The sequence below is a fragment of the Chamaea fasciata genome, unplaced genomic scaffold (assembly GCF_029207755.1).
Source record: "Chamaea fasciata isolate MVZ Bird 193981 ecotype frontalis unplaced genomic scaffold, bChaFas1.0.hap1 SCAF_11, whole genome shotgun sequence".
NCBI lineage: Eukaryota > Metazoa > Chordata > Aves > Passeriformes > Sylviidae > Chamaea > Chamaea fasciata.
Window position 1 is genome coordinate 23,549,514 of NW_027094096.1, and position 72,089 is coordinate 23,621,602.

The 72,089-nt window shown below is 42.3% G+C and overlaps 3 long non-coding RNA genes across 5 annotated transcripts in view; all 3 read right to left on the bottom strand.

Moving 5' to 3' along the window:
- Positions 1–22,357: 22,357 nt before the first annotated feature.
- Positions 22,358–49,065, bottom strand: LOC136295241 (uncharacterized). Of its 2 annotated transcripts, none has more exons than XR_010722610.1 (5): positions 48,621–49,065; positions 47,182–47,333; positions 27,754–28,128; positions 25,978–26,601; positions 22,358–24,670 (listed from the first exon to the last, which is right to left on the bottom strand). It is a non-coding gene; the product is annotated as an uncharacterized lncRNA (long non-coding RNA). The 2 variants fall into 2 exon arrangements; XR_010722611.1 differs by having other exon boundaries at positions 48,983–49,060.
- Positions 39,960–47,065, bottom strand: LOC136295242 (uncharacterized). Its single transcript, XR_010722612.1, has 3 exons — positions 46,236–47,065; positions 42,819–44,762; positions 39,960–40,561 (listed from the first exon to the last, which is right to left on the bottom strand). It is a non-coding gene; the product is annotated as an uncharacterized lncRNA (long non-coding RNA).
- An 18,006-nt stretch (positions 49,066–67,071) lies between the features above and the next one.
- Positions 67,072–72,089, bottom strand: part of LOC136295406 (uncharacterized) — an 8,458-nt gene continuing 3,440 nt past the window's right edge. Inside the window, exon 3 of one of the 2 annotated variants that reach the window (XR_010722657.1) lies at positions 67,072–67,159. This is a non-coding gene — a long non-coding RNA (uncharacterized lncRNA). Of the gene's footprint in view, positions 67,160–71,239; positions 71,334–72,089 lie in introns of those variants that run through there. The other variant, XR_010722656.1, reaches the window with a different exon arrangement.

Consider the following 72,089-nt stretch of genomic DNA (forward strand, 5'->3'; position numbering starts at 1 on the left):
AATTTTTGTGACTCGATTATTGTCCATTTCAGCAGTCTGTGCACCAGTGGTCCGATGCGCCAATCCCTACACAGAAATATCCAGGAGAGAGGAATGTCTCTGCACTTCCTGATCCAGTCCAGGTGCCAAAAAGTGCCAAAAAATAACGTCTTTAACTTGTTACTGAATCTTAGGGATGCTGCATCAGTAATCATGGAAATTCTTGGATAAGATATGGTGGGAGAGCCACCAAGCCAGGAAAGGAATTCCCCATGGGGAAGGCGAGGACCTCCTGTGGAGTAATTGCTAAGTTTTGAAAACCTCAGGCTTATAGGAAAGACAGAAAACTTCCAGTGATGAAGTCCCTTGGAATAATTTCTGCTTTTTTTGTAGCGCACTGAGTCTCCTGAACATCTCAGCAAGAGATATTATAGCCATAAATCTTTTTATACTTTTGAAGGAAAATGAACAGTAAAGGTTAAGGCTGGAATGTACTACTTAAAATAAAAGAATAAATACTTCTGCCAGCTGTTTAAACATTCAATGGCCAGATCCACAGGAGAAAATTTGTTAATGTTTCTGTTCACACCATCGAGCCTTACTCAGAGCTTGCAAGTTGTGCAAGCATAAAACTAAAGTCCTCAACTTCCACACTTCAAATCTGAAACGTTTTTCAGGAATTCAGTGGTAGAGAAGAATTTTCTGAATTTATTCTGGAAAGATCCCACCAGCAATGGATGTATTTCAGGTACCTCACAGCGTAGTCAAAGAAAACAAAAGGAATTAAATACTACAGAGGGTTAGGAAACAAAAAGCATCCACAACACAGTGGGGGAGATCAGATCCCATTGCAGTCAGACTCTGTGCATTGAAACACATCATTCCAATGAGCGGGAATTATAATTGTAGTTATAATCTTAATTCATTGGCAAACATAGTTCTCAAGAGGAATCAGGTACAAGCAGGCACAGTACCTGTACACATAGACACCACTCAGAAGAGAATTGGAAATTTTTTTAATTAATGCCATGCAGAAAATCCGTCTACTGACAATTATCTCAATAAAAATCGATTTCCTCGTTATTGAGTATAGATTATTTAACTTAATAACATATTCACCTGGGCACCAATCATGCATAAAAACTACAGTCCAGCAAGAAAAACTCCACAGTTAAATTAATTCCACAGAGGAAACGTGGGCAGGGGGAAAGGCTTTGTTATTGCTGAAATTAAATAAAACAAAAAAAAAAATCATTAAAGCCAAGTGACTGTGTAAGGGCAGCTCAGTTGCCCACTCAGGTTGGTAATTAAAAGCTGGAGAACACTCACCTGTGTCCACAGTGGGTTTTACGATGCAGTTCTGTAGCTGGGAGGGATCTGGCAGAGCCCCAGGTTCACCTGAGCCTGAGCAGCTCTCCTGGTGTCAGACTGTGCCTCCGGACAGGCTCCAGCAGCGCTGGCATTCCTGGAATTCCTGGAATTCCTGCACCTCCCTGCTCCCCACGACACACTCCCAGGGCTGACACCTAACTGGATAGCAAAGGAGGAGTAAAACTGAGGGAATGTCAGAAAACAGTGGCAGATTCCCACACAGATTCCGTGGCCAGCTGGTTGAGAAGGAGAAAAGCACTTTTCAGGAGCCTGAAGCTACAGCTGAGGATGCTGGCCTAGGGAGAGGCAGGATATTTATTGGACCAAGATCCCCTGGAAAAATCCAAACACTGCAGCAAACTCAGCCAAGACAAAGCACCAACCCCTGGAAATCTCTTCTCCAGTAGTGTGGATGTTCCAGCAGAAGCATCTCAGCCCTCTGTGAGCTGTTTCATTCCTTTACTGCAAAGGCTGCATGTATTCCCCCTACCCTACCTTGAAATGTCTCGTTCCCGTCTTTGATTTCAGCTGGTTCAACTTGACACCCTTTTTTCACCCCCCAAAAGCAGTTTACTCACTGCTGAGCTAAAAAGCCCACCGTGACACGAGCAACACTCTTTGTACTAAAAACCAGAGATGTGGAGAATGGCATTATGCATGGCAGGAGCTGGAGATGCTGCGAATAATATTCAAAGAACGCGAACGTGAGAAGTTCGAAGCTGCCAATGGAAACAAAGGGAGCAGCAAGAAAGGAGACTGTAGAAAATGTCTTGTCAGTGACTCCTGGCCTGGAATTGAATCCCTAGGTGAGCCTGTGGCAGTCTCTGGAATGCAAATGAGGCGCTTAACATTACCCAGTATCGGGCTGAGTTTGCAGAGTAGAGAAAAGAGAGAATGGGAAATGGGAATACAAAACTGCTGGCAGAGCTGGGGGAAACAGCAACCAGGGGGAGGATCCTGTGTGAATCCTGGAAAAACAGGCTGGAAGAACAGCAAGAACCTTGGTGGCACAGAGCATTTTCCAGCCACGGCACTCACAGAGCTCCTGGCACCCTGAAGGACACAACAGATCCTTTGGGATCAAAGACCTCCTCAAGGGGTGACCCATGAGCACCTCATTCTTCTCTCCCTGGTTTTCTTTGCATTCAGGACATATTTTTACTCAGACGAGAAGATCTGAATTGCAGCAAGGAGTATTTAGTGTTTACACACAGTTTTACACCAGCACCAAGAAATATTTTGCCATTAACGTTCTACTTTGGTGTATTTTAGTAAGTAATATTTTTAGATCAGTGTCCCAGATATTACATGTCGAGTATTTTCAGATCACAACCAGCCATAAGAAACTGATAATACTTTAGTGGCAAGAAAATTAAGAATATAATTTACCATCAGGAAAAAGAACCTGGAAAACCAATCTGCAAGAACAATTTAGAACTGTTTTTAGGATGTTGACTTGTTTTGGATCCTCTGAAAGCTGAAATGACAAAGCTCTGCTTTTAAAGACATGAGATGGAAAATACTCCCATCGTGTATTTTTTAAATCTCATAGAAAGAGACATCTTGTAACAATTCCACAGCGATGAAGTTGTCAGCAGTGTGATCAGGTAACCTGCCAAGGTTTCAAAACACTTTAGATATAAAAAGAGAAAACCGGTTTTGAAAAATACCAATCCTACTTTTAAAAGTAAACTTTTGAGCCTATCTTAGAATCCCACTTGATGGTACAATCACAAATTCAGATACTCCTGAATAAATCAAATTTACAGCTATTAGGTTGAACGGCAATAAGATATCTATGAACGTACTGCTGTCATTTCTAAAACATTTAATATATAGCAGGGACCATATTACTTTCCCCAGCCTCTCACCAAGTAATGTGGTTTTTTTCCAGAGATAACTTCAACATTCTGTCAAAAGGTGGAAGAGTTTTGGGGGTTTTTTTTGACAAAAAAACCAGAGATGTCCTTCTCAGAAATGTTGTGACTTTGAACAGCCAACCAAACTTTGTGAGAAGACATCAATGCAAACATCCCATGGACCAGCAGCCAACCCTAAATCCTTAATTCTCTGCTCACCAAAGTCCAGCTTAATTCAGATAACATTAGGTAACATTAGGCAGTGAGTTTTGGAACTGATGTGGATTTGCCTTCCTGCTGGGTTTCCAAAGTAAAACGTCAGCCGGTTGAAATGGAAGTGTTCTGTGGAGCACTGTGGGCTCTGCTCAGGTTTGGAAGGCAGGCAGAGGGAGGTTCCCAGGTGCTCTGTGCCCTGGTATTTGGATAAACTCCTCGGGAGCAGCTTGCCTGTGAGCAAACGGGATCCTGAACCAGGAGCAACTCATCCTGAACACCCAGGAGCAACTCATCCTGAACAACCAGGAGCAACTCATCCTGAACAGGATCCTGAACCAGGAACAGGTCATCCTGAACAAACAGGATCCTGAATCAGGAGCCGCTCATGTGTGAACAAACGGGATCCTTATCCGGGAGCAGCTCATCCTGAACAAACGGGATCCTGAACAAACAGGATCCTGAACCGGGAGCAGCTCATCCTGAACAAACGGGATCCTGAGCTGGCGCCAAGGCCGGGATGTGCTGAGTAAGTACCACTGGCAAGTCAAGATGCCTCAGGGCACCTTGAGCTCACACACCCGATTTTTCCACTCTGTCAAAAATGATCTGAGGAGAGATTACATCATGGAACCTGCCATCATCTCCTTTTGTCTTCTGTTGAATCCCTGTCCTCCCCCCAGCCCGGCTTTGTGCAATCCCCTCACGCACCTGGCACATTTCCCAGACCTCACACCGAGTTTCATTAGAGAGGGAGAATGCTGATTTGGGGGTGATCTGCTCTGTGTCTCCATAAAATACGTCCCTAACTCTTGATTCGAGTTGTAGAGGAAATCTGTGACCAGCAGAGCGTGAGTAAGATGAGGAGCTCTCACGTATCTAATGTCTTCCTCCAGGTTAGAAAAGGCAAGAGGCAGAAAACATCTCCCTGGGTGTGATGCCAGTGCCAGACTGGACCCACGCAGACAACCAGCTTGCAACACAGAAGGCAACCTCTTAATAAACACTAAACCCTTCTAACCTGAAAGATTGCAGCCACTCTAATTACCAGAAATTAAATTGTTCAAGGAAGGCTCGGAAAAATGTAAGTCGCTGTGGGGCCAGAGAACAATGATATTTTTGCCTTTCTTTTTCCTTCTGACAGGATCTAATCCACTGGGTGGTATTACAGCACACGAGATTAGAGACAGAAAATACAGATACTTGCTAAAAATGGACCTCAAAGAAAAGTGCTTGCAAGATTTTATCATAAATAAAAATTAAGGTCGGGGGTTTTTTTCTATGTCCTCTTGCAAGTGCCTGGGGTGTGTTCATTGCTCAGAGACTTTGTTTTATAGAACATTTTTGAAAGGGATATGTTAGTTCTTTGTATTTCCACACAAATTGGTTTAATCGCAAATTCAGAGATGTTTTAAGATATTTTTGTGCACTTGTAAATTACGATCTGTAAAGCTTTTAATTTGCTTTTTCCCCCCCTCTTGTGCTCAAAAGAGATGTGTGTTTGACAACACTGAAGGCAGCAAGGATAGCTGCAGTAAAAATTATGTCGTAATAACTTCAGTGCATGAACCAGCCCATGTAGGACTGTCACTGCCACTAAAGAAATAAAAGAAATAATGTGATTATACCCAAACCAAAGGCAACCCTGTTGCCCACCACAGTGGGAATTTCTTATGCTGGAGAAAGTGGATAGGTGCTGAATAGATAACACCAGTTTCCAACAAGTAAACCCTTGGAACCGAAATAAATAACAATAAAATCCATTATATTGTGTCATATGCCTTTTGTTTCCGTGGGAATAAAGTTTTATTTCCCTCAGTAAATTTGTTTGCTGAAGGAATGGATTAGAGAATCACACCAGAGAGATCCTGTAATTCACAGCCCCAGCTCTTATGCCCTGAAAGACCTTTTCCAGAGACTTTTCTCCCTTAACCAGGCAAAAAACCACATCCTTGCATATCCCCACATCACCATATTTCATATTCTTGCTGCTGTACTTCAGTAACTCCTCCGGTGACAGCGAAGGCTGTTCAGGTCTGGAAAGGTCTCTGGTGTGCCGGGGCAAACATACTTAGTTGAGTCCCTTTTTCTTTTTTTGACGGTATCATTTGGAAATCAGTGCAAACTGTTTGTCTGAGCCTCGTTCATGCCCTCCAGCGCACCAGATTTGGAGACAGCTGCCAAGCCAGCAAGATGTCAGAGCTGCTGACGCCCCTGAGTTCATTCAAAATGAGGTGCCCCGATCAGGGGGCAGAAGAAAACAGGGGGAAACCCCATCTAACACCTCATTAGGAGCTGAAAACCTCTTTCTGAAACCTCCCCTCCTCCGAATATATCATGGGCTAAAAATGTAGCAACTTTTTAACTTCTTTGAATTTGTCAAAGCCTCTTTATCATGCATTAGAACTGCCTCAAAGTCACAAGACATTTGCCCAAATAATGAGTTTTCCTACAATGCTTGGAGCTGCCTTTAAAATGTTGATGTCCTTTCCAAAAGGGAAGTGTGGTTGAGCAGATCCATACATCCATAGCCCACAGCAGATTGTGATTTACAGTCTTTCAGAGGCATAATATAAATATTGTATAACATTAGAGTCCTGTCGCAGAATCCAGACTGGTAAAATTCATCTCATTCCACCCCCTGCCATGGCAGGGGCACCTTCCACCATCCCAGGGTGCTCCAACCTGGCCTTGGACACTTCCAGGGATCATTATCCTAAAAATATCATCTCTATACTAAGTGTTGCACAATTTAATGTGAATTTTACATGGATAAGCACCAGAGAGGTTCATGCAAACTGATGTAAGAAAAACACTAACTCACCTATCACGTGTTTGTGTTTAAAACTCCTACAAAGCTAAAACTGAAAGGGTTTTTAATTTGTGTTTAATTCTGGCTTGCGGAATGTACGTTCTGTCTGTGGAGACCAAAAGCTCCTGTCTGGGTCATCATCTGCTTTAGATGACTCCATCTGTACCCCTGGATTTACTTTCCCCTGCTAAAATACTGGGATCCATTCAATGTTCCAAGACAGGCACCCTCAGATATTAAACCCCCTTTATGTGACTGTTTTGATTTTTTTTTTTTTAATTAAGTTCTCTGTTTTTGCTACAATGGGCAGTGGAAGCAGGAAAAGCCTGTGACACATCATTTGGCCTCTCACATCACTTAATAAAGGGACATGTTTGTTATGAAGATATGATCTCCCCACATGATATCCCTTTGTACAGTTCAAGAGTGACACATTTCAGAGGCTACACTTTACTAGAAAAAAAACAAATTTCATTGTTCACCTTGTGCTGATACGATCCGCAATCCCTGAGATGATGTGAAGGGAAGGCAGGGCCAGAAGAACTGTGTGACTTCACCTGAGGAGAAAATAAAACCTTCAGTAAAAGTAAATAAATAAATCACTGCTGAGGCAAAGTATGAAAAAACTGCACAGGAGAAAAAAAATGCAATTAAAAAACTCAGTGGTTATCACTGTACATAAATAATGCAAGAAATTCTCAGGAGATGTAAGATGATACAAAACAGTGGTTTGAAATTATTTTGAGAAGTTAATATGAAATAATTTTGGTTGGGATTCCTTAAAATGCTTTCTGCAAGATCCCGTGGTCACATTTATGTATCAGTAGATATTATTTGAATTTGCCTTGACATAAACACATTGAAAACCAATACGTGGAAATTTACAATATAGACAACTACAAATGTTCAGATACTGACTGGGTTTCTAAGGAAAGATCAGTACTACTCATGGACTAGTTTTTCCTTTTTTCCTTTTTTTTTTTTTTTTCCCTTAAAGAACTAGTTTCTTGGAAGGAAAAATGAGATCAATCTAATCTATCTGGATTTCAGTAAAACACCTGATTAATTGCCACACTGGAAATAACTCGTTAAAGCAGTGTAGATGAGGATCAGCACAAAAAAATGAGGGCGGCCTGAGTCCATCTGAAAGAGACAGAGGAGTGGAGTGATGAGTTGAGGCTGAATTTCCCCACGGCAGCATGGATTTATCCCTTCGGCATTTTGATGCCTTACCCAGGGAATCACTGCCCACCCACAGGATTCCTCCAGGTAAATACAGGGCTGTGCAGAGGTGTTTAACCACGGAGCACTCTCAAAGAATAAAACACATAAACTGTGCTCAGGATCGTATTCATCTTCCTCCTAAAATCACCTGTGAATGAGAAAAGGTAGGTGTTGGCCTTTTTCTGACATCGTGGCACGTCACCCTGTCAGTAATGACTGTGAATAAATATTGCACCCAGGGAATTTTAATCTCCCTTCCATGTGAAGTTCCTAACGATATCCATACCCACAGATTTATGTTCCCCACCCAGCCAGGCTCAGCAAATGACAAACCCTGGTGTTCAATTGCATTAAATGATAATTAGTCAGTCTACTTCTAATCTGATGGTTAATAGATCACGTCAAATAGATCATGTCTTTCTTACGAAGAAGATTGAATTGGAATTTCATCTATAGCATTAACCTAATGCATCACCATAATGGGTCCCCAATCCCACACCCGAAGCTTCAGGGAAGTCTGGATATGGAAATCAACCTAAATCCAAGATTTCTGCCTCTAGTGTCTCACTGTGCAATATGCCAGACCAGAATCTATGTATTTTTGTCCCCCTGGACTTGGGATAAATTGAGATTTTACATTAATAGTGAATTGTATTATCTGAGTAGAGCATGACAAGGCAGGGCTCCCAAGATTTAACTGGGAATAACTGGGTGAGGAGAGAATCCCGAGAAAGTAATCTGAGAAAAATCCATGCTGACATTTGTATCTAAAATATTTATACAGCAGGTATAGGCTCTGTGAGAATGCTCCTCCACTGCACAGTCACTCTTTGTACACTCAAAACACATTTTAAGAAATAAACAACAGGAATACTAAGAACTGAATTACAGAAAGAATGGGATGGATTTGCTCAGCTGGAGCTTTTAGCTCACAGAGGAAGAGCAGGACGAGTTCTTGCCATGAACTTTGCATACAGAATTTTTTAAAAAAAGTACATTTGAGGAGTCAGGAGGAGCATTTACTGAGATCCAACCTGAACCTTGGAAAAAATGGGAAGAAATTTACCTTTTATTTAAACCAGTTATTATTATCGTTACTGTTATTTTCACTCTCCTAAATTTGGGAATCAAAAGCTGTGGATTTCTTTACCATGCACTGTGTTTCCTCAGTAGGAATCTCCACAGATCAAGCAACTCCCACAGTCTGGGCTCAGTGAAAAAGGGAATTGATGTTCTATCAAGTGAAGCGCAGCCTTGATCTGGTAAAAAGTTACAAATAGGAGTAAGGAACTTCATACAAGTAGAGTTATTGATTTCATTTGCTTTGTACTGAATCGATTTCAAGGCAATTTATTCACACAGAGTCCATCTTTTAAAACATTGAAAATAATCTCTATCATTGTTAAGCTGAAAAGAATTTCAGCATCAAAAAATGGCATCCCTTCAGAAATTAAACGTAAACAGAGACGGCAAATCTGCTATAATGTTGTAGTTGATGAACTTACCATTCTTTAGGAATACACAGCTCTGGGTGCATTATAAACTGAGATCTTCAGCAAAGAGAAGCTCTGAAAGTATTTTTTCAACGTTCCATCTGAAAACTTAAATATTATTAAAGGATAAGCAAATAGATTTGCAAATTCAAGGGTTTATAGGGAACATTGTCAAATTAAATACTAATGACTTCCATCAGCAAACTGCCAAAAGTGTTATTTTGTTATTTGGAGGCTGAAATCGCCCAAGTATCTACTTTTTTGGAACAAAACTTCCCTGCTTTAGAAATGCAGCCTCCCTGCAGCTGAGCTAACCCTACACACAAACTACCTCCAGCAGACCTCACCAGAAATAATTCCAGAAACTCTCCACACTCCACAGCTCTGTAGTTCCTGGTGGGCTGAGGAGTGTTGGAGAAATTAAACAAAAAAAAGAAAAAAACAGGAATAACTCAACTTCCCAGCAGTCTCCTCGTGTCCATCTTAGCAAGAAATTCTGAGTGCACAGCTGGGGAGACAAGGAATTCTCTTGTTTAAGAGAGGCCCAGACAGCCTAAAAAGAGAGATTAATGACACAGCTCAGTTAGAGCAGCACAAGTCTAAACTGCCTTAACTATTGTGTCTAAAAGTTGCATTGCAGGTGAATAAAACCTGAGGAAACCTTTCACATCACCTGCTGCAAAGTTGGTTTGTTGCACTGCACAGCCCTGCACTGGCTTTGCCAGCGCTTTACTGATGGTTTTACAGAACAAAAGAGAAACAAAACCAGATAACCAGCACCTTCCTGTGCCTAAAGGGGCTCCAAGGGAGCCGGAGAGGGAATTTCTCCAAGGACATGGAGGGACAGGATACAGGGAATGGCTTCCCACTGCTGGGGCAGGGATGGATGAGGTATTGGGAAGAAATCCTCCCTGTGAGGGTGGTAAGGCCCTGGAATAGAATTCCCAGAGAAGCTGTGGCTGCCCCTGGATCCCTGGAATTGTCCAAGGCCAGGCTGGACACTGGGGCTTGGGATATCTCACCTGGGATATTGGAAGTTGTCCCTGCCCATGGCAGGGGTGGCACTGGATGACCTTTAAGGTCCCTCCCAACCCAAACCATCCTGTCAATCCATGATTATTTGTATTTTCCACAAGTAAGAAGAAAAAGAGATGAAATACGCTGCGAAACACGCTGCTAAACAATGTAGAGATTAAGAGAAAGATTCCTCTGTATTTAACTGGAATGAGCTCACTGTAAATCAAAAGCTTAAAAGTTTTAAAGTTGTAATTGGATCAGCAGGGCTCTGACAGCTCTCTGGTTTTATGGCACTGTGGATCTAAAAGAATGGCTTCTTCTGAAAAAGAGGCTCACGAGAGACAAGCAGTAAAAAAGATCCAGCCTGGGATATATTTTCAAAGGAATTTCAAATAGACTATCAATCTCTTAATGCTCCTTTTGTATTATGAGCAAACAGAGCTTCGGTTTAAACTTCAGAATGCAACCTACCCTACTTTGCCAAGTTTTCCTCAGTGCACCTAAAAGCCCCATTATTTGACAGATGACAAGGACTTACCTGATTGTCTGCAGTGTTTGATTTACGCTCTTGACAAGCACAGTCCATTAAATTAGGGGGATGCCAGCCAAAGGGAGTGATGGAGGTTTGCAGAGCCGCAGAGGAGGGAGTCAAAAATAAATGGTGAGGTTTTCACCTCTGCAGCCCAGGCACCCAGCTCGCTGTTATCAGGACTGTTATCTTGCAAAAACAATTATTATGGCTCAAAATAAAGTTAGAGGCATGTGGCAACCCCAGTCACTAATTAAGATTCCGTGGAGAGCAGCGTGCTGAAATTGATAGCAAATGTTTATAACCCCGTCCCTAAAATCCATTTATCTAAGTTCCACTGACTTTCATTGGGACTTAGATATCTAAGCCAGCGAGATGCTTTAGAATAACAAATCCAGAAGGAGCTGCAGATAAAACCCTGGGCATCTTCAGTGCAGGAGATTCTGCCTTGCCATTCCTGAAATACAAAATGCCATAAAATGTCTGCCCTGAATAACAGCACGAGCCCAGAGCTCTGCTGAGAGATCCTAAATACAGGGTCAGCTCTCGGGGCATTGCCTCACTGCAGCTGTGTGAAGCCTCCTCTTTAAGGGCTTTGTAGCCTTTTTTTATCAATAAAAATGGCAACAACAAGTTGGGTTTTTCTCCACCTGCGAGTTCCAGGTAAATCCCATCCCTCCCATCAGCACTCCAGGCACGCAGAGGGCACAGGGAAGGGAAGGCCACCTGTCAAGCAGAAAGAGAACAAGTGCTATTAGGGAGGATTTTACAAAGTGACAATAGCAGGAGCAGCAACGGGGACAGTATATAAGCTTAAAATACAGGCAGGAGAACAGCCTTGGGAAAAAAAAAAAAAAAAATATATATATATATATATATATATATAACCCTCACAGAGGAAATTACATTAGGGAGATCAAGGACCAAGTTGCATTTTCAATTTGTACAGAACCTATAGGGCAAATGCATTAAGTGTTAGACAGCCCAATAGAGCTTTGAACTTAGCTTGATCTCATCATTTATAGTATTATTTTATTACTAGTTCATAATTAAACTTTTAGCAAAAGCCATTCTGTATCACCAACACAGGCCAAGGACAAGGTTTGGGTGTCAACCTTGTACCCACGTTGCTGGAGATGGGCTCAAAAGTATAAATATTGAACAGGCAGAAAACATGACACGTCTTACAAGGAGAAAATATCATGGCTTGAAGTATATATTATTAAAAGAGAAATAAAACAGGGTGGTGGGACATATGTAATCTAAATCCAGATTATCTAATCAGAAAAAAAAAAAAAAGAAGCAGGAAATAATCTAGTGAAGTATGAAAATATCCATTAAATTGTGTCTTTGCTCTGACCCTCAAAGCTTCCCAAATTTTTGGCACATGTTGTGGATAAATGGCTGCCAAGGAGTCCCAGTGTGGTATTGACATCAGCACTGCCCCACACAATCATTAAACCCAACTCAAATTTCTGAGTTGATGGACGTGTTTTTAGCACACTGCAATATTTCTCCAATAATAACGTCATTATTAACATTAATAACAGTAATCAAAGCTCCAATCAAAGCTCCTCCAAGAACACTTCAGTGTTTCACGTAGGAATTACCAAATTTAGGAAAGATTATCCTCAGATCTGGAGTAAATTACAAAACTCTCCTTTAAAAAAAGCCACTTCTCTTAAATGGAAGCCTTTCCAACAGGAGCAGTCATTTATATTCATGGCAGGAACCTGCAGCAATATGACAATAACTCCAAAGTTTACATTACGGATTCAGAACTGGAGATCAAATGCCTGCAGCATCCCTTCCACTGGTTCCATGTTATCATCCCAGGTGCATTTGTGGAGAAAAACAGAGTCAACAACATCCTCGGAAAAGAAATCAGGTGTATGTTGTCATGTATTTATAATTGTGATAATTCTCATTCCTTCCAGGGCATTAAAAATGAACTTTCTAGATCTTTTTGTTGCTGTTGTTGTTGAATAATTTTTGAATTACATTTTCTCTGTAGACTCTAGGCTTACTTAAAATCTTTTTTTAGTCGCATGTTTGAAGAAATACACATATTTTTGGCAAAATCCTACCAGGCGCATACAGGAAAAGGATCAAGGTGACACAGGCTAGTTGGTGCTCAAGCAAGGATTATTATATTCATTTATTTTGTTACTGGAGCTCACAGACTTCATCTATTGTTCTAATCCATTATAAAATGGGAAAAATACCCAAATAAAGGAAATACCAACCTCTGTTAAATGGGTTCAGTCATCATTGCTAAGATTGGGGTTTTTCTATCTTTATTCTGAGCTGGTTCAATCTTCCTTTCAATAAATACGCTGCTTTTTTTCCAGTCTCAAATATCAATGACTGCAACTGTTGGTTCATTTTATAATAATGGCTGATTCTTGAGTATAAAAAATATTAGAATCACATGAAATATAACCCCTGCAATAAGAATTTAAATAGAGGGGAATATTTTACAATAAACTCTACTGAATCGTTCAACTCGAGGACTTTTTTTGCTTAAGTACCACCACTTCTTTGTACAATAGGTCAAATCACTGGGGATGAAGCCTTTGTGCTTTTTTAATTAATTTCCTCATTTATCTTGATGATCTCCTAGATTTACTGAAGCAATCTACAAGAGTGTTATTTTAATAAAATTGCTGTCACCATTTCTCTGCCCGGAGTTTCTAACTGAGAATATTGAACAATCTACTGAGGATTTACAAGTTTTAAACAAATTGGCCACTGCTTGCAACCGTTCCAGAATGCTGACACTCACCAACCAGACGCATTTCCTAATCCAAAATTTATCACAAAACCAAATTTATCATGTTTGTGATCGCTACAGAATATTTTACCATATTTATCCTAGAAAACATGTTAGAGGAATTTTTAATTTTATATATATATATAAAGTATATCTATTTTTATGTATAATTCACTTATAGACACAGGCTGTAGAATTGACCTCAAATATCTCACTTTGTTTACTAATTATATAGCATTTTATAATCCCTTCCCATTATTAACTTATTTAATTAAGTAGGTTTTGATGATTTCTTTATTTCCCTGCGATGAAAACTGTAGATCTTTCAGAGTGACACAAATTTCTTCCCCGAGGGAACAGTTGCCCCATTTTACCCCTGCTGAAGCCCTGGCCAGTGGATTCCAGCAGTGCTGCGCTCCAACTGCAATTCCAGTCCAGACAAACCTCTCGTCCTGCAAAAATCTGAGTCCTCAGAGGTGATGAAGCTCATAAAAATGTCTTGCACTTAAAAATATCAAAAACTGGATTAATAAAATTAATACACCTGCACTTTACCAAATTACCAGTCGTGTCCATCAGCGCTGCAAACCCTGGCGCAGTTTGGGCATTCCCCGGAGAGAGAACTTTAATGTGATTTTAATGAGACTGTGGGACTAGAGTTGAAATACGTTTTTGTTTCTCATTTAGACACCTTGCCTTTTAACACTCCATCACTATTCATTAAGCTTAAACTGCATTTTTAACCTCTAGTCAAACCCATGCTTTAAGGTGAGGTGGTTTCTTGAGAGCCCTCAGGCAAGAACTGCAAGTCCCTCAAACTGCAGCCTCCTCCTGCCAAAGAAACCTGCCCAAAAAGGGGAGAATATCAAGGTAATCTTGACATGAAAAAGCACCATTTCACTTCTTTCTTCCTTTTTATTTTTTCCCCCTTCTTTTTAAGGTATGGTTCTTTTTTCTAGCAGTTTTTGGTGTTTTTTTTGGGTTTTTTTTGTTTTCTTTTTTTTTTTTTTTTTTTTTTTTTTTTTTTGTCATTACAGTGAGCTATGCTAGAAAAGGCACAATCCCAGAGAAAAAAAAAAAAATACTCCACAAGTCCATAGATTTCCATCTGTCATGGATGAGTTAATCAGTGCAGAGCCCTAGAGGGAAGTCAGGTACTTTAGGCCACGTTTAAAGCCTAAAGAGAAAATTGGTGTTGACCCTAGATCCTGCCGGGAATAACTGGGTAACTCAAATCAGTATCTTTATTTTCTGTGCCCTTCCTTGTGATGAGCACAGGGAATCCAGCTGGAGCTGAGGATGGCTGGATCAGGCGTCAGGCTCAAGATACGGAAAAAAGCAAAAGCAAAAAAGCAAACCCAGCTAGGGGAAACAGATTTACCCTCATTCCCGAAGCACCTCTTCCTCCAGCAGGCAGGGGCTGAGCAAAGTTCAAAATTCTCATCGAATGTGGTTTAATTAACACAAACTAATTTAATTAATCCGAACACGATGTTTATATTTATTGTTCTATTTTTAAAGGCGGAGGCTGCAAGCGCTAAATTAAATAAATGCGAGTTTCTTTGTTCAGACTGACAATGGAGCATAACAAGTGAAAGGAACACACTCCACATCCTAAGCAGCCGTGCCTTCATTTAAAAATAGAGGTAGAATGCCATCTACTTGTTATTTCCTTATATTGCTGGCTGAGGGGAAAGAAAACTCCCACCCTTGGGTTGCTGCAGTTTTTAAATCCATCATCAGTGTCCAGAATCCATGGGTGAGGAGCAGCCGACAAATTATTAGCATGCACCCGACACGTCCAATGCATCAGTTACACAACACAGCCCCGCTCCCACCCTTCCAAACCCTGGAAATCATTCCAGCCTCTGAAGTGAGAGACACCCTCTGATGCTTCAGGATCCGCATCCCGGGCGGGAATTTGCAATGCCCAAGGTGCGGGAGTGACATCTCAGTTCTGCTCTCCAGTCACCCCGGGGGTGGCTCCAGGAGAACAGCTCGGTCCCCAGATGTGCAGGGACCTGACTGTGTCGCCAGCTGGACAGGGCAGCAGGGTTGTTATCCAGGTGCAGACACACAGGGTTTGTTATCCAAGTTGTTATCCAGGTGCAGACACACCGTTATCGTTCCTCTTGTTGTTGGAGTCAAGTCTCAGGGTCAAATCTCACCGTGGCCACCAGGAAAATCCACAGAGGGCTCCTATAAACCCAAAAACTCAAAGGGCGATGCTGAAGGAGTGGAAATGTCCCTGCCGATGGCAGGGGGTGGAACTGGATGGGCTTTAAGGTCCCGTCCAACCCAAACCATCCTGTGACTCCGTAACACCTGCGAGCTTCGATTACCAAAGCCTCCATCAGCTCTCTCCCAACTCTCTTTGCACCTCATCACCTCCTCGTTTGCAGCTCGTTTCGTTTTACTGACAGACTACGACGCCTTTCAATGGAGAAGTCTCTTTCCTGAAACTAAAAAACTCTGGTATACCTAAGAAAAGAAAAAAAAAAAAAAAAAAAGAAAAAAAAAAAAAAGAGAGCGAGAGAAAGAAAGAGAGAGAGAGAGAGAGAGAGAAAGAGAGAAAGAGAGAGAGAGAGAGAGAGAGAGAGAGAAAGAAAGAAAGAAAGAAAGAAAGAAAGAAAGAAAGAAAGAAAGAAAGAAAGAAAGAAAGAAAGAAAGAAAGAGAAAACAAGAAAGAAGGAAAACAAGAAAACAAGAAACTGTTGTCTCTTTTTATTCCTTCCCTTGCAAAGGAGCCATCTGTGGAATAAAAGTCTTGGAAATAAGATCTGTAATTGCCGTGTATTGAGTTAAGTTGCCATATCACCAGCTTTTCAGCAGTCCTCTCTCCAAATGCTAGTAGCTCTTTCACAAATATTTATTTGGGAGCTTTATAAACCTTTTAGAAGCCTTAACCATACCCAAGGGGCTAAACAAGCAAGTCCCCCGTGAGAATTCCCCTGCTTTACAAAAAGGGAGAGAGCAGCTCTAAACCTGAGAATCATAAATATTATTATCTGTCTTATTGTATTTGCTTTCTGGCTTTTGATCCCACAAGGGATGAAGGCTGCCACAGTCACTCTGAAGCCAAAATGACTAAAAATGTGCTTCAGTATAAAATAAAACCGTTTCATGCCTGTATTCATGGGGCTCTGCAGGCTGATACTGTGAGAAAACAGCCAATAGCGCACAGGATATGGTTAAATAAGGTAGCAGTAACAGTTCTGTTCCTTAAGTGCTGCATATAAAAAGGTATTCTGAGATTTGAAAAGTATTTTAGAGATATCTGATGAAATGCCAAGTATTTTTTCTCCAATCTTTTTTTTTTTTTTTTGATATAGATCCAAAGAAGTGAGAATACAAAAGTGTAATAGAAAATATCCATTATTTAGTTCTACTCTATTTACAGAAGGCACTCGATCTTACACACTTAAAGTCATTATGGAATTGATCGGAATCACAATTAATGTAGTAATACACGGACACTTAGGGAACTTAGGGATGGTACAAAGCAGGCACCATTCCAGCTCCAGGCATGAAAATACAGAATTCCTAAAGATGTTGGCTTTGCTACAACTTGTGCTCCCTCTCCTGCCTACTTTGAGAACCTTAGAGCATTCTCCTTCATTTCTTAGTTTATATAACTGAGCAAAATGATAATATACATCTTCCACCAGTTCTTCATGTTCGAGATGACTTCGACAAAATTTTCCAGAGCTTCTGGTCCTGTTGAGAGGTATTATTACTTGAAATAAAATCTCCATCACCACATTCCCAGTGTTTACATTTATGCTTACCAAAAGAGAAGCCCTGAGATGAGGTGTGATAGAGAAGAGATAAAATCCTCCAAGGAGCTGAGCCCGGATTAGTTGTTTCCATAATACACTGGGGGTCTCCTTGTGCCTTTGGCTAATTCCTCCTCATCCTAGTGTAAGGAAAATCCCATTGGAAAAAGTAGTGTCCATAAAGAAGACAGAGAATCCTGCAGCTTTATTTGAATAAAAGGAGAGAGAGCCCACCGGGTTTTCTCTCGAGGTTTTGCGGGGCGCAGCGTCGTTTATCCCAAACTCCGGCCGCAAGTTGTCCTCTTCCTTTCCCCACTCTGAGGTACCAGGGAGGTGTCCCAGATCCCCCCTGCACCCGGCATTTAACCCCAAAGTTCAGAGGATCAGGCCTGTGCAGACCCTTGTCCGTGTCAGGAGCAGTGTCCGGGCTGTGTAAGGAACCCGCTGCTTGAAATTAACCCCAAAATTCAGAAACTCCCCCTAGTCTGTGCCAGGAGTCAGAGTGTCTGGGCTCCGTCACAAACCTGCTGCCCAAAGTCAGAGGAGACATTAAGACCGATTTTAAATCCATGAACACCCATCCCCTCACCCGTGGAATTGTTTGTGAAGACATCAGCGCACATCCTCCCTCTCACCATCCATTCCTGAGAACTGAACCTCCCCCTGAGGCTGGAGGATGATGGAACTGTTTGAGCAAATGCAGAAGGTGGGGAAGGATGACAAGCCACCCTGCAAAGGATGACAATCCACGCTTCAGGAGTCATTGCTGCACAATTCCCAGTCAGAAATCAGCAGCCTGGACAAGCCACATCTCCAGAGTTCTGTCCCCCAGCACACCTGGGCCAACAGGAACGCTTCTGAGTCTGTAGGACACTCAAACCCCAAGAGAACCATTCCAGCCTGTCCCACTGTGAAGCACAACCTGAATCCTGACAGGGAGAAACCTCAAAAAGACCTTTCTGCTCCAATATTTAAGATGGCTACAAAGATGGAAGCTCCCTTTTCACAAGGACCCACATGGAAAAGAGGACGGGCAATGGGTCCAAGTTCTTTCTGGGGAGATTCCAGTTAGACACAAAAGGAATTTTTCTCACCGTGGGAACAATCAGCCACTGGAATAATCTCCCCAGGAAAGTTGGGGATTATACAACATTGGACATTTTAAGATCCAGCCCTACAAGGTGCTGGCCCATCTTGCCTAAGGCTGCGTTTTGGCCAAAAAAATGCTGGATCAGGCGATCCAACCTGGAATTCTGTGATTCCATGGATGGTTGTCAAAGGCACATCAGCTCTGACTGGGCCACAGTGGCAATGAGTTTTGGTCATTTTTATATAAGAAGTCTGTGTGAGTGCATTTAAGCAAGAAACTCTCTGTGCACTTTGTGCATGCAAAATGGGAGCATCTTTAATTTCTGCAGTTCCACCTAAGTAGGTTAGGTCAGGTCAGTACAAGCAATTAATATAAATGAACAAGAAGTTCATAAAAGCAATTTAACTTGAATTAACAATTCATCTACTCCCAGACTTGGCTACAGCAAAGAGGCTGCTACTTTTACCTATTCATATTTTTATTTATGTAGCAGCCACATGGTAGAAGGATGCATGCAAGGATAAATCTGTGGAGATAATTTCAGAATCAATGTCACAAAGAGTTCATAATGCAAATAAACATAAAAATATGTCAGGAAAACTTGTACATTGTTTCCTTTTTCTAAATGAAGCCCTGTGGTCCTCAGTCATGAGCTAGCATTATTCTAGGTAATCTATCTCATATTCTAAATATTATTATTATTAATATTAATAATAATGTGTATTTTATATGGGAAATAATTACATGTAATATATAAATAAAATAATGATAGATTCTTTGCATTATATTCTGCCTACATGTACATCTATCATATAATATATTATCTACATATGCTATATGTGTGAATATTATAATATATAATTATATGTACAATATTCATTAAAGATCTTAACTCCTTGCCTTAGCTTTTCTTCTGGAGATTCCCATTTTGGAGCTGTGTTATGTAAATGGAATGAAATCACATAAAAAGCAGTGGAAATTCCAGAAATCCCCACCTGGTCATTTCCATTCAAAAGCTGACACAACAAAACTCCATAACCAGGGATGAATATCTCTTACAATTGCTATGGAAACTGGACTCTTAATAAATCTGGACACATTTGTCTTATTTTGCCTGTGATTTTTGAAGAAGAAACCTGCTGGCGCAGAATACCAGATGGGAGAAATAAATGACTGGAGACAGGTGGTGGCCACGGACTGGACATGAGGAAGTGGGATGGAAAATCCACCTGGGCCCTGTGGGGACGGGCCATGATCCATCAGGAAAGCTAACAAAAAAAGGAGGTTCCGGACACGATATAGGGAGGAGGAGAGGCTTTCTCCAAGCTCCCAGAAATTACTGCACTGTTTGTTGTCTTTGCTGATCCTTACTGCCAACGCCGGGTGATGGTGCCTCCATGCAAACTTGCTGCGCACTCCATGAAATTTCGCGAAGTCTACATGGAAACACTCTTTTCCAGGCCGCCCCAGGGCAGGATAAAAGTTTTGGTAGGATAAAATTTTCATGTTTTGTTTCTTTTGGAGGTTACCGAGGCAATCAGTGGAATCAGAGTAGAGCCTGACCCAGCAGAGAGCTCTCCACACCCATTCACAGCAGCAGGAGCTGCTCCTGCTGGATCTGCCTCCAAAAGGTGCCAACAACACCCAGCAGTCAGCCCTGCACTTTACAGCCTGCAAGTACTTTGCAAACACTCATTAATTAGTCTCCCAACTCCTCCTGAAGGCAGGCAATTAACCGGATTTTATTTTAAAAGCCCTGCGATGTGGAGAGGCTAAGTGACTCGCCGGGAAAGAGGGAAGGTGCTGGGATTCATCCTTGGCTCGCTGTTTCATGGTCAAGCAAATATTTCTCTGCTGTCGTGTCCACAAGGTCCCTCTCTGTGGTCATCTCCTTTATTTCACTGAGCCCTTCCTCTCCAGCCAGCAGCTCCCCAGTAATTTAAAAAGGACATAAAAGACTGGATCCAGCAGTAAAAGTGACTGCAATTGCATCCAGTTGCTGAGGAGGAAATTGGATCTGTTCGCAGATACTGGGCACAAAGTATTTCAGCCTTGGTTCAAGATGCATCACTGGAGTATTAATCAGCAGATGCTAAAGTCACAACCTGGAGCCATTAACACTAAAATTAATCACTGGAGTATCACCCAGGGAAGGCTGGTGTGTCAGATTACAACTGCTTTGGCTGAAACTTTGGCTGGAACTGGGGTATTTTTAGTAACATTTTGGGACCAAAAAACCCCCCCAAAACCCCCCATTTCCTCAAAAGATTCCATTTCACTGGAAAAAAGTACAAACAGAATCTTTAGGGAAACCATTACAACCAGACATTATCACCTGAGTTCGCTCAGTGGTCCTGCATGTTGATCTACAAACTTGCAACGATTTTGTTTTCACTAAGGATCGATGAATCCCCGACTTTTTTCCAAAGGATTTTAAGCCTCAAGGATAGTTTAGATGAGATCTCTCCTTCCAGTGCAGCCAGGAAGGACCTTCATGTGCCTCTTTTACAGAGAAAACACCGTATTCCGTCTTTGGTGATCAGATTCAGACACAGTTTGGGGGGAAAAGACAAAACACCTTGGAGATGAAATGGCGTAGTTTTCCCTTTCCAGCCCCAAAAATCGAGTTTTAGCATGATTCCTCAAGGCAGCAGTTGGGAGTGCTTTGGTAGAAGACATAGAAACCCTCAATTTCCAACTTCCTCTCGTGTCGAAGGATACTCAGACAATTTACACTTAAGGAAAAGCTCAAGAAATTTTCCTCCCTGAAAATGCTTCTTTTGCTTCCTAACTCCCTTCCCTGCAGTTCACAGCGTCTGGGGAGGAAACCAGATGAACTCTGGATTGATGTCACCCGATGTCACTGGACACAGCCAAACCAGCCAATAAAACCATAAATAGGAACTGCACTTTAATTGGATGAATTACTCTTTATTTCAATAAACACAATAATTACTGTGTTTGGCCGCTGTACAGGGCAGTGATTGGGATAAGGAAAAGAGCTGGTTCATGTGGTCACTATTTTTTATGGAGTGAGATCTGCCTTTCTTACAAATACAGCTCTGAGTGGTTCCCAAAGCTGTCCGAGCAAGTCAAGAGATGTCAGCCCTCACACCCGGACAGAATTTTGCTATAAAACCAAAACAGGTGGTGTTGGGGTCAAAATTAAACTATTTTTTCAGTTTGGCTTGTATTTATTTGTATTTTTAGTAAGCAAAATTTAGAAGTCACCATTCCAACTCAGACCATTCTGTTTCTTTACTTTGATTATTCCCCCTCTTCCATTTCCCTCCATGTAAAAACTGTCCAGCTCCATCTGCCTTCCACGGGTAGCAAATCATATTTCCTCCTCATGAGTAAACCTCCTACTGCTATTCCAAATATTTTAAGTGAAATCAGATAGACCTTACTGTAAATTCCTTGGCCAATCTGGACCTTCCATCTTCTGTGGAGAAGTTCTCCATCTCCTGCAGTGACAACCAAGCAAATTCTCCACCTTCCTCATCTGAGAAAACAGACACTTCAGGCTTTGGCACTCTGCTTCTGCTTGACATTCTTTCCTCTTCCTTTTATTTTTTTTATGCCAAAAGCCAGGACAGAATTCACCATGGTACTGGAGGGGAAAAAAAAAATATGGTAACAAGCGTGCAGGAAATCTATTCAATAAATTGTCATGTTTCTGCAACACTTGTTTTCCTGAGGGCTTCTAGAATTGCCCATTCCATTGGCACTTCAAAGTCGTGTTGTCCATCATAATATCCTTGTTATCATCCTCTGAGCGCTGCCTTTTCTTCATCTCAGTGGTTCTGCAGCAGGGAAGGGTTATAAATGTCCCCTACACTGTGGATTTAATTCTTCCCTCAAACACAGCATTGACTTGCCCGATCAAAGTGAAATTTTCTTTCCCCCTTTTCTTTTGGGATTGCAACAACTGCATCAGCACAATTCTGTCTGTAAATACAACTCTCCCAGGGGCAAATTCCCATTCCCATGGATCCTGCCTCAGCCTTGGAAGAGTCTGGAGGGTTCTGAAATCATCCTGCTGAAATCCAGGGGCAAAACCAACCTTAATTTCTGCTGCTGTTCTCACTTCATCAGCATTCCAACAATCCACATGGAGCGAGTGTCCTCCTCATGCCTCTGCATCCCTTTGAAAGCTTCTCAGCAGAAGACATGCACTGATTTCTATAAATATGCTAATACATCATGCAGCCAGGCACTGAGGAATCATACAGCCCTGTGCCAGGAGGGGAATAGAGACCTTGGAAAGGACTTGGGCATTTGTCTCCAAATGCAGAGACTACATGGACTAAAGAACCTTCTTTTACAGACTTCGGTGACTGGGTGAACCAGCTGGGGAATGCCTGAACTGAAAAGATTTGCCCAGTAAACATTAAAATGTAAAAGAAACAAACAGGAAAAAAAAAAAAAAACCAACAACAAAACCTCTCTTGAAATAACCCTACAATCAAGCCAGAGATGGAAACAATTATTTGATAAGAATTATGAGTTTGAGTCATTACCAAAGATAGAGTCCTCTACAACAATCTAATAAACCTAACATTATTCCTGCTATTTAATAGCCTAACATCTTTTTGGGGAATATAAATTATTCAACGTTTAAGTGCCTTGTAATTTGATTTAGACGACAAATGGAAGAAAATACTTTAATTGTGAAATATATTTTGTATGCACCACACAGAGGCACCAGCCACCTCCCTGAAACGGGCTCTCAGGAGAGCTGCATGGCTCAGAAGTTTGCTAATGGGATGTGGCGTCCTTCATCATTAAAATCATGAGTGGAATCCAGAACATGCTGGAAGCAACTGGAAATGGTTTCTCAATACGGCCAGAAATTCAAACCAGAGGTAATTTTAGCTCCCTTTGTCTTCTCCTCCCCATTTTTGTTCAGGAACATCTGGAAAGGGTGAAAGTGGAAAGTTTTCAGCCCTTCTGGACATTTTTTCAAGGTCGGCCTTTCTCCTGGAATTGTTCCTTCACCCTTGGCCAACTCTCACACCATTCCCAGCCCATCGTGGCACTCATTGGTCACTCCCTGATGGATCTGACACAGAAAATACACAAAAATACACACCTGCCTGACCACGGAAGCCTGACTGGATTTCTACTTAAAATACGTAAAAGCATTCTTGGTGATAATTAGGTTTAATTAAAGCCACAATCGTTAAAATGTGAGAGAGCCCCTTGCCATTACAAAAGCTGAGAACAAGAAACAAGCAGGCAAAATTAAAATATTAAACCACATTTTGGTTTATTTGTTTGGTTGTTTGGGTTTTTTTAATTGTTTTGGGTTTTTTTTTCCCCAGAAGTAAATATTTTCAGTGTTGTGAATTATTGATTGAGTGTACTGACTGCTCAGCTGATAGCCAGGAGCCTTCATGGCAACTCCTCATCCTCCCACCAGCCTGGACTGAGCCGCTTGAAGAAAATGACTTTATTTTTTTCTTTTTTTTTTTTTTTTTTTGCCTGCTGTGTTTAATTCCTTTGAAGGAACAATTATCTGTAACAATCTGTGAAGTTTTTAGCACTATAAATCTTCAATCTCTGTTGGATTTTTGATGCCCTGCTGTAATAAAAATAATAGTGGCTGGTTTAGCTTTTTTTGTTGGGATCCTTTACAGTACCCGTGATTTCTGCTTATCAGTTTTACCTCTTCTCATTTCTCCTTTCTTCTTAAATTTCCAACCTGAAAATCTGCAAAAATCATCATAAAAGCAAATATCCCTGTAAGAATGGGTAGATAAATCAATGTCCTTGAGATGAGCAAAAAAAGGGGCAGAGGAAATAAGTGATCTTAAATAAATTGATAAACCTGGGGGGATAAAAAGTGCCAGATCTCAGCCGCACTGATATGAGTCAACTGACCTCAGAAAAGCTGTATTTTACCCCAAAAGGTAAAATGTGTCTTTGTGCAGCGCTGATGGCACTGGCAGCTCCTGCCACCCGCTGATTGATTGAGCACATCAATGGAAAAGCCTCAAAAACTGAAGGTTCCAATTTAAAGAAATGAAGGAATTTCACACTCAGGGAGCCCTTACAAAGACAACTTTTAACATCTTTAAAAAAGTCCCCACCTTCCTTATTACCATGCTCTTTAGAAATGCAGAAACAAATGGCCATTGAGGGGAAGACACACGGCTTGCCTGGGGCAAACTGGGATTAAATGATGAAAATCAAAGACTCTTCCTTAAAGGATGACTCAAATAGACGAGAGGGAGCAGTTTAAAGCTGAGAATTTACAGAATTAGAAATATCATTGTCATAAAATATGCTGAGCCAAGCTCAGCAGAGCTGCTCCAGTGTTTTCCATGGAGATCCACCCAGGGCTCCGGCGGGTTTGCAGCTTTTAATGATGATTTTTTGTTTAAGACCACCACGGGCTGGCGGGTGAGGCAGACCCTGTCTCCTGTTGCCCACCAGCAAGACCTTCAAACAGCCAACATCACTTCCAAAAGGCTGCTCCAGCAACCATGAGCTCGTCTGGTTTATAAACAAAATCCATGTATTTGCTTCCTAGAAAAAAAAAAAAACCAACCAAACAAAAAAATCCCAAAAAACGAGTTTTATTTCACAGGGTATGCTGAGATTAAAAAAAAAAAAGGAGAGAATTTTCACTGTTAACAACAAGGTTGACATAAAGTATATTTTCATTAAACTCCACAGGTACCTGATAATAAATAGAGAAACCAGAGAACGAGAGAAGATGAAGTATATTTTCAGAGAAACACCGAGAGTCGCAAAAATATCATTAAAGCAATTTCATGTGAAAGTTCTATTCAGTCTTTCTAATGCAGCTCGAAATAATTTTGTGATCTGAAGTACAAAAGTGTAGCTAAATTTACTGTCACAAATGCTTTGATGACAGTTGTGCTAAGAAGGTTTTTAATGGGAAGAAAAGGCAAGTCCTTTTTTCTTAATTACTGCACCACAAAGCCATTCTGAGGCACACTTTGACACTTGAAATTTCCAGGGGGAGTGCTCATGTGATAAATCATTTCAATGGGCACAGCAGATCCTGTTTTCATATAAATAACGCACTCAGCATCAAACAAAACTATTGTGAATATTTCTGCAGATCTCCCAAGTCCATAGGTCTCTTACCATTTTCCTTTCTGCTATGATTTCAAAGAAAAATTACACCACAGGGGCAGAACCTGTACAGTTTTACTACTGTCCCATTATCAGGAAATTTATTGTAAATTGGCAAATATAATTTCACAGACACTGGGGCCTTTTATCATCACTTGTTTGCAGCTTCAGAAGTGTCGCTTCAAAGACAGAAAGAAAATGACCTGCAGAGTTTGTGCACTGGAAACCTTCTAGTAGTGACTTCTTAGATTGGGAAAGGTGAACAGATTAAATTAAATTAAATTAAATAGGTGAATAGGAAATTGGATGTAGCAAGATTAAGATATAAAGGGTGTTTTTAATGCTGTGTGAACTGCTTGGAGAGGAAAGAAAAGTTTAATTTTACTGCGTGGACTAGTGGCAGGAAGGGGTTGACTTTGGGTTTTAGGGGATGAGTGAGTGCTGGAAAACTTTCCAGACCTGATTCCCTTGCACCTGCACATTTGGTTCCCTGTGTTTAGTTACCTTGGCTGCAGCAGTTTGCCAATGATTAATAACACCTTTGCACAGAAACAAATAAACACGTAGGCTGCACTGAGCTGAGCACCGAGGGCCCTGAAATGTAATTAGCCACTCGCACGCTTTTTACTGGCAAATATTAAACCACACAGCAAACAGAAATAAAGGACAGAACCGAACGGTGCAACGCCATTACTCAATAAAAATGATACATTTATAACCTCATTACTCACGTTTTATGGTGGTGGTTGCTGGAACACGGAGAAGGGGCTGTGCAAGGTCACACTGGCAGAGTTTGGAAGAGAAACCAGACATCTCATTCCCCTAGCCCAGTGTTCTGCTCCCTCTTTTATATTGCTTTTTCTCCCTCTCTTTTTTTTTCTTTTTTTTTTTTTTTTGTTTTTTTTTTAATTTAACCATAGATAGATCACCACAGCAAACTTACAAAAAGGCCTCGTGTGGCACACAGATAACTCGGGATTTAAGATAAGCTGCATCTCCCCAGCTTCTCTGGCAACAATGGAGTTCGTTGATTGCAATAAACTGCGTGGAAATAACATCAATGTTACCAGAAATATATAGAATTCTTTATGGTAATGTTCTGGTCTCTCTGAACTCAGGGATGAAACTTCTATTGTGAATAAATTGTGCACTCAGGACTGGATTTGAACTTCTGCAGCTTGTAAATTGTCTCATCCAAGAGTGAACTGCTGCCAGCCCAAATCCTTCCATTCTGCCTGGATCCACTGCTGAAGGAAAGTGGAAAAGGCACAACAACCTCTTTTTGCTGCTTGGTCTTCACGAGAACTCATTTGTTAATCACTCTTTTCTTCTTCAGTTTGCCTCGAGTGACGCCTCTGAAGAAAGAAGGGTAAGGAGAGAATGAGGGTTTACCTCAATAAATCACAATAAAAATGATCTTTTCATTAGAAGAAAAAAAAAGTTTAGGTTTCTTTGGGGTTCTTTTTCTCCCTCCAGAGCTTCCTCATAATTCCTGTTTTCTGCATGCAATGCCAGACCTCTGTAGACTGAGATGCCACCAGTTTGTTTGACCAAAGCTGGTTCTGTGACGTCCCTCTCCAAGCTCTGGGATTTCTGTGCTCTAAAACCTCCAAGGCTGTGCCTGTTCACCTCCCCACTGTTTCACAAATGCCTGAACACACTTCCAACCCAAAGCAGCCTCACCATGAGCCATGCCTGGGTTTGAGCAGATTTGGGCTCTGCTCCAGAGTCGTGCTCATCTCCCACAGGCTCGTGACTGAGCCGAGGGAGACGAGGGAAGAAAATTGTTAAATCTTAATCCAGCTGTGAGGGAAACTTGGCAAATAAAATGACTAAAGGCTGTCTAAGAGACAATGAGCTCTGTTCAAAACATTTTTGGGTCTTCTCTCAGCACAAAGCAGGTAGAACTGACTCCAGTGGAGTCCGTGGTGTCTCAGATTTCTTTTGTTGTCAGAGAACTGCCAGAACAGATCCTTAGTTCTTCTTTAGCTCAGTATTATATTGAAATTAAGACACAGATTTGGCTTTTTTAGTGAGACCAATTCTTAATCTTCAAGCTGTAAAGATATAATCTTCATATGCAGGACTTTTAACGAGAACCAGGCCGAGGTTCAGGTCAATGAAAATATCAGAGGAAGAAATGCTGAAGTTTGTATCTCATACATCTCAGAAAAGCTATAAATTATAGCCATAAATAAAATTGGCATCACCTCCTTTGACAGCTGAGTATCACCATGATGGACCAAAGCCCATGATTTGGCACAGCTAGGAGATGATTATTAGGAAAAACGCCCCTGAACCCAATCCCTGGGGCCGTAGAAAGCACCATCCAGCCCACCAACACCAACAAATGATGCAATTTGTGACACTGACAAATTAAAGGATGTCTGTGGGAACAACAAGCTGGGCCCAATCCTTTAATTACCCTTTCAGAGCTCCTTTGTGTTTATAATTTTTTTTTCCTGGAGATAACATGACTAGGAATTTTGAAGCAATTAAATACCCACCTGGTCTTTCACATCCTGCAGGCTAATGGAGCTCAGGATGGGTTTGGTGCTCCGAGCTGCCAAATGACACCACAAACCTTGGGCCTCTCTCAAAATAAACCCAGTGTCTCATCCCGCTGCCCTCAGTCACCTTTGGCAGTGTCTTATCCCACAAATACATCAACTCAGAGCCAAGTGCTTAGTTGCAAAGTGAGGTCCTTTACAAAGTGAGCTCCGCAGGATGGAACTTTTATCTCAGGCTGCATCCCCATCTTCTCTTTGTCCTTGCAACACCTGAGGCTGCTCAGTGAGTGGAAGAACACGGCACCACAAACAGAGGAGGGAATGTCAGCTGTCACTGCCAATATCTTGGATTTGTTTCTTTGCCTGCATGTACTGGGAATAGAGAATTATATGTCAGTTTTATTGGCAGCTGGTTTATTTTGTATTTACAATGACCTAGATTGCCAGTTTACAATCTGCCTGCAAAGCAGTTGAAACTCTGCTCTCTCCCAGAAGAAGACTTTGGGAATCAGCTGGCAGGGACAAATTGTACAGAACCACAAGTACTTGCCTCTTCTAATGCTTCCATTTCCTACAGAACCAGGGAAAAGAATATTGCTGTAATGTCCCTAAATTTAGGTTTCACAACAACAACAACAAATAATAAATAAATAAATAAATCATAGAGTAACAGAATGGTTTGGGTTGGAAGGGACCTTAAAGCCCATCCAGTGCCACCTCTGCCATGGGCAGGGACAATTTCCACTGACTCAGGTTGCTCCAAACCCTGTCCAGCCTGGCCTTGGGCACCTCCAGGGATGAGGTAAATTGATAAAGATGAGGAAATAATTCTGATATGGGCATATAACATGGAGCTGTGACTTGTATTGAGAAACATTTAACAGAAAACTATTTGCTTTCCTTCTCAGATTTTGCAAGCACTGCCATAGCTGCAGAGCCCCAGATATGTTTATAGTTTAAATATGGTGGAAATGGGCCTCAGGTTTGAAACAATTCGATGAGATTCTAATAAACAGTGAACTTCACAGCTTTTTATTTTTTTTCCCCACTTATTTTGTGCTGATGTCTTTCAAATCTGAAAGACAATTTGGGCGGATTCACTGCTTGCTTCAGAACAGTTGTGGGGTTTTTAAATAACACTCCACTACCCAAATCTTTCTCTCTCCAGTGCTCACTGAGAAAAGAAATTAAACAAAACTATTCTGTAACATGCCAGACTACAGAATATCATTGCCCCCATCTCTGGCTCCGAACCAGGAATTCATAATAACACCTTACATAAGCATTATTTTCATTAACAGATTGATAAAGACAATGTCAAGCCCAAGAACAACCCTGACAATAAAATTGCAGCATCATCCTATTATTAGCACCACAATCACTCAAATGCTGAAAGATTTTTAAAGGAATTTTGGGATCAGGATTGTGTCAGCAATATACTAATGATGGCAATTCATGGTCACTTCAATCACACGTTTAGGGTTTGTTGTTTCAAGGTAAAGGATTTGCTCTTGTTTTTTCATCCTTGTCTCTTCTGCTGTCACCCACTGCACCATCAACATTATTAAAAAAGTTTCCCTTCATGTTCCCTCTCAAGAAAAGGTTTCCCTTTTCCTGTTGTCCAAGTCCCTCTGCAGGAAGGAAATTCAGATTTATATAGAAGTGAGGATGCCCTGTGGACACATCATAAACAGTAATTTAAGGGCAATTTAGACCCTGCTAAAACAACATTGTCTTATTTGGCATGGTCATTCAAGGGAGAGGTAAAACATTTCCTCCTTACAGAAATGATGGAAATCTTAAAATGATGCATTCCTGCAATCCAAATGATGTTTTGCCTTCCGTGAGACAGAAAAAATTCTCTGAAGGACAAGATAAAATGAAGCTGTGAAATCTTTATGAGGAACAAGGAATGACATGGGCTGTCCACCTTCTTCCCCTGAAACTCTACCCGTGAATTGGTGTTTGGGATGAAATTCTCATCACCCCTGTCCACTGAATTAACAAAATACTCGATTTTCCCAGGGCACGTGCCTTGTTTGTTTAATTGATCAGCTTCTCTACGAGGTGAATGTGTTCTACACTTGGAACAGGTTCGTAACTGGGGAGATCCAGCCCCTGTCATGGAGATTCCACTGGAGTCAGCAAGTCCAGCACAGGAGCAGCCGGAGCCTCTGTGGGACCAGGCTGATGCTCAGGTCAGATATTCCCTCCGAGCCAGGAAAAAAAAAAAAAAAACAAACCAAAAATATATCAAAAAGCACCACCAGAACTCTGATCAGCATCTTCCTCTTGGACAAAGAAGAATACTGATAAAAAATGTGCTGCTTGCGTACACGTGTAATGCTGCAAATGGAACAGTGGCTGACTTTTTAATTCAAATTACTACCAAATTACACAGCTTCCTAACAACCTCCACTCCTCTCAAGGGCATACAGCAGCCCCAGATGTGCCGTTTGGGGAGCTGATGGAAACAAACACGTGTCAGAGGCTGGAAAGCCCTGTAGAACAAAACCTGTGCTCACAGTAAAACCAAGAGATAACACCTCCCCTGGTTTCTTTTGTAATTCATCACACCTCCTGCAGTGCCACAGCAGTTTTGCAGCTTGCAAAAGTTATTAAGGCTAAAATTAATCACAATTACATTTTTTAAAAAATTATGAGAAGGGAGAGAATGCAAAACAAACACCAAATGAAAATAATCTGAGCTAGCATTTCTCATTGTCCCAGTCTGTAGCTGGAACATGTCGCTGTTGGCAGGTGAAGGGAATAAGTCTTATTATTCCTGGAAGAAATATAAATGTAATCCAGAAGAGATGTATATGAGAAGAGAACCAGTCAAAAGGGTCCTTCTTTCCCCCTCTTTACATTTGGGCACTGAGATTTATTCCTTTACCATCACACAATTCCCACTCCTCAGGACTTGGGTTTCCAAGTATCTGTAGGCCCAATCTGCTGCAGTTGGAGTTCACTTTTCCTGCCAGACTGACCAAATGTTCAGAAAAACTAAACCTGGGACATTTCTATTTGCACCACATAAATCTGTCTGCCTTGATTCACAAGGGTTGTAAAATCCAGGTTTACCTGGCTCCCACTGAACTGAGCATTTCATTATTTCTTTTCCTCCCAGGTGACAAGCAAGAGGACAAGGGGAAACAGCCACAGGCTGTGGCAGGGGAGGTTCAGGTTGGACATTAGGAAAAAGTTCCTCACATTAGGAAAAAGTGTGAAAGGCACTGGAAGGAGATGCCCAGGGAGGTTTGGAGTCCCCTTCTGATGCTGTTTTACACCACAACAACACAGACTCTGAACTTCAGAAGGCTGAAAATGACTCCTTTATTTTTGGGATGTGTCTCCCTTTTAAACTATTTTACACAGAACAATTTGATTGGGGACAAAAAGACAAACCTCTCGACTCACATTGGTCAGACCAGAGGGACATCAAGAAGAAGTCCCTCCTAGGAAAAGGAATGAATAACGAAGTTACAGTTACAAAAGCATTTCTCTTGTTTACAGAAAATTCCCTGGGAAAAGAATTTCAGAAAACCAAAACACCTCAGGCACAAAACCAGGGCTACAGAAGGAGATGCCCAGGGAGGTTTGGAGTCCCCATCCCTGGAGGTGCCCAAGGAACAAGGCACCCAGTGCTCTGTGCTGGGTAACGAGGTGGGGATGGGGCACAGGCTGGAATCAATGGTCTTGGAGGGCTTTTCCAACCTCAGGGATTCTGTGATTCCATAAACATGGACAGGTACAAGCTGCCATCACCCCTCCTAACTCCAGCAGCATCCCGCTCCCATCCCACTCCTCCAGAGAAGCAAGCCCAGCTCCTTTCTTCCCGCTCCACCTGAGCCATGATGTTCAGCAAGCTGAGAATTGCTTCTTTTGTGGGTCATTTGCCTGATCACTCTCATTTCCACCGGCACGAAAAAGATTTCCTCTCCTGATGGATATTGTCTGTGCCCAGGAGAGGGTGACAAAAGCTCCCATGACTATTTCATGACTTCACATAGTGACTGGCACAGTCAGTGGTGAAAGCTCCAGAACTAATCCATCCCTGGTGATTGCTCCAAGATTTGGATGATAAATTATGTTCTTTTTTTTTTTCCCCATTTTTTTTCTCCTGTATTTTTGGCTGGCACAAAAATCAAATGAGATGAGGAGCTCACTTGGTCCCCCTCTCACCTGAGATCTCTCCCTCCAAGAGTGACCCACATCTCTCTGGGGTTAATCTTGTCAGGCAGAGGAGCTGAGCAGAGCTGTCCCACCCTGGTGGAACTGCCCCATCTCCTGAGGAGCAGGAGCATCTGAACACCTGCAGGGAGGGCAGAGCTGTGCTCCTGTCTCCTGTGTGCTCCTGGCCGGCCATTCCACCTGCCCAGCTCCTCATGAGGAGCCCAGCAACTGATTTTTTTCTGAAGTCTGTGGAACCCTGGTGCAGCCTCATGAGGATGGTTTGTATTTTTACTACAAGTGAAAATGTCTAGACAAGTGTCAAGACACTACAAATGTCAAGATGGAGGAGCTTGGCTTGCCCAGAATCCAAACTTTCAACACTTAAGGGGCTTCCATGGATGAAGCCTGGAGCATGTAAGAATTTTGGGCATGACGAAGTTAAGGAATTTTTCACAGGTCAAGGAGAAGGGTGTAATTATCTTTGTTGTCCTTCACCCCAGGAGACATCTGGGATTTATGTATCTACGTTCTCTTAGGGGTGCAACCATAAAAAGGCAAGCTAAACTGCTAAAAAGACCAAAAAAAAAAAAAAAAACACAAAAAAAACAACCAACTCCATATTATCATCTAGAAATTTTGACCACAGAACTGAGTAATTTCTGTCCCCAGGCAGAGATGGAAAAGAGGCAACAAGAGCCGGCAGGGAGCACCAGTCAAAACATGACTTATTCACTTTTACAATATGCCTTTTCACATTGTCATATCCAGATTTTGCACTTTACATTAAATGCTGAACCCTTGAATGATTTGTTCTAACTCTTTGCAATCTTAGGTCTGTATTTTCCAATAGCATAATCACGTAAGAGTGATAAAAATACAGATTTTGCAAATTAGCGTTTAATGAGAAGTCTGAAGTTGAAGAGATACGTTATGATCTGTGGATTTAAATAAAAACACAATACGGCACTGTTTGAATATTTCAGAGTTTCTAATGCCCACCTAGCTCTGAAAACGCTCAGCTCTGAAATTTTGTCTCTTTTACCTTGAAAACAGAGAGTAACAATCAGGCACAGCATCATAAAACCAACATTGATTTAAAAAGGGATGAAACAGCCACCACCAGGTCACTTCTACACAGAAATGACAATTATTGCACAGAGAAGACCCAACTGTTCATCCAACCACACTGTGCAAATGCAGGGGTGGGATTTGCATATGCAAATGTTGTTCTTTTCATATTCAGATACATACACCTGCAAAGGGGTTTTTAGAGGTCAGCTGAAAATATTGCCTAAGGAGTTCAGACTTTTTCACCACATCAGATATTTTCAAAATTATTAATTAGGGAAAAACATCATTAACAGATAACAGATTATCCTGAAAAAATTAATACAAATTAAACTACAAACAAGGAAGAGGGATAGGAATACCTTTTTGGGGCTGTATTTTCTCTTGCCATACAACACCCCTTACCACAACATTACAGAGATCAACCAACAGGAAAGATGAAAGACCTGCTGTGGTCTTCCCTGCTTCAAACACTTCAAAACATGGAATTCATCCAGCAAAGGATCAAAAGTTGCATCTTTCACTGGAACTGCATCTTGTTTTCGCGGCGCACAGGCAGGTTACAAATATTTCTGTGTACATTCTGTGCACGGAAAATGTCTTTGGCAAGGACTCGGGCACCAGGGAAGGTGTGTGGAGGCCAAGGTCTTTGCAGGGGACCAGCTGGAACAGAATTTTGGCCATTTGCAGTTGCACGTTGCGATACAAGAACAGCTGAAGTGGATTTTGTCTCCAGGAGCACACGCTGCCTCTTGAAAATGCCCTTCAAAACACCACAGCCCAAATGAAGAGAATGGCTACTCAAAAAATCGGGAAAACTCAACAATTTGAACAGGATTGTGACTCCTTTGGTTGAGCACCTGAGCCCCATAAGCACATCTGGTTTCCTCAGGGTCTGTGTTCTAGTGAGAGATGTAATTTCCACAGCAGCCAGAGATGCAAAACCAAAGATAAAGCACCAAATTTCCAAAGATACCAGAGGATGACAGCACGGATACAAATCCAGAAGCCCAAAAAAGAGGACAAGCTCCACAAATGCTCAGAAGGCTGATACTTATCAGGGCCCCAGGCTGACATCAGAGCACAGAAATTCAAAATTATTGTCTTGCAGCTCATTTCTTGGGGGGCCTGGGAGGTGAAACATGGTTCTGCCACTTATTCTTCTAATCCCAGGGTCTGAGACATTCTGCAGGGATTCTGAGAGATGAGAAAAGAATCGGTGCCAGGTAGAAGCAAAGACATGTTCTCCTCATTTTTGCAAATGTCCACCAATACCACAATCAAAAGTTTTTACCTTGCTAGGCCAAGCTTAGCCATTTTCATCCTGGAAAGGTCAAGATGAATTCTTTAGGAGATGCTAAGGGGGAGTAAACCCAACCAAACACAGTTCCCCAGTGGCCAGGGCTGTGGTGGCTCAGGACAGTCCTGCGTCCCCTCCCACCCAGGAGCAGTGTCACCAGTGCTGCCCTCCCAGTTCACCTCTCCGGGGGAAAAAAAACAACAGTGAGACACTTTCCACATCCAAACAACCCCTGAGATTGTGTCCTCCCCTCTGCTAAGCAGAAGGAGAGATCACAGACCTAAACCCCAATTTATTACCTTTTCCTGCTGTATTTTGATGTGGATCATCAGAGCAGGACGTTGCAGTCCATACAACTGGTGGTAAAATCAAATATCTCCATCTAAATTAAGGCAGCAGCAGGAAAACCACCATTTGCTGAGGACACTAACATTTTATCCTTGCTTTCCCTGCAATTTCCAGGACGTTCTTGAGAACAACCTGAACTTAAAACCATAAGGATCTGCCTGCACTGCCCTGTGTGTACTTGAGCGCCAGTCTGGGTTTGTATTGTGCTGCCGTGGCACAAGAATCATAAAAGAACCTCAAAACCGCTCCATTAAAAGACAAGTTCTGAGCCCTCACATCAGCAGTTTTCTTTTCCAAGAGAATTTCTTTTCCAAATGACCCAGCATTTGTCATCTCTCAGCTCATTTGTGGTTTGGGGAAATGAATCAAGACTTTCCAATGCCTGCTCTGTGGTGAAAGATGCCCACAAATAAGTAGGACTCCTTTTATTATCAATATGAAATGTTATATCAAGAAATATGCATTTCCAAAGAGTGAAATACAGGCAGATCTTGTGAAAAGTTGTGTCTCTCAAAACACATTAAAGGAACTTTTTAAAACTTTTCTAAATAAAATCCTTAACTCTGGAGATAGGCTTGAGGAGGGGGGAAAAAAAGTAGTAAAAACAAAACAAAAATACCAACATAAAGTCTAAAAACCACAAGGAAACATAATTTGATGGGAATTGCAGGTCATTCCTGCTGCCACCAAGAAAGGAATTAGGGTGTGGGGGACTGCTTAATGCTCCATCATGTGGAACATAAGTCAATAAAATTTTAGTTATTCAGTAAAATGCCATTGCAAAGTCTCCTTGCTTGACTTTGCCAGAGCTGCTCAGAGTGTCAGGTCTGAATAACTTTTCTGGGAACGTTTTCTGTTTGCTCTCCTTATCTGAGCCATTTATTGCAATTGATGCAACAACGTGTTATCACATCAATATTAATAGGAACACACTGATAATAAGATGACTTTTCATGTTTCACAGTCATGCGTAGAAATTGCATTCAATCATACAAAATATTTCATAAATTGCTGGCAAACTGGTAAAACATACCAATTCAATAACATCAGAACATGGAAAGAAGCCAAAAATAATAATTCTAATCTTAATTATTTTTTGTCTGGGTCATACATGAAAAAACTGGTGTAATAAATTGAACTGATTCTGGATCAGCACAAAATCTCCAAATGCAACAGGAATCTTCTGCATACAGAGATCAATACCTTCACAAGCAGCTCATTCAAGGCTGCAAGGAGCAGATGGAGTTGAACATCAGCTGAGACTAAAACTGTGCCCCTTTTCCTCTTGCTCCTCTGTCTACTGGAATCTGTGTACAAGAATGAGCAGTTCCCACCCACTTCTCCGGGAAAAACTCTTTTGGAGATCCCACTCGGTCACAGAGAGCCCAGCACAGCCGTTTCCAGAGAGCTGCCAAACTGTCACAGCTCTGTTGGTGGCTTTGCCCTCTCTGGTCCCCCAGAGGACCCAGGCTGATGCCACCGAAGTCCTCTGCAGCTGCAGGGAATCTCTCACTGCTGGGGAGGCAGCTCGTCCCTGCAGCACCCATCATCCCTGCCCCGCTGCCACTGCCCAGGACACTGCAGCCAGCAGGAATCTGTTCCCACAAGGATCCTGTGTCCAGCTCCGGGTTCCCAGCAGAAGGATGTGGAGCTGCTGGAGCCAGGCCAGAAGAGGTGTCTGAAGTTGCAGTGCAAGATGTAACCAGCAGTATGTTTTCTATTACCAGCTGTTAAACCAGGTGGGGCAGTGTTTCTTTATCTCTTGCAGGACCCGTCCTCCCTGCAGGGGATATCTGCTGTTCATGGGCCATCGAGGCTCGCTGCAGGGCTGATACAATCACATCATCCCATTGGGAGATGCTCCGCCCAGGGGGAGGAGCCCAGCATTCCTACCTGGATAAAAGCTGAGATTCGGAACACCAGCACAGCCTGTTTGCACTGGATTCCCAGAGGAAGACTTCCACCTTGCAGAAATGCTGTGAGGAATGACACACCAACAATCACTGACAACTGAGACAGGAAGAGGATGGAAACCACACCAAAACTTAGATTAATAAACAGCCAGACAAACGAAGCGCAGATTAACACAATCACCAAAATCCAGGTGAGCTGCATGACCTGTAAGTGGGAAATATGGTCTCAGTGATAAAAGAATCAAAGTGAAATCAGAAAGAGCACTTCTTTCCTGCATGGCATGTTTGCTGCCTAAAGGTCAGGTAAAATGAATTGTTATCAGCACCTGGCAGCCACACAGGGATGCGGAGACATCCAGCTCCACTTTCCCTTACCCTCAGCAGGTTCTCATGGCTAAAACTTCACCCTGTTCTTTAAAACGACTCAGCTGAGGACAGGGAGATGAAATTCAATATCTAATTACCCATTCACAGCTGGAATAGCCACTTGCCATTCTGAAGCAGACAGCAGGAAAAACAATGGAGAGGGAAGGGTTTTCACACTCCTTGCACAGCTCCAGCTCTGCAGGACGTGGAGTTCCTGTGGAGGGAGCGGCGCAAATGTCAGTGACACGGTGACATTTCATTTCTCACAGAGGTTTCTCTGGTCAGGTGGAGCCCAGGCGTTACTCACAGTCTAATTTTAGGCACTGCTCTCTCCACAGAGCCTTGGCAGACAAAAACCCCTGAGGTGGAGCCCCCAGAGCTGCAGGGACAGCAGCTGACTCCCATCCAAAGGCGTCGCCTTGGGCCACGGCATCCATGGATTCAATGACACAGGAAGAGGGCAGAGCAGGCTCAGGGATGAATGAAAGATAAAGCCTGGATATCTGCCAGCTGCAAACTCGAAAAAAAAAAAAAAAATAGTCCCAATTCAATAGCCCAGACGTGATTTATGCCTGGCATTTAGTAACATAAACACCGTGTGTGTTGAACAAGATTTATGTGCAATTTGGGCATTGCTTGTATCCGAATCCATCTTTAAATCAGAGACACCCCACGCTTCTCACCAGCAAAAACAACCAACCCCTACACCCAGGTAAAGCAGGATATGACAACAAGCTGGAAAGAGCAACATTTTTGCGTGTCAAAATTAATAAATGTCATATCTTCTGCTCATGCAGAAAAAAAAAGCAAGGTCACTTTCAGCAGCTCCAGTGAGCACTAGCGTACTGTATGTGGGGTTTTAACATAATATAAAGCCATCTGGTATGGAAACTCGAGCTCAGCAGATGCATTTGGAAAACAGAGCATTCATTTTTATTGTGCACTAAAATTACATTTAAAGTGTGCTCAAAAGCATAACTAAAACAGATTGTCCCTTCCAGCATTTGTGTTGCAGGCATTGATGGGGCCTGTTTGTGGAGTCCGTGTTCAGACCTTTGGTCTGCCTCCTCTCCCTGTCATAATATTGAAAGGGAAGCATCTTTCTTTCTGATAAATACAACTCCAAATAATCATCTAAATGCTCTCTTATGCTTGGTAGCTATTCAGATTTTCCTAAGGAAATACAGTATTTGATTTCAAAGTTTGTGCTCGATGAAAATCCATTTGACCAGAAAAGCAAAGCATTACAGGCTGACTGGTTTTTCTGTTAGCTGCATTAATTCTAGGTCTCCACAGCAAAATAATTACATAAGAAAAAAAGGCAGACAAAAATATAAGGCATTTTCCCTTCCTGGTACTGAAAAAGCCACAGATCTGGAACAGTGATAACACCATGCCCAGCACCCTTTTAAATAACAAGTTCACCTAGAACGTGTTATTGTGAATCCACATTTTTGGAGTTTCAGTGTCATTAAGTTTTTGCCTCTAGAGGCTGGAAGTTGGTTACCTTCAACAACAACAAAAAAGACAATCCTAACAAAACCAGCGGCATATTTGGTCTTGCATACAAACTACAGTAATTTAAGAAGTGAAAATAATTCTTGATCTCTTTGTAAGATTTCAGGAAGACAAAATGTTCTAGCACACTTTTCAGTCAGAGTGATCTTAAATCAATAGGGGCAGTACTGTTTTCTTTGTCTGGTGAAGAGGCCAGCGTAAGGAAACATTCCCAAAACTCAAATCAGAACTAACCTGCAAGAAACTCTGAAGTCTTTTAAAAAGCTGTAGATTTTTTTTTTCTTTTTTGCTTGATCAACTCTTTCCAAAATCCCACAGTCACCCGATTCTAATTTTTCAGTGTTTGCAAGGAGAATTCTCCATCACCACCAACTTTCCCCTCATTTCTGCTAAGCCAAGCTTATGTCCCAGAGAGCCACAGCTTTAAAGTGCTTTGAAACATTCCCTGGAGTTTCTCCTCTTTGCTTCTAGACCCACCCATGCCTCCACTCTTACCTTACTGGTAATTTAGGTGGCTCAGACCAGAGGATCTCCATGACTCCAGATTCTTGTTTCTCTCCCAGATCTTCCACCACAAGTGGAATATTGCCAGCACAGATCCCACCCTGCCCCTACCAGGAAAGGATTTATCCATGCCTGACCTGCAACAGTGCCGGCTCTTTTCCCTTTTTTTGCCTTCCCTAAATTCCATCTCTCAATATCTCCTATAATGATGCATTCAAGCTTATAATTCACACTTGCTATAAACCTTTAGATGATGCTCTCAATGAAGGGCCTAATTCGCACAAAAAGATAATAAATGCATGAGTTGGATTGTATATCAGCAATGTTCCTCCTTGGAAGCTCATCTTTTATGTTGAAGCTCTGGAAAACATAGAACACCAGTCATATTTAACTTCCTTTCCTGTTCTACCCCTTGATTCATGCAATGGCTTTCAGGACCCTTGCTTTTGTTGTCACAAAAACCAGTTTGATTCCAATACCAAAAAAAAAAAAAAAAAAAAAAAAAAAAAAAAAAAAGAAGGAACATTAAATACTTTTGGGTTTTCTTTTGTTTACAGAGAATGAACATATAATTGCACCTGGCAGAGGTATGGAACTGCTCAAAGTCAAATCGATTCTGAATCTATGGCCTAGAGTAAGAGCAGAGAGAGGTCTGAGAGCCTAATTATCTCAAAAGTGATCTGAAATGTGCAGTGTGCTTCCAGAAACGTCCTGCATGTCAGCTTGTGTTACTGAACGGAGCCTTGTGGAGGGTTCAATCAGTGACTGGCTGAATATTCCCAAGGATTTCACCACTGCCCTGAGAAAGGACAATCCATCCAGTGCATTTTCAATTCTGTTCTCTCTGCTGCTCCACCTTTCAGATGCAAGTCCTGCTCTCAGAGCCGCAGAGAGCTGCTGGAGGCAGGATTGCAGCCCGTTGCAGGTTTGGGAAGGCAGTGGATGGCACAGGTGGCACGACATACGCTGCGTCCTCAGCGGGCGCCGCTCGCGCCGCAGGGGCCGCCGTGTTCACAGCCATGAATAAATGAAAAGACACAATGCAGAATCAGGCTGCAAATTTTTTAATCTACTTGTCAAAAAGTCGTTTGAGGGATTAATTATGTTCAGCTATGGGGTTGCTCTACGTTCTGGCCTGGATGATCACAAATTGCATTTGTCCAAATCACGGGGGCTGTTTAATGCGAATTGTGTATGTTGTGTTCGAGATGCTGGAAGGGTTATAGTGGATAATCCACTTCATGGCCTTCCAGAGCTGAGGGGAGGATGGAGTGGGGCTTTTCACAAGGATGTGGAGTGACAGGACAAGGGGGAATGGCTTCAAACTGAGAGAGAGGAGGTTTAGATGGGATATAAGGAAGAAATTCCCCTGTGAGGGTGGGCAGGCCCTAGCACAGGGTGCCCAGAGAAGCTGTGGCTGCCCCTGGATCCCTGGAAGTGTCCAAGGCCAGGCTGGACAGGGCTTGGAGAACCCTGGGACAGCGGAAGGTGTCCCTGCCCATGGCACGTGGTGACACTGAATGGTCTTGAAGATTCCTTGCAACCCAAACCACTCCACGATTTTATGATTCACAGACTCCCACTGTCTCCGCAATGGCATCTGCATAGAACCCTGCATGGATTTTGAAAACAAAATATTAACAACATAATTCCGTCATTCAACAGAAAACTTACAGGCTGAAGATGGCAAATTAGCCTGGAAGTGAATACAAACAAGTTAATGAACTCTTGGATGGACAAGCCTTCAGAAGCAATAACAATTCTGGCAGTCACAGCGAGGGCCGCCTGTTTTCTATTAGAAGCAAAGAACAATTCAGGAGCTCTTAAGGTTTGACATTTACAGAAGGTCAGGCTACAGACACTCTTCTGGCCTTAAACAATGCAAACAAAAGGAGTTTTCTCTCTCATAAATTTTTGTTAGACGAGATACTCTTAAAATCTCCAGAGCTGTGCACAGATACACTGGATGAATATATTTCCATCTTTTAGACCCAAGGTAGGTGGTGAAAAGAGAAAGAACAGATCTCAACATTACAGGAGTAACATCCCTGAGAAGTATTTCTTATTTCTCTTGTGAAAAAATAAATACATGGCAACAAAACAATGAGGAATGGTGCAGAACCACCACCACAAACAGCAGCAATTGTACCATTTATTGATGGATGCCCTAATGACTGTTTTTAATGAGGTCTTGATCCAAGGAACTTCTTAATACAACCATAACAGAACCAATTCTATAGTCTGTATATATCACTATTGGTTATGGAATTTTAATTTACAAATATAAGTGAAGTTTAAGTCTAGTGAAGTTCTCCTCCTTTCATGCATGTTTAATTGACAGACTGTCCTTTGTATTTAGGTCCAAGCCACACATAAATTAAAATAATGATGGACTCCATTAAAATAAGGCAGTGAACCCCAGCTACAAGGGTTTGTTTTCTTCACCAACATCCACAGGTAACTCCTCAATTTTAATGAGATTTTTCAGTTTACCATACACCCAATTAGGGAGCACTTCCTCTCTCTGTGCTTTACAATTTTGGGAAGCTCTAGGCAGAGAAACCCAAAGTTAAGGGGCTGATGGAGCTGGTACTGCTGCAGAAAAGAACAACATTTAATATATACAGTGGAGCTGCATTTTATATATGTTGCTCTGGCGTAAGACAATGACTTTTGCAGCAGCCTGCTGGAATTAATTGTGCGGATGTAGAGCAAAAGTTTAACCCAGGGTATCTTGGTGAGGAAGGAGAGGTCAGTGCCACTGGGAGTGAAAGTTCTCCCTCACAAAAGGTGTGATTTGAGGCTGTGCTTCATTAGGCTAATGGCAGTAATGAAATCGCTGTGTTTGAGAGTGCAAAAGAGCAAATTTACCCCAAAGGTGACTCTGGGCAGGGGGGTAGCACAGGGCACTCCTCAGGGGTCTGTAACTGCTGCACAGGTGGACGTGGATGAAGTTCACACGCAGGACTCAGAGTATTTAACCAGAATGATCAGCTCTTACATGAAACACAATTGGTTTAAGTCACTGTTTGCATTTCCATGTTTCTACAGCTTCAAAATCTGTGCCTTTCTCCCCCAGTTCTCACCCAGGTGACACTGCCAGTGTCACGCTGGGAAGAGCTGAGTGTCTCCAACACACCATAAGAGACCATCCAAATGCCTTCAGTTATTTCAGGAGGAATAATTATCAGGTCTTAACGATTTCAGAATTGATTTCCACCAGAAAGTGAGTACAGAAAGCCGTGCACCAGCCCTGCACACCTGACGTGTCACCTGTGGCTGGGACAAAACCACCAGGCTCTGCTTTGTCAAACATTTAAAGCATCAGGCAAGTGTTTGTAGAAGGACCTACTTCAGCTCCACGCCACCACCTCACATTTGGCACTGGATCCCTTGCAACAACACGTTCCAAATTCTTGAAAGCTCTCGCTGTGTTCTCCCCAGGAGAAAAATGGAGATTACAGAACCTTGCCTTCCACGGTAATAACACCAACTTAAACAGAGATGAAAGAAAAGAGGGAAAGGTAACAAGGGTGAATCTTCTTTCGCTCTCTGATTAAATCAACTCTTCACTCAGACAAGAGTCCTTGCTTCTCCTGAGCTCTGTTTTAAAGTCTGAGTTCAAATACAATATCAAATGCTGTTTCCTTTACTCTCCTGAAGGAGAGATCAGTAGAAATGGTGTGGTGGTGAGCAGGCAACAGCATCTAGCTGAGGAAATTTGTGTCTGAGAGAGAAAACTTTATACCCATTAAAAGCATAACAGGCAGCCGAAAATACAGAAAAGGGCAGACACAAAGCCAAGGCATTAAAAGCAAAGAACAGCTTGTCTCCCTCCAGACCCAGGACACTTTTAAATCTTCTTTTACCTGAATTCTCCAATCAGGTTTCTGGATGATTAAAGAGGCACCTGTGAGGGCAAAGTTTTCTATTAACTAACAAACTTAGTTATAAGTGAAACACACTTGGACACAGCAGAAAAAAAAAAATCCTGATCTCAACACAATCCTCACCCACACAAGAGGAAGCCTTTGGGATGAATCTGGGTAAAGAACTCAGCCCCTCCCAAAAATTCCATGATGCAGTTGGCAGCTCAGAGGTTCTACATCCTTTTTTACATCCTCTGTTACAAAGGACAGTCTTATCACCTCGCACCATTTTGGCACCAGATCTCCTTTATCCATTTCTACCCAAAAGGCCAACAAATCACTCTAGAGGAACCTCCCACTCCCTCATTTTCCCATAAAACTACTGTATTATTTAGGCCAAGTTATGAAACCTCTTTTATTTCTGAAACCTCCTCCATCCTGATGGTAATAAACCAAGGATGTTGACATTAATTTTATCATTCTCCACTGAGCTGGCACCCCCAGGATGCTGCAATTCCCATACTGGAAATGCACTTCAGTGAACTTCCTATAATGAAAACTTCATTAGGAAATTTAGACTTCAATTAAAATGTGAAACAGCCAGAGTTAAAATACCATTTGTGGTGAAACCGTTCTGCTAAATGCAGGATTCCAAGACACTAAACAGAATGGATCTAGTTATTACTTCGAGTTTTATCTGTTTTTCTGATCAGCACTAAATGCCATTTGAAACAAAAAATCCCCATATATCTGGTGCAATATCAAGCTGAAACATTAGTTGATTATTATTTTCTCTTTACAATTTTTAAGGAGCCCTAAAGATTTATGTGAGTAACTCGTGTTTTGTGCTGACAGCAATTTTGCATTGCACTTTCTTACTCCTGTGATTTGCTTAATTTGGTTTTATATTTGCAAGTCCTCGAACATAACTTGCCCTGATTAAAGAAGGAAGAAAATCCTCCCCTCAAACCCAGTTTTAATTTCTCGAATTGTGCTCTGATTACCCTTTTAGTGAGAATTCTACTGACAAATTTCTCCCAGAATGTTTTTTTTTTTCTCTCATGTTCCCACACTAAGACAACTTTTAACTTACAGTCAAGACAATCTGAATTCAAAATGTTGAGATAATCAAAAGAACGAGGCAGTTGGGGCATATGAAATAATTCAGTGTCATCAGCTTTACACAGGGTTTCTTTTGCTGAAGCTGTAAATATTCAAAACAGGTGAACAAATAATTTATGGGCCGTTTGGGCAGCACATGGAGCAGCTCTGCCCCAGGGGAGCCCCCGAGGCGTTTTGCCTGGAGCTCCACAGGTACAGACAGGAGCATACAAATTGTTCCTCCTCCCTGAGCCTGTGCCCAGGGACCAGATAACCTGGGGAAACTCCAGCTGCTCACACAGGAAAGTTTGTAGGACCAGATGCATCCCTGTCCACTGATGCACGTCCATATTCAGGGAGTTTTGTGTGTGTTCAGTCCTAGGGGAAGGAGTGTCTGACTCCAGCCAAGAGCAACCTCGAGGATTTCCTTTCAGCATGCTTTGCCTCAGGATTTCTTGAGGCGGGAAAAATTTTTGCTCTGCCATGGCACAGAAGGTCCAACAAAATTCCATTATCCCCAAGTTTTTACCACTAATTTTGTCAGGAGCACAGATTTTCACCACCTGTTTTCTACCTCCTCACGCTGTCTATACCCACCCACGCTGTAGGGTTTTATCTGCTCTACAGCCTGTTGAAAGATATTCAATCCCATTAGGTTGGAAGGAAAATGGCAAATATTTCGACAGATGATGATGGGGTTTAATGGTGTGGCTGGGGGCCTTTACCACATCAATGACACAACACTTCAGAAATGTTGCTGCAATTTCTTCCGACACCATTAGGAGCTGCATCAAGGCAGTTGCGTGAGCACAGTCAGAGCTGAAGATGTGCACAATAGCTCTCCTAGATATGAAAAGCAAAGAGATTTTCAAAAAGCTTTGCAAAACTTTCGCTGAAATATTTCTGATTACCCTAACACGACATATGGGAGGGATGGTTCTCAGCTTTTCCCTCGTACCTCCAGCTTCTTTAAATCTCCTTATAAAAACCTTCTCAACACCATATTTTTCACCCAGAAACTTGATCCCATTTCTGATCTAAAAACATAAATTTCGATCAATAAACCTCCCAGATCTCTGGGTTTAGTATGTATTGAGCCACTACACCATAGACTCAATTTATTGCACAAAAATAAATAGATCAATCTGCATTCTACCTTAATTTCACAGTTTGTAAAGTATATTCCCTCAACCACCTGCAAGACACAAGGCATAGTTATTTGCCTACCTTCTTCTCGTTCTACCTTAAACTCTTAATTAAGGAAAAAAAAATTTTAAAACAACATTTAAAAATTAAATTAAATCAGGACCAATTATCCTGCATGACATTGTAATTTTCCACTCTTTACTTTTCCCTCCCCTAAGGCTGGGCACAAGAAGAGTCTCCACAGCTGGGGAGGGCTGGAGGCAGCTCCTGCAGAGCCATCAGTGCCAGTCTGGGTGCCCCAGTGCTCCCAAGGAACAGGGACCAGCACCAAACCTGACCCCTTCAGCAGCACCCCAGAGCTTGGCCACTGCATTAACCCCAAAAAATCACCTTTTAAAAGAAGAGATGGCACAGAACCATAGAACGGGTTGGGTCGGAAAGAGCCATTAAGGCTCACGCAGTCCAAGCTTGCCAGACTGCAGCAGCCACACGTTGAGTTGCAGCTGTCAGGGGTTTTCCAGACCCTTTTCCCTGAGCTCAGTGGAGAAATTATGTCAGTGCAGTTGTCCCCACACCCAACTGGGAAACATCCCCTCGGGTGTGAGGACACTGCAAGACACCTGGAGCTCCTCAGGACCAGCACAGCTCCAGCCCATTGTCACTGCGGGGACAGAACCCTCACCTCACTGCTCTCTCTTTGCTGCTCTTGCCAGAATTAAAACCCCTTCAAGAAATTTAAAAAAACGTATCATTATTTCACTGCAGTGACTACGTATGTCAGCAAGTGATAGGCCTCAGGGGACAGGGTAGAAAAAACAGGGTTTTGTTTCTTGTTGTAATGCTCCACGCTCAGGGGCCAAACTTTCTGCCAATTCACCAGTAAACGATGTAGGGAAATGTAAAGGTATCACTTTGCAGACAATTGAAACCAAAGCTGCTTTTGTGTAAACTCCTGGGCATAGTCTGCAGCCCTCAGAGAGGCCCTAAGAAACCTGAGTGACTCAGAAATGTTGTTCTTTGCCTTAAGTGTTTTCACCTTTTTTTTTTTTTTTTTTTAATCAACGTGCTCTGTTTAAATGACAGCGCAGCAGGTAGACAAGAAGCAAAATCCTCAGATCACTTGATTTTTGAGGAAGGGGATTCTGCCCCTGTGCTCAGGTGATACCCCACCTGCAGAGCTGACTCAGCTCTGGATCCTGCACAGGAGGAACCTGGAGCTGCTGCAGAGATCCAGAGAAGGCACCAGGATGATCCCAGGGATGGAGCAGCTCTGCTGGGAGGAAAGGCTGGGAGAGCTGGGATTGTTCACCTGGGGAGGAGAAGCTTTGGGGTGACCTCAGGGTGGCCTGGAGGAGCTGCAGGAGAGATGGAGAGAGACAGTTTCCAAAGGATGGAGGGACAGGACACAGGGAATGGCTTCCCACTGACACAGAGAAGGGTTAGATGGGATATTGGGAAGAATTTCTGGCTAGGAGGGTGGGCAGGCTTTGACACAGTTTTCCAGAGAAGCTGTGGCTGCCCCTGGATCCCTGGAAGTGTCCAAGGCCAGGCTGGATGGGTCTTGGAGCAGCCTGGGACAGCGGGAGCTGTCCCTGTCCATGGCAGGGGTGGCACTGGGGGGCTTTACTGTCCCCTCCAACCCAAACCAGTCTGTGCCTCTCTGCTTTTGAATTCTCAGCTCTACAGTGTCCTGCTATGCCCAGCCACTGAGAATTTTTATCCTTTATTATCCTTTTTCATCAGAGCACAAGGTGAGCGTTGTGGGGCACACACTGGGAGGAGCAGGACAGACAGCTCCGTTATTATTATTGTTTTTATCTAGTCCCTCAAGGGCTAGATAAAAAAAAAAAAAAAAAAAAAGAGGCCAATTTAACTTTTAGGAAGATAAAATTACGATTATTGCTTTACGTAGTTTTGTGTACCAGCCACTTTCCTAAAATGATGGGAGGAGATGCATCTTCCAGCAAACCTACCTCAGGCTGTCCTACACCATCCTCAAAGGTTTAACTCTTCAATAATTTTTTAAATACGGAAACAGAATGACAGAACCAACCAAATACACAATCAAACCAACCAAATACACAAAAGTAATCAACATTTAGCTAGGTAGACTGACCATGCAGAGGAGAATCCATTTTGTCCATGCCTTTCCCCTGGAAGCACTGGAGCCAGCCGTGTGGCAGCAATATTCCAGATGGCTGTGGAAACCTCCCTCCATCTTCTGCAGCAAAATGTTGCTGTGATGCAAGCAGACACACACATGTGCTCCTGCAGAGTGACACATCCCCCAGAACGGAAGGAGAAGAAAAGCAAATCTCACTTACAAAGAAGTCTCAGCTTAGGAGGCAATTTGAAAGATTAGAATGAGGAAACATGTCATCGACAAGGCTGGTAATTAGAAATGATTTATTGCCTTCCCTTGTTAAGCCTATTATTAAGACAGAATATTTTCCTACTCCTACTGCTCCTAACGTATATGAAACCTCAATTATTTACGTCTTTTGTTCTTTACAAAAGCTGCAGGACAACTGTTTTAGTAACTTCCACTTAACTGGGAATCAAAGCACTGTGAGCTGCATTTGCTCACTAAAAACCTTTCATGAAGCCAGCAAGTCCGAGGAATTTGAAAAACTCAACTTTATTCCCCAGTGAAAAGCAATCAACTGCTCTCTCTGTGTCGGCATTTTCTGTGCTACCAAAGAAAAGTGTTTCCCAAAATGACTGTGCATCTCAGCACGCTCTGCCTGGAGGACTTAATTTTTCCTGACACTTGTCCCAGGGTAAATTTTTCAAAAGAGGTTGCCTTAATTTTAAAATTGACTTTTAATGATACACATACTTCTAGAGGCTGGATTTAAATATACTGGGGTGTTTTTTTGGGTTTTTTTTTGTTTTGTTTTGTTTTGTTTTTTGGTTTTTTGGTTTTTTTTGGGGGGGGGTTGTCACTTGGTTAAATTCATGAAAGGACACAGGCCACAGGACTTTAAAAAAAAAAAAAACCAAACAAACAAACAAAAAACCTCAAACCCAACCAGAACCAAACACCACAATTCCCTGGCTCTATGTGTCACTGTCCTTAACTCCCCACACAGCTGAGGCCCCCTGTGTAAAGACCTCAGAACACCCTCATAAATTAAGGGGTTTTCTTTCCCTCAGCTAGCAAAAAAAAAAAAAAAAAAAAAAAAAAAAAAAAAAAAAAAAAAAAGGGAAAAGCTGGGGGAGATAATCTCACTTCCATTTATTTAGCTGGTCAGTAGTTATGTTAGTCAGAGGCACAGGAATATCTGTATCCAAATCCTTTTACCCAGAAGAGATTCAAGTCTATATCATTGCTTTTTGACAGGTTTTAACCTCTCCGTCCCAAGCAGCTGAAGCTTGTTCTGGTGTAAGAACAGCTGCCAAAGCCAAGCAATTTTACAAGAAATTATTAAATGCACGATAGGTTAAAATCAGAGGGCAGACGCAAGCGGAATTCTCCAGCATCACTTCCATGATCCTTTCATTAGTGGTGACACCCATACTAAAAGCCAGTTCCATGAAATATTCCATGCTTACCTGAAAACACACCTCTCCCACAGCCCCTAAGATTTCCTGTGAAATTCCTGGGACTGAGTTCAGCGCTGCTTTCCTCCAGCTTGTGTCAGCACAACTTCACCGATTCCAAGTGAACCCAGCTCAGAGCTATTTTTTCCCAGCCGGAGTCCCCTGACAGCTCCATCAGCACAACGGCAGGTATTTTCCTCTCCTGCACAGTGCAACTTCTCCACTCGCTGAACAGCAGCCTCACAGCCCTGCCAGCTCCTTGGAATACAAACTGTGGCGTGCAACACACCCAAGCTGTGCCCGGGATCTGCTCCATGATTGAGGTGTTTGCCTCAGAACAGCTGAACGAGAAATGTTTCCTGTTATTGACTCACCGATCCTTTCTGCTGGAATTCCCCCCTGCTCCCAGTTCACTGGACTGCAATAAAATAGTGCTGGTAGAGAAAGCCCTGATAGCACATCTGAACACACTTTCTTGGTTTAGGAAAGCTGGTGTGGATGGAAAAGAACAAACCACCCCTTGGGACCGGATCAAAGAGCAGGAAGCTCAAAAGCTCATCATTTTTTTCAACCACGAAGCCATTCTAATTAAAAACTTACTGCCTTTGCCTACAGGCCCTGGATCTCTGGGGCTGCTTTTTGGGGTAAATGATGTGTATTTTATCCTCCATGCATGTTAAACACCCTTCAATGCCATCTCTTCCCAATGGCCCCAAACACTCACTTCACCGCCCTACCAGAGACCATTTCCCCACCTCTCACAATGAATTCTCTCACCTTTCCCAGTTACAAATATCCCTACAAAACCACCGAGGATGACCCAGTTCCATCAGAAATGCAGCCTGTGGGGTCAGCACCACACAAACTGTCCCTTTCTGTGGGGTTTCCAGGGATTATCAGGGTTGGGAAACCCACTCAGGTGGGAAAAATTCCCTCCATCCTTCCTGGCATTTGAGAGGCCCCAAAGAGAGCTGGAGAAATGTGAACTGCAGTAAATCTGCTCCTCACCATCTGCATCTCACTGCTGAGCTGATCCCAGGAGGATCAAAACCAGTAAGGAATTTAGGGATTTAAAACCTTCCTGTTATTCCTTACATGGACACAAACCCTTTCCATGTCTCCTTTCCCACACGGATGATTTGATGAGGCACTCAAGACTTGGCAAGAAAACATCCAATAATATTTAAATAATGTTTAAACTAGCACCTACTAAAATTAAGAAGTAAACATTTCTGTTTCACTCTACTCCATGGGCAAATGTATATTTTCATAGATAAGCCAATTATTTTAAATTTGCAGATATAAAAGCATTTTACAAATCATACCTCTGTACCCAGCAATTAATTCTAGGTACTATGTCTGTGCTCCTGCACTACAATTATACACTAATAAAAGATAATTATCCCAGTTTCAAGTGGCAGAAGGTTACATTTCTCTTTTCCAACCTAAAACAAGCTTTGTTTTTAAATGTTTTAAAGGCTCTCAATGGCATAGAAGATGATCTAAACTCATTTCTGGGGTGTCCTGGACTAATAATTTTGTTCTGCAGCAATGTTGGAACGGGAACACGTGCATTTTTCTCTCCTACGCTGCCGCAGGCTTGCATTTTTCTAGTTTTTATAAAATACCCTTCTATGACTTTGGTGATTTCACTATGCAGAGGTGGGAGAGAGGCTGGCCTGAACTGTTGATCAATGAGGGTTAATCAATATGAAGGTTTTAGGTTTATAAAGCACACGGGAAGAACAGGATTCACAAGTGAACTTGTGTCTCAACCCTGCAAAACTCTAATTAGGATTTCTAACAAGACTTTTATGAGCTTAAGTGACAAAAAAAAAAAAATCTAGAATAGTTTAATATTACTAGAGATACAAATATGAAATATCGGTAATACTTTCTGCAAGCAGTTAGCACATGATACTGCAGATTGAATCCTTACAAAGCCAAAAAATTACAATTATACGCTAATAAAATCGTGCATTATTACACTATTATTTTTATTATTATTATTATTTACACTAATAAAATATACCCATATCTGACAGTGTGATTTACCTAACTGCGATCAGTGAGCACGATGCTGAGAAAGGATGAGGCATTCAAGGGTTTGGGTCTTGAATTAATGCACTCATTAGACCAAGTAACTCGAATTTACACAGATTTTCTTGGGAATTTTACAACTGTATCAATGTCCCACTGGCCAGTCCTCGGGAGCAGGCAGGTTTAGGGTCTGGCAGCAGAGCACAGCTGCTTTCCAAGTGGAACCCCTGGGTTTGGGAAGGGTTCTGCCCCTTGCTCGAGGTCTTTACAGAGAATTTAAGTGCATTAGCCCTCTGCACAAGCGCTTACCCCAACCCCACCCCGGATAGAGACAAATGTAGTTTCAGCAGCAGTAGTGCTGGATAATGAAGCAATTTCTGCAGTTTGAGAAGCACCTCCTGAGTTTCCCAGCTCCAAGCCATCACTGTCAAACTGCCTCCTCCCCTGGGTGGAGGGTCGGTGGTGGCTTAGCACAGATTCCCCTTTTCCTGACAAATGACAACTGCTCAAGATGTGATGTTCTTCCTGCTCATTTTCTTTCATAGGTGGCTCTATTCCCAGTGCTCTAATGCGATTCAGCTTCACAGCCAGGCTGCTTATATTTCTCCTGGAGATTGCAATTATATTTCTAAACTATTCTTTGTGTTGCTGCGAGGATCAAACAAAAGGGGGGGGGGGGGAAGTTAACGTTTCAATGAAGGAAATTTCCATAATGTGTGGTGGCTGTCACAATCTTGCTGATAGAAATAATTACTCCTCCTGATGTAACCACACTGAACCACTGAGAAATGGGGACAAAAACTGCGTACCCATCTGTGCAAAGCTCTTTCATACATGCATATGGAAGAAGAGCTAAATGCAGAGATTAGAATGCTCTGGGATGTTCATCAGGACACAGATCCCAAGGCGACAGGCACTTCTTACCTCAGGCCCTGGGAGGAGGGAGGAATTACCTCTCGATTTTTAACAGCTACAAAGGATACTGGTGATTTGGGAGAACTTTGTGCTTGGCCTCCACGTGATCCACTAGATTATGCATGCAAATCCCCAGTTTTGGCTGATAAACTGAAACAAAAGCACACTCAGCTGCTGTAGCACTGAGCTAATGATATTTTTTTCTGAGTGAGAGAAACCCACATTCTCTGCAGACAGCACACACTGTTTGCAGATAAACCACTGAGAGGCTGCACTGGTGAACAGGAGAACAAATCAAAAATTAAAGACCATTTCCAGGGGTGCTGGGGTTCTGATCTTATCCAGACACCAGCCAGAGGACAGTTTAATTTATTACCAGGTGCACCTCTCTGATCACTTCAGGATATGACTTGTACCAGCTGGAGAATTCAGCATGGTTGGAAGCACCTGGGCACTGCTGGATTTGCTGTCACAGGCACTCGAAAAAGGTTTCAACAGCAGACCTGCCTGAAAGCAAAGCAAATAAACAAAGAGGCAGCAGCTCCTACAGAATTCCTGAGCAAAGCTAAATGTGGGAAATGAGTTAAAAGTTAGAAAACATGGCTGAGTCTCTGTGGGCATGCAAGGGGTGCCACACAGACATCACAGCGTTGCAAAAATGCGAGTAGGGAGATGGTGGTTGTTCAATTAGAGCGTCAGAGAGTGGTTGGGGTTGGAAGGGATATAAAAATCCACTTGTTGCAATCCCCCTGCCCTGGGCAGGGACACCTCCCACCAGGCCAGGCTGCAGAGCTGTTCCCTTGCTACCACCCAAGGCAAGAGACCTGGCGTTAAACTGCTCTGTAACAGTATTGCCAAATTAGAAAGTGTCCCCAAAGTTAGAAAAATTCCATATTGCCAACCTCGCAGAGCCACAGGCAGTGTGTTGTGGAACTCCTGCACTGACCCATTTGAGCTAAATTACCTTCCCTGCCCAGTGACAACCAGGATCCACCAGCACAGCCCAAACCCAGGGGATATTCCAGCCCTTGCCAGGAGCCACAGAGCCCTCACACCACACCTGACCCCCTCCACAGCCACACCAGCACAGACTGATGCCTCAAGTTTGATCTTTCATGTGTTTCAGGTTCTGTGCTGCCCAGGGGTGCAGCTCTGAGCTCACAGTCAGTGTCACTCAGCTCTGCACACAGCAGGGACACAAACCAAATCCTTTTCCTGCTGCACACCAAGGACAACTTTCGAGCCCAACAGCACAGACAACGGTGGCTGAAGGGAGGGACAAGAAGGATGGGACCTCACAACATGAAGTTGTAGTTGGACAATTAAACCCCAAAATTCAAAAGGACCAAAACTTATACAAGTGTGAGACCTCATGACCAGTCTGACATTTTGTGTCCATTTTGTGCCCATTTTGGGTCCACCTTGGGTGCAGCCCTGGTCAGTCCCTGTCCTGCCCAAAGTGTACCCTAAAGGCCTTTTAATAAATCTCTACTTTATTCTCTCAGCTCTGTCCAGTCTCTGTTCCAGGTCAGCCTTCCCAAGGCATCAAGACAGCCCTCCAAACACCTTCCAGCAGGAAAGCTGAACACCGACCTGGGTTGCCTGGGGGTGGAATTGCACCTGCAGCCCAGGAGGAGCACAGTGAGCCCCTGACCCAAAGGCAGAGCTGCCCAAATCCTCCCTGCAGCAAACCCAGCGCAGCTGAGCCCACCGCTCCAGGGCTGCCAGCTCCACACACCCACCCTGACTAGATTTCCTGACTGCAGGAAATTTATCACTTTTTTTGGCAAAATCCCTAAAAAAACAACTCAGTGCACGGTGCCATCAGGATGGCCAGGCTTAAAATTGTGACCAGAATGCCCAGAGTCCTAAACCCCAGTAATCCTTGATCCTACACAACCCCCTCTTCCTTAGAAACCCTTGTGGAAATCTGGGATTAAAGACCACAGACTAATAATGACTCCCTGCAGAGCTACTGAGAGTTACCCAGGCTTTTCTCGGCGCAGGAGAAGACCTCGAGCATCTGTGCAAGGAGAAGTTTTGCCAGCAAAGATTTTTATCCCCTCACTGAACCCTCAGCAGCTCCTTACCAGCTGTCAGGGAGAGGAGATCACGGATCCTGTTGGGTTTTCTGCTGGAGTTCAAACATCCCAAGCATCCAAAGCAGGACTTGAACCATCCTCCTCCTCCTTGAAGCTGAATATTCAAGTTCAGGTGGGCAAAACCAGCAGTCATTCTCAAGTCTTTTAAAATAATAGCTATTTAAATTAGTCCTCAATGTATTTTTTTTTTTTACTTACTTCAGTAGATTTCATGGGCTTATGTTTTCTTACTTGTGACATGAAATATCATAATGTTTTGAAACATTTTCATTCTAAAATATGCACACATCACTTTTCAGAGTCTTCTGGGTTCATCCCTTTTACTTAGAATTGAAGAATTTAAGTGAAAATTATCCAATTAATAAAATTACTGTAAAAAGACACTACTACTACTAATAATAATTTGAGACGTGCCTCAAACTGGAACTACTCCTCTTAATTACCACGTCAAATATTCTTGTGTTAGATAAAACTGATGACCAGCATCATGAACCTTTTGAATTATTTTAAAAATTCTGAGTGAGAGAGCTTTGAGAAAGGAGAACCCTGTGTGGAGTACTCCCAGCTGAGAGGAGATCAGGAAATGGCAATAATTTATCCAAGTCTTTACACAGTGGCTGTGGGTTTGGATAAACAGGGACTGAATTCCAACATATCTGTGTCTCTGGCAGATGAAAACTCAAGGAGAGGTTGTGATTCAGAAATAATAACTTAATTTCCTGTAAATTGAAATGTGAAGAAAAGCTGTAACCTCCCCAGTTGATAGGCTGACTGTAAAAGTGGAGTTTTTCTCTTATGCTGGGCTACAATCTCACCCCAGCTCTGCTCTCAGAAGTGGGAATTGTGCACAACAAAAGAAGGAATTTCATCACGTGCCCTGCACCTTTTCCCAGGGATCACGTTCACACATGGAGGCTTCTCCAGTGGATTTCAGCCCCATCATGGCCAACGCAATGAGGGTTAATCAATATGAAAGTTTTAGGTTTATGAAGCACACGGGAAGAACAGGATTCACAAGTGAACTTGCGTCTCAACCCTGCAGAACTCTAATTAGGATTTCTCACAAGACTTTTATGCCTCGTGTCTTTATGTCACAAGTTCCTCAAAGCAGTGCAGGAGAAAACCATGACTTCAGTGACCACTTTGGGACACCCCAAAGGGTTTTTCCCTTCCCAGGGCAGCCCGGGGATCCTGTGGGTGCCGTTCCTGAGCAGGAGGCAGCAGGAAAACTCCAGCTGCTCATCTCTGAGCCCCTCAGGCTCCACCTCAGCCCTGTAGCTTGGAGGATGCTGCCACCAAGAGTCCCGGAGCCAAAAGTGGCACGGTGACAGCTGCTGTCAGTGAGGACAATGAAAATTGGCAGGTTCAGCCGAGTATGAAGCATGACAAATTGCAGGAAGGCGAAGGGAAGGCAGTGCTGCACTCGATTGAGGAGTCAGATGACATTTGCAGGGAAGCTTGTGGGAATTCTCCAGACAGTCTACAAGATGTGCTAAATGTTATTTGCATTAGAACAAATCATAAGGTATCGACTGCAAAATCATTTCCCTTTAATGAAGACTCGGAGGGGAAAAAAAATATCAGAGTCAATTAGGAGACGAAGCTACAAATATGTGTTGTGCTTTACATATCTCTGAAGCATGAAGGAGCCAATAAAGTGCATTTAATAAAAACGAACAACAAAAGTCGCTGCAGCTCGTGGGGCTGACAGCATTCCTGAGTTCATGCCACGCTTAGGAGGCTTCCCCTCCTCTCCTTCCATCCACACCCGTGGTACGTTTCCCAAAAACCACGTTATCCTGCATGAAAAGAGAGATCCCACACAGATCTGTTGTTTCTTAACGCTGAAGTGGAATTGTCACTTCATCTCTTCTCACAAAACAGCCCAACTGCACTGCATCAGTGCCTCACCAAACCCCAGCTGAAACCACGACCTACATTTGCCCAGCATCATGAGCAGGGGTCCTTTTATTTGTGACAGATTGGAGGGGGGGGGAGGTGGTTTCTTTTGCTAAATTTAATTCTTTTACTAAAGAGGTTTTGTTTTGTCTGTCGAACGCATTTTCTCCTTTCACAATATTTGGTTTCAGCCGCTCTGGAATGTGAGTGCATTTCTGGTTTTTCATTGCACTGTTGTCAGGTGACGAGTGGGAAAAAAACACAACAAACATTTTTAAGTGCTACCTGCCAGCCTAAAAGAGCTCTGCAAACTGATATTGAAGACGGATTAATTTTCCTCCAAAACACTTTCAGGAGTACTTAAACAGTGCATTTCACAGCTCTAACAGAAACCAGAGTGCATCTGAATTTCCACTTGCACTTTAAAAGCAGCACAATCAGTAACAACGTTCTGCTATTTCTTCATTATTTTCTAAAAGGCGCTATCTAAAAATTACCTTTTTTTTTTCCCTTATCAAATCGACTGTCATGTAACTCACCTGGAGAGAGCCAAAAGAAACAGCGAGGGCCACCCACAGACATCCCTTATCTCTCCAGTTTGTGCCGTTCAGATAAGCCCAGGGGGTGACAAGATATTCCAGAAGTGTCTGGAAGCAATCCTGTGCCCTGTGCTTGGGCAGGGAGGGAGGTGGCACCAGAGGAAACCCTTGGTCCCTTCCAGGCTGACCCCTCCTGTGGTTCTGTGACAACTCTGCTGAGCTCTGTCCCATCCCTTGGCCCCTCCACGGCAAGAAGTGACAATTACAGCACACAAAGTGACATTTTTAATTAGATACCACACTTCTCTGAGACGAGCAAGTGACCCAGAACACCTCAGTGACAAGCATGGCATTTTATTGTAACCTGAAATGAGGAGAAAAACATGACTCTTAATTTAAATGCCTGGATTTATCCCTATTAGGTAAATTTTTATACACCTAGCTCTGAGGGATGGAGGGTACACAAAGGAAAGAAACAGATTGGGAGGCTCTTTCTTTTTCTTCTCCTTCATATTTTGTAATAAAATAATTTGAAGTTATTAAAGACCAACTCCAGCACTTCTTTCCTCACAAATTTCCCACCATCCAGTTGAGTCACAGCACCTTCATCCTGCTGAACAGGAGGTTTTGGTCCAGTACTTCAGAGCAGGGAGTTTGAGCTGCTTCATAAAACCCTCAAATACTTCCACGTTCCTGAGGTAGAGCAGGAGAATAACAACAGGGGCCACTGGATTGCAACAACAGGATTAAACCAGCCCTGGTGAGAGCTGGGTGTCAGGGAAGGTGATAAAAAACCCCTGAACATCCCTTCTTGGTCACACAGACACAATTCCAGACCTCATACTCTCCAAGGAAGCTGGATCCAAACAAGGGAGGGAAAAAAAAAAAGCTTGGAATCAAGACTGCAAATGTTATATACATTGTAATTCTCCACTTTTGAATCTCACTTAAAATGGAAGCTCAGCACAACCAAAGTCAGGTGGTTTCATATCCAATATCTGTAACTGCTGTGGGATGGAGGGATGAATTGTCTCAGGCTGGACAGAAGCAGGACATGGGAAAACCATTGGGAAAAAACCTTTCTTAGAAGTTTTCAACAACCTAAAGAGTTTGAGAACATGATGTGGACACTAATTATACATTAGGAACACTGGAGAAGAGATTTTTAGGGAAGCAACCCACACAACAGGCTATGTTGGCAACAAAAAGATGAAAAATCAATCATAAATCAGTCAATGTTTAACAAATTTTCATCCACCTTTCTACTCCTCACATACAAATACTGCTGTTTCCCCCAGAGATTTCGGCATCTGCAAGCTCCGCTCTACATGAGGGGAAAAAAAAATAGAGCAAGACAGTCAATATTTTTGATAAGAGAGAGTTAAAAGGGAAATCTGAAATCCCTAATGTTGTCCTACATGTCAAAAAAGGAATACTTTTATCTTCCTAGAAAGATTACAGCAACAAAAAGAAAATATTCTAAGTCCCGATTTCTCAGGACTTCCAAAGATAAGGTGGTGAAAAATAAACTTTTGATATGATGTAGGGAAAAGGTCTTTGCCGTGAGTCTGAATTCATCTGCAGCTCAGCAGTTGCTAGAAAACACTCAGGCTTTCAATTAATAATTTGTTTCTTACGGAGATAAGAATGAGCTGCAAAGTCTGCGTGGATCACTAAAATCTGGGTGGAATCTCCGTGTTCAGTGCTGGAAGTGACAGCGGGAGGAGACCTGAGCATGAATCCTTCACTGGGAGAGAGGAACAAGATCCCTTCTGTGCCTCAGCACCCCCTGCTCTCAAGGACAGGATTTGTCACTCATTTGTCACTCATCCCTGATCACACATTATTATTTTCTAGGAGTTTCTCTTCCCCAGTTTTTCCTCTGCCTTAAACCACCGAAGTTCCAGGCAAAGCAGTGGAAACCAGGGTAACTGTTGTGGCAAAAAAAAATGGAGTTTAAAGCAAGCAGATGGCTGTGAAAGAACAATGACACCTTCCCATGGAATAAAAGCACAACAGAGTGATTTCAGGCTTCTCAATTCAAACGTGGAGCGGGGTTTTCTTGAGAAAAACCAAAAATAAAATACTCTTAAAATTCACTTTTTCCTTCCACCCCTTTTTTTTCTTGACAAATCCAAGTCCTGATATTATCATCTCCATCCCTGGAAATGTCCAAGGCCAGGCTGGACATTGGGGCGTGGAAATACCTGGGATAATGGAAGGTGTCCTTGCCCATGGCAGGGGTTGCCACTGGATGATCTTAAATTTCTCTTCCAACGCAAATCATTCTGTGATTTTATCAGACATCCTCCTCTCTTTGAACAAAATACCACAAAGAAACATTCCTCCCAATGGAAAAAATGAGGAATAGCAAAAAAACACAAAACAAACAAACAAACAAAAAAAAAAAAACACCACCAAAAATGAACCAACCAGGAAAAGAAGATCCCCACTTGTTCCCATGTGGATCCTGTGGATTGTTTTTCTCCTCTCACCCTCCAGCCCCCGAAGCTCTGCTGCCCTTTGCAGGGTCACAACCTGCCTGGGTATGCGAAACCAGCACCCCAGGGAGGGAACTGTAAGGAATGAAGGAGCATTTTGACTTCAGCAGCTGCAGCAGATCCAAATTCCCTGGAACTCACTGCCCTTCCCTCAAGGATCCCTTGGGTTTGCTTCCCATCTTGGACGCCAAAATAAAAGCTGGGGGGTGCTCAACTTTTGCACCCCAGTTCAGCTGGATTTAAGGCTTGCCTTTTATTTCTGTGGCAGGAAAATAAAAGGGACAACACGTGGGAGACTTCTGTGTGTCGCCAGGAGCGTTCCTGTGTGCTGTGCTCATGGGAGGTGAAATTTCATTTATCCATGTGGCAGGGTGGAGGGGGGACCACCAGAACCCAGGTCCAGCTGGGGATTTTTAAACTCAGCTGCAGTTTTATTTAAATTAACTTCAAAAAGTAACTTCTTAAAGGATAAACACCCCAGTCATGAGTTGTTTTCCAGCACATTCACAGGCATGCACACAAGGAATCACTCCAAGGTCAAAACAGAAAAAAAACTTTCCTCAATCTCAGCCTGTCCTCTCCGATTAGAAATTCCCCCTCATTTTAATGACCCTCACCCATCCTACCTCCTTTTCTTAGACTAAGTTCCGATTGTACAAAAATTTAGCAAGGATCCTCCTGTGCCCTAAAATTCCAGAGGAACAAATTTAAGCTGTCACAGACCTACGACACCAATCACTGAATCTGGACCTTGGAAATTCTGAATTCCTGGAGGATCCTCACACACCTACAGCTTCATCCAAAGAAAAAAGCCAGACCCATTCCTACCCATAAATTTTGCATTATTATCTCTAAAATTCTAAATGCCTCAGAACACTGAGCAGCACAACAGCCCCTTGAAAAGGGGATGTGAAACTACCAATCCACAGACACAGGAATGTCACAAATATTAAAATAAAAATTGAATACAGAAAAACTGCTGTACATCTGAGGGGAAAAACACCCACAGAGTCTGAAACAATTTTGATATTCCCTTTCAAGAATTTGAATTGATGGAATCGAGGTCAAAAAAATGATGGAACTGAAGTCAAACTTCAATTTTGCAGGCTCGATATGTTGCAATTTCTTCTGAAGTTTTCGAGACAAGAACTTCAATTTTTTTTAACTAAAAACAATCTCATCTGTCAGCTGCACAAAATATTTTTTCAAGATGGTTGACTGGAGAAACAAATCAGAATAAAGTGGCTGTCATCAGTAAATCAGCTTTGACAGAGCAGTACATATCACCAATTTTCATGGGAAACACCTGTTAAATTCCCTTCTCTCAGGAACTGTTTTTCTCAGGGAAGAAAAGTGGCCAAGGTAAGAGAAGTAATTGATGTATTATCCATGATTATCTTTCATTATTTTCATCCTTGCTTAACATGCCTCTCCTTACTGCTGTTCAGAATGATTCAAACCACACACAAATCATCTCTGCCTTCCCCCAGACACCGATCCTGATAAAAACAGGATTTTCCAGCAACAGAATATCAGGGAGAAAAATCTCAATAACCATCAACCTCTTGAAGCATGCTAGCTCTGCAAATAAGATGTTTAACAGCAAGGTTTCTGCTGTTTTTCACAACCTGAAACAAATGGGAAATGTATTTATTGATTCTGCAGTCGACGAGCCAAAGTCGCTGTTCCAACAGAAGATGCTCAGAGAAAAATATATTAACAAAGGAAAATACAGCAGATGTTTGTATTTACTCACATTTCTGAAAGTCAGCACTGCAGACACAGGGTACTGCCGGTTGACTTTTAATTGCACCTAATTAAAAATGTTACCACTGATGCCTTAAGTTTGAGCTTCCAGGTATTTCAGGCTCTGTGCTGCCCAGGGGTGCAGCTCTGAGCTCACAGTCAGTGTCACTCAGCTCTGCACACAGCAGGGACACAAACCAAATCCTTTTCCTGCTGGAGACCAAGGACAATAGGTACGAGTTTTCAGGCCCAAAAACACAGACAAGGGTGGGCTGGAGGGAGGAACAAGAAGGATGGGACCTCACAACCCAAAGCTGTAATTGGACAATTAAACCCCAAAACGCAAATGGACCAAAATATATAAAAGTTTGAGGCCTCGTGACCGTTTGTCCATTTTGTGTCCATTTTGTGCCCATTTTGGGTCCACCTTGGGTGTAGCCCTGGCCAGGCTCTTGTCTTGCCCAAGGTGTACCCCAGAGACCTTTCAATAAATCTGTACTTTATTCTCTAGTTCTGTCCAGTCTCTGTTCCAGCTCAGCCTTCCCAAGGCATCACCACTGACATAAATGAAGTTATTTAACACACACGGCCGCACAGCCTTGCCCTGGTCTGGTGACACCGCAAAAGTCAACAGTTCTACAGAGAAAGACTCCAGCACAGCTAAAAGCACAATTCTAAAACCCAAAAAGATCCTGCCATTTCATCAGTACAGAGTCTATCAGCTTATAGAGCATAATTTACTTTTTTTCTTAAGAAAATCTACAAACTGTTTTGCTTTTAGCATCTGTTAATCTCACTATGGCACTTCAGAAAACTTTAATTAATAGGGGGAAAAAAGTTTTAATATCTCCTCTATGTATTAAAAGCAAATATGAACTTTCTGTGTTGAGGTGTCTTATTTTAGATGAAGGAAAACAGCTCAACAGCTCCCAGGCAACACCAAACCCACACTGACAGCCCTGGATGCTCTGTCGGGGAAAAATTGGGAAAGGCTTTCATCCTCCTACAGCACTGCGATTCCACCAGAGGCCAACATCATGTACTCACCTTGCACAAAGAAATCACAATGGAAAAAAGAAATAAATAAAAAGAAAAAATCTGTTCCTCATTGAAATATTGGTCAACCCATCATAGCCTGAACTTTTAAAAGATGAAAGGATAAAAGAATGGTTCTCTCATTGCCATTGTTTAAAACCCAATTATAACCAAGAATTTTCTATTTTGATGAGATGTGTTCAACAGAGACAAATTCATTAGCTTCTCCACATGTGCTAAACTTTACTTCATTCCCCAAAGATTAAAATCAGGCATCAGCAAAAGAGCATTTACTTTTTACCCCCATCACTGAGGTCCCTAATCTCAGGCACTCAGCCCCAGAGAAAGCTGCAGGAACAGGGACAAACCCCTAAACTTTACCTTACCAATCCAATGATCTGTGTCCCATATAAATATTTCCTACAGCCATTTCTTACTGGTTTGGAATTCTGACCTACAGGAGATCTGTCTGGGGCCAGCTTCAGCATTCAGCTGTAAATTGGGGGGTTTTTTTGCTGATCTGATTTTGCCCTCTGCTCCTGAGGCTCAGGCAGATGCAGTGAATAATCCATTCACTAATGACAAAATTCAGGTTCCAGCTCAGTGCAGCCCAGGCACTGACTGTGCTCGGCTCGCTTTGAGGGCCAGCAGTCCTGCAAAACCTTCAAACTCTCCATCCCTCAGAATAACAAAACCACCATCAAGCTGAATGGTTTTCATTAAAAGAAACTTGAGTGAAAAAGGTTTTGTTCTGAATGGAGGCGCTGCTCTCCTATGGGCTTGTTTTCATGCCTTTTTTCCCCCTATTTAAAGAGAATTCACAATGCTCCCATTTTCTATTTCTTACTGCAAAACAGATTCCCTGAAACGGAGCAACTGAAATCAAAATTAATTAAACGTTGGACTAAAGTGAGATTATCGAGGTTTATAAATTCCTTCCTTTGGGATAGAGGCTTCTGTTCAAAAAAATTTAAAGAAAAAACCCCGATAACTACACAGCTTTTGTATAAAGCCACTTATCGAAAGCTTTTCAGAGAGGAAAATGATAATGTTAAATGAAACTCGTGGGTATAGTTTATTCATTTTATGGAAAATTTAGAATGAAGAGCAGCAGCTGGGTCACGTGGAGGGGACTTTGTGTTCTCTGTGACATCATTCAGAAATTCACCAAATGGAATGAGTTGAATTATTTTGGGGAAAAAGAGCAAGGTTGGAGTTGTTCATCCCTATTTCTCCCGTTTGTACTCTCAGAGGCATCACCCATGCACAAGGTTAAAGCACCGGCTGGGATCACCAAGCCTCCAGTGGAGCACAGGCCATGGGATTTCCCTGAACTAATTTTAAAATCCTCAATTTGCCTGAATTTATTTTCACAGATTTTGGCAAACACGAACAGCAATTTATTGATTGAGAAATGCTAATTATTGTGAGTAACAGAAAGGACAAAACTGCTGCAAGGTGTATAAAGATTCCAGTCAAAGCTCAGCTGGGGTTTGGGTATAAATTTCCACAGAATGGCACTGCACGCATCAAATGTCTCTGAACAGAGAGCAGGAAAGCTCTGAAAACGCAGCCTGCCTGCAAAGATTTCAAACTACCAGAAATGGCGGCAAGATTTTATTTTAACTACCAACAAACTTGGTGGATGAGAGCCTTGCGAGGTACTAAAAGTTCACCCACTGCCACATATCAAACCCAAGTGTCAGGATTTGCCAAGGAGGCAGTGCAGTTGGGATTGCTGAGTGAAAAGTGTTCTCAGGCTCTCACTGAAAGCACCCTCAGACACTCCTCTAGTGCTGAGACACTCAGGCTCCTGCTATTTTATCTTTTATTTGAAAGTCAGAGCTCAGCTTAAAAAGGCAACAGGATGTGAGATCCTGCAACCCGTTGGCAATCAAATGTCTGAAAGTGCGGCAGTCAGCAGAGTGCAAGACAGAAACAGGGCTGGAGCTGGAGTCAAGGCAAGTGCCAGGAATTCCTGAGCTGAGAAAAGTTCCTGTCACTGTAATTGGAAGCAAAATGGGTCACAGAATAAACCAGGAAAACCAGTAAGTGAGTGCTGTGGGGTAGGTGACAGGAGGAAGGCAGGAACCTTCTAAAATTTGGTCTGAACACAAGAGCCTTGCTCCTCCTCATCTCCCACAAAGTTTAATCCCTGATCCTTCTCCAAAGCCATGACAAAGGTCCACTGAGCAGACAAGACCCCAAGATCAACGACAGAATTTAACTCCATGTCCTGTATTGAGCCCACTGGTGAGGGCTCCTCTGAGTAAAAGGTCCATGACTTCTTCCACATCAAAGGCAAGGCTCTGGCTGAATTTTGGGGGAGTAAAACCAACCCTGGAAAGAACCCAAAGCTCTGTGGGCCCTTTATTTTATCACCTGCTGGGCATGAGCAGCAGCCAGCACCTGCCTGAGGGTTAGTTTGCCAAAGTTTCTTTGATAAATCCCAAAGATTACAGTCCCTGCTCTCAGATCCACACCAGTCAGCTGTTCAGAAGGAAAAATTTTGATAGAACTGCCAAAAAAATGGGGTTTATCTTTCCTAAATCCGTTTTGCTGTGACCATAATGATTAATTCTGTTCTTAATCCCATTCTGAAAGCAACGCCAACAATCCTTGTTAATATTCCCCCAGATTTCATCCTGGAGATCACTCCTTTATGATCAACTTATTAGAAATAGAAACACTAGAAACAAACAATTCAGGGCAACACTTTAAAACTTAGATTTAAAGAAACCATACATCCATGGATGTAAATATTTCCTGTTTATCAGCTGGGAAATTCTTCAATTACTTTTTTTTTTTCCTTCCTTGTATTTTGACTTAAGTGAAACCCATATAGCTACGCTGCATATATATATATATATATATATATATATATAATCTTACCTTTTTTAAAATGTGCCACAGAATGTACATTGCTAACTACTTAAATCTGTAATCTTCCAGCCCCTGCAAAGCTGTTTCACCCTCATTATTCCAGACTGAGGTCTCCAGGCACTATTCCTCCACCTAATTCCATCAGAATTTAGCTTGGCTCTCCAAACGTGGAACCTGATTGTTCCATGTCTCCTTTCTGAGTGATGCAGATCAAATGAAGGCAATCTGAGCTGGAAGACTGTCACACCAAGGGAAATCTGAATAAGCTGGCAACATCTAAAAATGAGCTGGCACCTCATTGGAAAGCCTCAGAATATCTCACATTATGTAACGTGTCACTGGAACAGACTTCCAGATCCCAGCTCCACGCCAACCTCTGACCTCAGAGTGCCTTTTAAGGGCGCTGAAGCTGCATTTTTACATGGATCCTTTGCTTCCCAATCTCACCCTCCACTCTGCTCCCCCTACTCAAGTCAATAACATTCACAGTTCAATTTTGCCTTCTCTCATCTCTGGCCTCCTCTGCCAGAAAACCCTTTTTTATTTTTATGTTATTACATGGGCAGTAATCTCTCTTGCTGCCATGTAACTTTAATGTGGATTGGACTGGATTCACTCCTGAAGAGAGAAAAAAAAAAAAAAAAAACCCAAGGAATAAGAACCAAGATTCAGATGGAAGAAAAAAAGCTTACAAACCTTTTTATACTTGAACAGGCACAGATGTCTCTCTTTCTTGTATAGGTACAGAAATGATTAGAATTGATCAAGAACTTCACAGTAAAATTTTAAGAAACACGGATTTTAGAACAAAACAGTCAAAAACTTGTGTTTTGAACATGTCCTAATCCAAAGCCATTTCCTCCCTTTCACACATTACCTGATATTAAGGATTTTCTTTCCTAATCTGCTTCCAGTGAGGTCTCAGCAGATACACCTGTAAATACAGAGGGGCTTGTGAAACTGCTGAAATATCTATTGTGAGTATGGCCACTTAACAGATCAGAGAGCCACACAAAAGGACATCCAGCTGGTTAAAAAGGAACAAAAGCATCCCATTCTCAAGTAAATCCACTCCTCTGGTACATCCTCTGACCACTAAGAAAATTTCCCTACCATCTAAAATGTCTCTGGTGCAGTTAGAGTTCAGTGCCTCTCGCCCAGTCTGCCCTGGAAGAAAACCCAGAATATTCTGCAACAAACTGACATCTTTGAGGGCCATTGTGACATTTGCCCTCTGCAGAACAATTATATTTGTGCAATAAGAAGTTCTGTTATAATCAGTTATTGGCTCACAGAGCGAGGTGCACAGCCCTTCTCATATTTTCCTCACAATTTTTGTTTAATATACGCATAATTTAACATACATATACATTTAATATACATATAATTTTAATATACATACACATTTAATATACATATAATTATATACCTTTTGTTTAATATACAATATAATAGGCTGAATCTCCCTGATGTTGAGCAGATGAAAGCTCTTTGCCCTTGTTGTTGTTCTGGACTTTAGGTCCTGCCCATGCCACCGGTGCAGGAGGAAGCTGCATCCTCCCCCAGCCCACGATGAGATCGACTCCAAAGCCGTTCCATTAACTTCATTAAGTTCTGAGTTATGACTCAGCCAAGCCCTACCAGCAATTTCAGAAAACACATCACAGGATATCATTTTTATTCCCTGAAGTACATCACTATTTTAATCTGGAGTCGTAATTGACTCCACTTTTAAAGGAGGTGATAAAACGCTCAGGGAGTTGTTGTGCTACCTCCAGATAAGCAACCCTGGCAATATATAAGGGAGATAGCCCAGCCAATGGCTGGGGGGATGATTACGAACACATTAGAATGATCCTTTGCCGCATGGATCTGTAATTTTATTTTATGCTATCTATTAATCTCGGAGCTGGATGTTTTGAATCATCGGTGAGGGACTCTTGGTGATGGCTGTTCCCACAGAGTCCCAGCCAACAGGGCAGCATGGAACACATCAGCTAGCGTAAACATGATGGGCAGGACCTGATTCTGAAGCAGATAGGGCTGGGGAGGGAGGGTTATCAGGGCCAATATTGTTTTCTGCTGGGTGAGATAAGGCAGCACAGCTCCTGTCCCTTTTCAGCAAACACGCCTCGTGTTTGGTGACAGCAAAGATAAAAATCCTTCCAAGACACGGACTCCTTCCAGGGCTTGAAGTTGCAGTGAAGGTCAAAAGCAGCAAGGCCTCGGGCAGCCCCTGCCACTGGAATTCAGAGGAGTTTTCAAAGCCACCTGAAACCAGAGAGGTTTTGGAACAGCAGGCAAAGGAACTTGGGCTGGGACATGAGGGACAAACACAGAAATGAAGCAAACGTTCCCTAATCCTACCTAATCCATAATTGTGTCAGCTCCTGGGATGGGATGTCTCTGCCTGCTTCAGCACCTGCTGGACTAGAAACCTGCCCTTTGCATCACAGCCATGCAGCACAACTTAACCTTTATGTTCATCTTTTCCACGGATCATTTGGAAAGCGCTCAAAAATTAGCAGTCATTTCAGTGCCTCGGAGAGAACTCACCTCCTCCATCATTTGTCTCCTGTGAGGCAAAGATTAATTCCTTCAGGGGGGAAAACAACGCGGCCCAGGAAGGTGTGATGCCATTGCAGGAATATTTCCTCCTGAATGCGACCAATATCCAGAATCTCTGTTTAAATGCATTAAATCACTTGCTTCAGCTCCTCACTGGGGAGTTTAAGCTGAGAATGTACAGATTAAAATGAAAAGTATTCCTGTTTCTACTTCCATGCGTTTATGGTCATCAACTCCCTTCAATAACTGAGAGCTTCATTCACCAAAGGCTCTGTTCTCTTGCCTCTCACTCAATGGATGAATCGAGTTTTACCTACAAGGAACTAAACCACAAAAAGAAAAAGTTAGAGGCTCATTGTGTCCCAAAATCTCTTTGATTCTCCTACAAAGCCAGTCTCTCTCCAAGGCCCCACAGCCTGGCACAGCAGTTTTAGCAAATCGGAGAAGCAGAGAATTCTCTTGCATAAATAGTGAACAACGCAGATATTGTTACAATCATGGTAAACATCACTTGGGCTTCTTATCACACCACACATCAAAGTTATCAATTACAGGCCAGAGATTTCTAGCAAATGAGCCTTAATTAACACTGCTGCCTCCAAATTTCCTCATTCCTGAACATTCCCAGCTGCTGTGGGAAATTAATTAAGGCTTAAATCTTGCGGTTCTTTCTTTAGTACTTGTTGCATGGCAACATTCATTTTTATGTATGAGCTTCTCCCTCCAAATGACTTTATAATAGTCTTACCCAAAAGATGAGCTCTTAAACTCTTAAACACAGATATTTACACATCTTGGTTTAGTTTCTTTTGGGTTTTTCACTCGTAGGACATGAATTATTCACTGAAAAGAGGGGCTGTAATGTTCTGGTGGGTTCCAGGCGTCAGTAAAATGAGTCAGAGGATTTAACTGGTTTCTTTTAACAATCAGTTCCACAAGCGTGGAAAGATTATTTGTTCTTTCTAAAGGATATTTATTACATTTAAATTTAAGTTTTGATCAAGAGGCAGTTTCCAGAAAGAAATTGCAGATGTGAACTATCCAATGGAGGTGACTTTTCCTTCCTGAATTACTGGTTTTACTCCCCATGGGATGAAGCAGCCTGACCAAACCCATGCCATGCCACAAGTAATACTGATCAATATTTTTGCTGATTTCAGTCAGAATTACCCAATTCATAATAAAATAAACCCCAGAAGAAAAGCAGTACATCTCCAGAATACAATTGTGTCTCACTTTGAATGAGCTGCAAATAATTTAGTTCATATTATACCATGAACAGCTACTGAGAGAAATGATCCGCACCTCATTTTACAACATGAAGTCGTAATCCACGAGGATTAGGATTTCTGACTTTAAAAAAAAGAAATTCTGAGCTTGGAAAAAAAAAAAAAGGTATTTCATAAAATATAAGCTGAAATAAAACGGAAACAATTATTCAAAATACACAAAGTTCAGATGAAATTTTGATTATGGTTCTGCAGCAAAAATGCCAAGGAATAACATCAAGGTGACAGCAGAGCTTCCTTAAAGTTTTGTTCCCTTGTCACAACCTCCTGTGAAATGCCAGTATTTTCTGACCTCACCTGAGATGTCTGTGGACATGATTTAATGTCATTGACTGCCAAAAAGATCACAGCAACATTTAAGAATGTGGGTTTTAAGTCTACGGGGATAATTACTAAAGTGAGGATTAACTAAATGAGGAGTTAAAATGAGGAATTAAAAAAATTAAGATTTTTAAAATCAGTTATTAAATAAAAGCAATAACTTTTATTAAAAGCACTCTACTCAAAATCTATCGCACAATTTTATAGATAGATTCAAAAAAAATTATACAGAACTGATTTTATGTCTTGAAATTGCATCATTCAGACATGGCCATGGATTAGATCTCAGATTTTCCATTCTTTGTTCTCTCATCACTCGAATTTATTAAGTGGCACAGAATCTTCTCCATGTGCTTTAAAGGTTTGAACATCTCCTGTCCTTAGACTTTGAAGCTGTTCCAAAGCTTCCCTAACAAAGGCCTAAATATATTTCAGCCTTCAACAGGACGCTGTATTCCTCTGTCTGGGAACCTCTGAGCACCAACACCAGAAATGTGATTGGAGTCATAAAAAATGTAGTATTTCAAGGTAAAACAGATTCCATGAGTCAAGGGAGAAATGCAGGATGGTGGAGATCACAGGATCTTCACATCTGATTTTTGACAACGTTCCAGGTGCTCCCAGACTCTCCTGATGGAAGGGGGAATCCTCCTGCAGCTGCATCCACGAGTTCTTCACTGATGAGCACTTATTGGAAAAATTCTCAGAGAAGACGAGGCCAATCTCTCATGAAGGCTTAAAAAAATCCCCATTTTCCTCAAAGAAAGTGCTGAGTTAACAATCTTCTTTTGTTATCCTCTCATGACCAAGCCTTTTTTAAAAAACATTTAAATTTTTTTGTCTATGTCAAAACAACAGGAGTTTTTACTTTGCTTAGTCACTATTCCTTTAATATTTGAGTGAGCAGAAACTGTTTGCACTTCCAAAACTGCTGGATCCAGAGAAAGGAACAACCAGTATTTTCTCTCTCCTGAAGACATTTTTATTCAAAAAGATAAACTCCTCTTCCACTGCAGCTCTGCAATCTGTCAGCACATGTGAGGACCAACAAACCTGTTCCCAAAAGGAGACGGGCTCAAAATGGAAAACTCACACCTCAGTGGCTATTTTTAATTTAACTCTTTCATGAGGCTCTAAATCAAACCTCAGCTCAGTGAGATTTGAAGACATTCAGGCAAAAAAACAGTCGTTCCAATTTTGGAAAATTCCAAATTCTCATTAGTTTTTCACAGGATTTCAGTATTATGAAACTGTCAGCAGTCCTGTGGAGGAAACATTCACACACACACGTTTATTTAACGTGACCTCTTTTTGTCTCACCAAGGCTTTAAATGTTCCTGAGTCTTCTCTGGTACTGAATTTGTCCTACTAGCCAGCAAATCCAGCTACAATCATGCAAGCAAGTTTTCCTTCTGCTGTCCCTGCTAGTCTCAAATAATATATTCCGAGTAAAAGCAGAGTGAATTATGTGCAGAGAATAAATAAGATCAAACTCCAACCTATCCGTATTCAAGCACTCAAATCAAGTGTGAAAGCAAGCTCCTGCTGGAAATTTTTCTCTTTTTTTTTTGTCATCTGAACCAACTTCCCCTCTTCAGTAACATCCCCCCAAGTTTCCAAAGGGACACGGGGACAAGTCCTGAAGAGCTGAGCTTGGATTGCTCTCAGTGCTGGGAATGTTGTGCTCACCCATCATTGATGGGGACACGGGGCACAGACGGTGATTTGGGACATGGAAAGCCACTCCTGGGATGCCTCCCCCTTAGGATGACCAGAGCTACACGAAACTTATGGGTCACAGGGTTTAAAACCCCCAAAAGGTGAGGAATTTGGGATACCTGTGGGCTGGCAGCCTTGTGCTGCTGAAATCCGTGGGACAGCTTGGCACATGCCAAGGCAATTATTTGTGTTAGCACAGGCCCTGCCAGGAAGGCATTAATCTGGAGATGATTAGAACCTGCTGCTTTCTTTGTGAATAATTTATCTATTGACTGTAGGAGTCATTTATTGATAATTTACAAATGGAGAACACGGCGTGGCTCTGCTGGCTGTTGGCAGCCGCTCCCCGAGCTGTCCCCAGCAATGTGCTCCAGCCACGTCTCTGTGACATCCCTTGTGCTCCAGAGACAACTGGGAGGTGTCCCTGTCCATGGCAGGGCTGGAATGAGATGAGATTTTGATGCCTTAAGCTTCAGATTTTATATTTTCCAGATTCTGTTCTGCCTTAGTGTGTAACTCTGAACTTCATATGAAGTATTATCAGGTTCTCCTCACAGTTTAGTCAGACAGAAGAATCCTTTTCCAGCTCAAGGACACCACTGCAGCTTCAGGCCCAAAAAAAGTATAAACAACAGCAAAATGAGGAGAGCAAACTGGGAGGATGGGACTGCACAACCTGAAGCTGTAATTGGACAATTAACCCCAAAATGTAAATGGAACACACTTATAAAAGTGCGAAAACTCGTGACCCGTCATCCATGTCGGGTGTAGCCTCAGCCGGGCTCTTGTACTGCCCGAGGTGGATCCTTTGAAGGCCTTTTAATAAATAAATAAATAAAATAACAACCAAAATAGTAAAATAAATAATAAATAAAAGAGGCTGTTCCAGACAGCCTCTCCAGGTGTCACTTTGAGGTCCCTTCACACCCAAACCATTCCATGACTCTGAGCCACACCCCAGGGTTGGAGCCTCTGCACCCCACACCCAAGATCTCCACTTGGCCAAATCCTACCACCCAGCTTCAATAAAAACCTTCAAAGGAGCAGAACAGAGATACAAAACCCACAGCAAAATGGGAGAATTCCTTTACTGTACTCAGTAGATGCCTGTGTTAATTTATCTTCCTTTTTATCTTCCTCTCGCATGTTTATGTGGCACAAACAGCTCCTGGAAGAGGTACAAAAATTAGGAGAAGAGAGCCTCCCACCTCAATCAAAGAAACCTATTCCATGACAAAGGAAAAAAAGATGAAAGATATTTGTATTAGCAATAAAAGAGCACCAGTGTTCAGATTTTTTTTTTTTTCTTAAACTGTGAAGGACAAAACAGAAATCATATAAAAGACAAAAATAAACAGAATTAATAGGAACTCAAAGCAAGGACAAGCTGCAGGTCCCTGATGGTGTAACAAATTACAAAGCAGGTAGAAACTAATGTCAAGAACTATTTATTCATCTCTATAATGGGAACAACTTCAGGCAAGGACAATAATCACAAAGCAGGAAAGTGTTCATTAATTAAATGGAAACAAATCAGAATTGCTCAGGCACAGCTTGCCAAGGATCCTTTTGGCAGGCAGAGATATGAAATGTTCCTCCTTGTGCTCAGAAGCTTTTGCATGACAAGAGGTTGAAGGAAGTTTATCAAAGGCTCCTGCCTGCACAGGTAGCTGCTTTGCAAACCCATTAAAAATGGAAATCTTGATGACCTCTATGTCTTAAGGGTTTAAAAAATCTCAACAGGCAATCGAGAAACCCTTGTCTTGCTGTTCTGTGGCCAGCACTAGTGACCATCAAAGCAGGTTCTCTGTGCTTGCCCATCCCCTCTGATCCATCAATTCCCACTCACAGCACCAGATCCCACATCAGATATTTGGGGAACATCCCCAGCTCTGTACCAGCACTATGGGTACCACTTAAATAG